Source organism: Rana temporaria, chromosome 5, assembly GCF_905171775.1.
Source record: "Rana temporaria chromosome 5, aRanTem1.1, whole genome shotgun sequence".
Classification (NCBI taxonomy): Eukaryota; Metazoa; Chordata; class Amphibia; order Anura; family Ranidae; genus Rana; species Rana temporaria.
Window position 1 is genome coordinate 420031250 of NC_053493.1, and position 72089 is coordinate 420103338.

General features: G+C 47.5%; 1 protein-coding gene across 3 annotated transcripts; it reads left to right on the plus strand.

Moving 5' to 3' along the window:
• The first annotated feature begins 25636 nt into the window (after positions 1-25636).
• On the plus strand, positions 25637-46305 carry LOC120941677 (cathelicidin-related antimicrobial peptide Na_CRAMP-like). Of its 3 annotated transcripts, none has more exons than XM_040355215.1 (5): positions 25637-25996; positions 31700-31807; positions 32362-32451; positions 36152-36363; positions 46013-46305. In XM_040355215.1, the coding sequence occupies exons 1-4, from the start codon at positions 25748-25750 to the stop codon at positions 36323-36325; spliced, it is 621 nt and encodes a 206-aa protein (XP_040211149.1). In that variant the 5' UTR covers positions 25637-25747; the 3' UTR covers positions 36326-36363; positions 46013-46305. The 3 variants fall into 3 exon arrangements, with proteins under 3 accessions (XP_040211149.1, XP_040211150.1, XP_040211151.1); XM_040355216.1 differs by having other exon boundaries at positions 36152-36359; XM_040355217.1 differs by lacking the exon at positions 36152-36363 and having other exon boundaries at positions 25644-25996.
• The last annotated feature ends 25784 nt before the right edge of the window (positions 46306-72089 follow it).

Sequence of the window (72089 nt, forward strand, 5' to 3'; positions counted from 1 at the left end):
TTTTCCCACCCCTCAAAATTTTTTGACACTGCTTGGGGACTTCCCTAAGGTCATTGCTGCTGTGTTTGTCCATGAACGAAAGAGAAAATAGGATTTTTGCACTCACCGTAAAATCCATTTCTCTGAGTTCATGGACGGACACAGCACCCACCCCTCCTTTGTTTGTACTGCTTGTTTACGAACTAAGGCTGGATGTTCCAGAGAGTGGGATGTACCCGGGGGACACGCCCCCTAGGAGGTGCTGCACTGAGAGAAGTGTTTTAACACTTGAAGTGCTGTTTTTTCTGCCTAGTCTCTCCTGAAAGGAAGGATATATAACCCTAAGGTCAATGCTGCTGTGTCCGCCCATGAACTCAGAGAAATGGATTTTACAGGGAGTACAAAAATCCTATTTTTTTTATGATGTGGGTCTTTCAGGTGCTATTGCAAATGGACTGCAAAAAGGAAACCACTGACATAGAAGGAATAACACCTGCAACACCGAACCTGATGCTGCAAAGAAAAAAAAATGAAACAAAAAATGGGATCAGTGGTGACACTTAGGCCCCGTACACACGACCAAACATGTATGCTGAAACTGGTCCGCGGGCCAGTTTCAGCAGACATGTTCGGTCGTGTGTAGGCGCGAGCGGGCCGAATTCCAGCAAACATTTGCCTGCCGGGCCTTTTCCCAGCAGACAAATATTCCTGGACGTGTTTTAAAACCGTCCGCTGGAATCCTGCCCGCTCGGACATGTACGGTCGTCAGTACAGACCTACCGTACATGTCCAGGCGCCCGCCGTCCCTCGCATGCGTCGAATGACTTCGACGCATGCGTGGAAGCCTTTAAATGGCAGGCCCGCCCACGTCGCCGCGTCATCATCGCGGCGACGACGCGGACACGCCCCGCGTAATGTTTACGCGCGGACTTCTGTACGATGGTTAGTACAACCATCGTACAGAAGCCCTCTGGCAGGCATGTACGGTGAAAACGGTCCGACGGACCGGTTTCACCGTACATGTTTGCTCGTGAGTACCCGGCCTTACAGACATGTTATTGACAACACTAAACTACACTGTGTTATTCACACTATACTACAGCTGGTCCATGACTAGTAACCAATATGGAGGACTTTGTGGCAACTAAGGGGGAAAGTATGTGTATATAGAGATGGCCCACCGTCTGTCAGTCACATCCTAGAAAAAGTCTATTGGATGAAATGACGTCATTACGCACACCGGATGTACTGTGGCCATTTTGACTGAGGTTTACCTGCTTTTAAAAAGACTTTGTGAGTGTATTTTTACTGAATAAATACCAGATATTATGATAACTACTACACCATTGAGAAGGTTTAATATCTTTTACATCTCAACTAGCATGAAAAAGTACAAAGTTACAAAGCAGTAAAGTGAAAAAGAAAATATGTATCAAAACACATACATCATAACCAAATATCAGCACATACAACGGAGTACAGTATCATATAGTATCACAATGCATAGTTCTTGCACATTATTATATTTTAAAAAATCTGACAAAAAAAATAATAATGAATTTGATGTCCATTTGTTATTATGATTTTTGACCACTAGATGGGGGTATAATGCAGAACACTATTCACTATTAGAATGTAACTTTCATTGGGAATTTTAATTATTTTTAGAAGGGGCAATTGTATTTGTTGTTTTAATATTACTTTTTTAATATTATTCGGTTTTAAAATGTTTAGTTATGGATATCACTGATTTTTTTAGCGGGACTGCGATATTGCGGCGGATGAATCTGACACTAAGGCCCCGTACACACGAGAGGATCGATCCGCTGGAATTTATCTGCGGACCGGTTTCAGCAGATAGATCTGCTGGTGTGTACGATCCAGCGGATACATTTTATTTTATTTATTTATCCGCGGATATTTTTCCGGGCGATGGATTTCCAGCGGATCAAAATTTAGCTTATATGTCAATTAAGCACTTGCCGCCAAATCACACACCTGGTAGGTCAATTGCCTACCGGGGTGATATGCCACTGCAGGCTTCACCCCGGTACCGGTTTTTAGTGGTGGTTGGATTGCTTGCCGCTTGAATGCTATTGCACCCTGCCCCCCCCCCCCCACCGCCTTCCATGGCTCTCTCAGGCTTTCCCGTCCCACCAGGAGACCCGAGCTACCAGCTGGCATGTCAGCTGGCTGGCTGGAGACCCATACAAAGCCAAAATCAGCTTTGATCGGGCAATGACATGTCATTACTTCCGGTTTACCTGGCTGTCATCGGTGGCTTTTTTTGAAAATCAAACCTATTAAAAAAAAACGTAGATCTTTGGTGGTTTAAACGTTCTTATGTGCAAAGGAGGGATTTGGGGTCTTATTGATCCCAGATCCCTCCATAAAGAGTACCTGCCATGTGCCTATTGCTATCATATTCCTTTTGACAGCAAAAAAAAGTGATAAAAAAAGATAAGCAACAGTGTAAAAAGAAATAAAATAAATCAATACTGAAATAAAAATAATTTAGTGTGCAAAAAGTGCTATACAAATACATTGATTATTGTGAAAATGACAATTGAAGTTTAGGAGTTAATCACTAGTGGGCGCTGTAGGGGTTAAGTGTGACCTCATATGTGTTTATAACTGTAGGGGTGGCGGGGCTGGAAGTGTGACATCATCGATCGTCTTTCCCTATATCAGGGAACAGACAATCACTGACATTGCCACTGTGAAGAACGGGGAAGGTGTGTTTACACTCACCTCTCCCCCGTTCTTCAGCTCCTGTGACCGATCGCGGGACACTGGCAGTGATCGGGTCCGCGGGTGCCGCGGTCACGGAGCTTCGGACCGGGTCGCGTGCACGTTCCACGGCTGGGCTCTTAAAGGCAACGTGCCTGTGTCCAGACGTGCCATTCTGCCGACGTATATGTGCAGGAGGCGGTCCTTAAGTGGTTAATCACCACTGGGGATTTTTTGCTAAACAAATGGAAAAAAAAATAGAAAAGTTTTATACTTTTCAGAGGTCCGATATTGTTCTATGTACAATCCTTGTTTTATTGATTGCATGTAATATTCAAATTTGAGATTGTAGATTTGGGGTTTTCATGAGCTGTAAGCCATAATCATCACAAATAGGGATGAGCCGAACACCCCCCCCCCCTGTTGGGTTTGCACCAGAACCTGCAAACACACCAAATGTTCGTGTGAACTTTAGAACCCCGTTAAAGTCTATGGGAGAAATCTAAAGTGCTAATTTTAACGGCTAATATGCAAGTTATTGTCCTAAAAAGTGTTTGGGACCTGGGTCCTGCCCCAGGGGACATGTATCAATGCAAAAAGTTATAATAACGGACGTTTTTTCGGGAGCAGTGAATTTACTAATGCTAAAAGTGAAACAATAAAAGTGAAATATTCCTTTAAATTTCGTATCTAGGGGGGGTGTAAAGTCAGTATGTGAAATATCGCATGTTTCCCGTACTTAGAACTGTCCCTGCACAAAGTGTCATTTCTGAAAGAAAAAAAAGTAATTTAAAACCGACTTGCGGCTATAATGAATTGTCGGCTCTGGCAATTCAGAGAGAATTCATTCATAAAAAAAAAAACGTGGGGGTCCCCCCAAATTTAATTACCAGGCCCTTCAGGTCTGGTATGGATATTAAGGGGAGCCCCGCCGTCAATTTAAAAAAAAATGACGTGGGGTTCCCCCCAAATATCTATTCCAGACCCTTCAGGTATGGTGTGGATTTTAAGGGGAACTCCACCCCAAATTTAAAAAAAAAATGGCATGGAGTTCCCCCAAAAATCCACACCAGACCCCTTATCCGAGCACGTTAACCTGGCCGGCCGCAGAAAAGAGGGGGGGACAGAGTGCGGCCCCCCTCTCCTGAACCGTACCAGGCCACATGCCCTCAACATGTTGATGGGGACAAGGGCCTCATCCCCACAACCCTTGCCTGGTGGTTGTGGGGGTCTGTGGGCGGGGGGCTTATCAGAATCTGGAAGACCCCTTAAACAAAGAGGACCCCCAGATCCTGGCCCCCCCATGTAAATTGGTAATGGGGTACATTGTACCCCTACCATTTCACAAAGGAAGTGTAAATAGTTGTAAAAAACACACACACACCGTAGAAAAAAGTCCTTTATTAATAAAAAATAAATAAAAAATCCAGCGGTGGTAATCTACTCGGTCCCGGCTCCCTGCTCCAACGTTGTCTGTATCCAGCGACGGGTGATCTCCTCTCCAGTCCAGCGATGAGAAGATCTTCCGGGATCCACAGCCCAGCATCGCCGGCCTCCTCTCCCTGCCGGACACAGCCCGGTGAATGACGATGCTGAAACTGTGACATTTCTTTTATTGGTGAGGCGGGGCCACCCGTCACGTGACCCCGTCCCCCTCTGACGCACCCTCTGCTACGTCACTGGGGAAGCCTGGCTTCCCCCTTGCGTCAGAGGGGGCGGGGTCATGTGACGGGTGGCCCCGCCTCACCTATAAAAGAAATGTCACAGCCAGGGGCGGACTGACAACTCATGGGGCCCCCGGGCAATAGAAGACTATGGGGCTTACAGATGACCACCACGCCAGGAGGCAGTGCAGAGGCAGGGCAGTTAAAATCTCTGGATTTTCACATCAAAAGCATGTCGGTTTCAGACGTATCAGGGACAGATATAAAAAAAACACAGATTTTGACATACTGTCCCTGGTTTTATTGAGCCTGGCAACCCTGATGGGGCCCCCTAGTGGCATGGGGCCCTCGGGCAGTGCCCGAGAGCCCCAATGGTCAGTCCGCCCCTGGTCACAGCTTCAGCAGCGTCATTCGCCGGGCTGTCTCCGGTGGAGGGAGGTGGCCGGCGATGCTGCGCTCTGGATCCTGGACAATCTTCTCATCGCTGGACCGGAAAGGGGATCACCTGTCGCTGGATACCGACAACGTTGGAGCGGGGAGCCGGACCGAAAGTGGATTACCACCGCTGGATTTTTTTTTTTCCTACGGTGTGTGTGTTTTTTACAACTATTTACACTTCCTTCATGAAATGGTAGGGGTACAATGTACCCCATTACCAATTCACATAGGGGGGGGGGCAGGATCTGGGGGTCTCCTTTGTTAAAGGGGTCTTCCAGATTCTGATAAGCCCCCCGCCTGCAGACCCCCACAACCACCGGCAAGGGTTGTGGGGATGAGGCCCTTGCCCCCATCAACATGGGGACATCCTCCCCATGTTGAGGGCATGTGGCCTGGTACGGTTCAGGAGAGGGGGGCTGCACTCTGTCCCCCCCTTATTTCTGCAGCCGGCCAGGTTACGTGCTCGGATAAGGGGTCTGGTGTGGCTTTTTGGGGGAACTCCACGCCATTTTTTTAAAAAAATTGGGGTGGAGTTCCCCTTAAAATCCACACCAGACCTGAAGGGCCTGGAATGAATATTTGGGGGGAACCCCACGTCATATTTTTTTTTTAAATTGACAGCAGGGTTTCCCTTAATATCCATACCAGACCTGAAGGGACTGGTAATTACATTTGGGGGGACCCCCACGCTTTTTTTTTTTTATGAATGAATTCTCTCTGAATTGCCGCAAGCCGACAATTCATTATAGCCGTGATTCCTTTTTTTAAAGACTTTTTTTCTTTCAGAAATGACACTTTGTGCAGGGACAGTTCCAAGTACTGGAAACATGCGCTATTTCACATGCTAACTTTACACCCCCCCCCCTAGGTACGAAATTTAAAGGAATATTTCACTTTTATTGTTTCACTTTTAGCATTATTAAATTCACTGTTCCCGAAAAAACTGCCGTTTTTAAAACTTTTTTTTTGCATTGATACATGTCCCCTGGGACAGGACCCGGGTCCCCAAACACTTTTTAGGACAATAAATTGCATATTAGCCATTAAAATTAGCACTTTAGATTTCTCCCATAGACTTTAACAGAGTGTTCCGCGGCTTTTCGAATTTGCCGCGAACACCCCAAATTGTTCGTTGTTCGGCGAACAGGCAATGTTCGAGTCGAACATGAGTTCAATTTGAACTCGAAGCTCATCCCTAATCACAATGATGACAAATCACGGCTTGAACCATCTTGCTTTGCATGTAATGAGTCTCTCTCATATATTAGTTTCACCTTTTAAGTTGCATTAGTGAAATAAATTAACTTTTGCACGGTATTCAACGTTGCACGACCGCACAATAGTCAGTACCAAACAATTTGGCAACAAAAGACACAGTAGGGCTTATTTTTGGGGTAGGTCTTACCATGTAATGTGATATCTCCTCTCCACCTCTCCCTCCCTGCCTGTCAGGAATCCCCAGTGTGTGAACTGAGTTCAAATGCTTGTAAAATCCTATAATCCACTCTATTATATAATGTACAATGTGTGTGTTTCTGTAATGTAATTGTGCCAAATACGTTCGTTATTACACCGCTCTGCGCTTCTGTGACCCGCCGGAGCTCTCCTCCCCGCATTTATATTACAGAAACGCACACATTGTACATTATATAGTACTGTAATAGAGTGGATTATAGGATTTTACAAGCATTTTAAACTAGGGTTTATTTTCGGGGTAGGGCTTATATTGCAGCCCTCTTGGAAAATAAAGCTAGGTCTTATTTTTGGGGGTAGGTCTTATTTTTGGAGTAGGTCTTTGTAACGACACCCCGAGAATGAAAGGGGTTAAAGTAATTTAGGACATTCCGAACACAAAGGCAGCTACCGAACACTCCAATCAGCCGAACAAGAAACCCATACGAATAATTCCCCCCCAAGTACGAGACGAGGCTCTGTATTGAGGGTCAAGCAGGAATCAGACTCTTTAGTGAAAGGAATACAGGCTCTTTATATACACTTGAGAATACTGCAGTCACCACATGAACAATGACCCGGATCCACATCACACAATGGTTACATAACGAGCCCCCAATACACATTATTCTGAGTGTCCATACATCCCTTAGCAGACAACAGGTGAGTTCATTAGCACACTTAATAATAGGTGAAGGGAAAGCTGCCTCAGACAAGATTAACCACTTAAGGACCCCTTCACGCCGATATACGTCGGCAGAATGGCACAGCTGGGCACATCCACGTACCTGTACGTTGCCCTTTAAGCCCAGCCGTGGGGTCACGCACGCGACCCAGTCCGAAGCTCCGTGACCGCGCCCGCGGGACCCGATCGCCGCCGGTGTCCCGCGATCAGTCCTCCGGAGCTGAAGAACGGGGAGAGGTGAGTGTAAACACAGCTTCCCCGTTCTTCACAGTGGCAGTGTCATCAATCGTCTGTTCCCTGATTTAGAGAAACACGATCAATGACATCACACGTCCAGCCCCGCCCCCCTACAGTTGGAAACACATATGAGGTCACACTTAACCCCTTCAGCGCCCCCTAGTGGTTAACTCCTAAACGGCAATTGTAATTTTTACAGTAATCAGTGCATTTTTATAGCACTTTTTGCTGTGAAAATGACAATGGTCCCAAAAATGTGTCAAAATTGTCCGAAGTGTCCGCCATAATGTCGCAGTCATGAAATAAAATCGCTGATCGCCACCATTAGTAGTAAAAAAAATTATAAAAATGCAATAAAACTATCCCCTATTTTGTAAACGCTATACATGTTGTGCAAACCAATCAATAAACGCTTATTGCGATTTTTTTACCAAAAATAGGTAGACGAATACGTATCGGCCTAAACTGAGGAAAAAAATAGTTTTTTTATATATTTTTGGGGGATATTTATTAAAGCAAAAAGTAAAAAATATTGAATTTTTTTCAAAATTGTCGCTTTATTTTTGTTTATAGCGCAAAAAATTAAAACCGCAGAGGTGATCAAATACCACCAAAAGAAATCTCTATTTGTGGGGAACAAAGGATGCCAATTTTGTTTGGGAGCCACGTCGCACGACCGCGCAATTGTCAGTTAAAGCGACGCAGTGCCGAATCGCAAAAACTGGCTGGGTCCTTTACCTGCATTTTGGTCCGGGTCTTAAGTGGTTAAGTATCACCTTATAGAAATAATTTTACCTTTTCAGAGGTCAGATTTTAAATCTTTGGCGCGTATTCCTAACATCAGTCCACAAAATTTCCCGGCTCTCTGGGTTTTTCGGCAGGACAGAAAAGAAAAACAAAAGTTCTCGGCCCGTCTGAGTCATCCTGGAGGAATATAAACTCGGGTTTTGGCTCAACGACCATAAAGTGTTACGCCAAATGTAAAACAAAACAGCAAACTATAAACACATGGGAGAAGAAATTCACTAAAACGGAACAATTCAGAATTCACAGTTATTATGACAGAGCAAACCTCTCCTCCAAATATTCTAAACCAGGATTCCTCCCGAGGTTAATAAAGGTTTCCTAAGCTGTGGTCATGGGCATCCGCTGAAATTTTTTCGGGGGGGGGGGGGGGGGGGGTGCTTCCGCAGCGGCGATACACATTTAACCCTTTCTTCAAACACTAGCAGGGGTTAAAAGCGCCCCAATAGCGCAGCTAAAACGATGGTAAAAGTGGCACTTTTTAGCAGCGCTTAATAACGCGGACATTCTTCCCACTGACCACCAATGTAAGGGACATTCTTCTCACTGATCACCAATGTAAGGGACATTCTTCTCACTGATCACCAATGTAAGGGACATTCTTCTCACTGATCACCAATGTAAGGGACATTCTTCCCACTGATCACCAATGTAAGGAACATTCTTCTCACTGATCACCAATGTAAGGAACATTCTTCCCACTGATCACCAATGTAAGGGACATTCTTCCCACTGACCACCAATGTAAGGAACATTCTTCTCACTGATCACCAATGTAAGGGACATTCTTCTCACTGATCACCAATGTAAGGAACATTCTTCTCACTGATCACCAATGTAAGGGACATTCTTCCCACTGATCACCAATGTAAGGGACATTCTTCTCACTGATCACCAATGTAAGGGACATTCTTCTCACTGATCACCAATGTAAGGGACATTCTTCTCACTGATCACCAATGTAAGGAACATTCTTCTCACTGATCACCAATGTAAGGGACATTCTTCTCACTGATCACCAATGTAAGGAACATTCTTCCCACTGATCACCAATGTAAGGGACATTCTTCTCACTGATCACCAATGTAAGGGACATTCTTCTCACTGATCACCAATGTAAGGGACATTCTTCTCACTGATCACCAATGTAAGGAACATTCTTCTCACTGATCACCAATGTAAGGGACATTCTTCTCACTGATCACCAATGTAAGGGACATTCTTCCCACTGATCACCAATGTAAGGAACATTCTTCTCACTGATCACCAATGTAAGGAACATTCTTCTCACTGATCACCAATGTAAGGGACATTCTTCTCACTGATCACCAATGTAAGGGACATTCTTCCCACTGATCACCAATGTAAGGAACATTCTTCTCACTGATCACCAATGTAAGGAACATTCTTCTCACTGATCACCAATGTAAGGAACATTCTTCTCACTGATCACCAATGTAAGGGACATTCTTCTCACTGATCACCAATGTAAGGGACATTCTTCCCACTGACCACCAATGTAAGGGACATTCTTCCCACTGATCACCAATGTAAGGAACATTCTTCCCACTGATCACCAATGTAAGGGACATTCTTCTCACTGATCACCAATGTAAGGGACCTTCTTCTCACTGATCACCAATGTAAGGGACATTCTTCTCACTGATCACCAATGTAAGGGACCTTCTTCTCACTGATCACCAATGTAAGGGACATTCTTCCCACTGATCACCAATGTAAGGGACATTCTTCCCACTGATCACCAATGTAAGGGACATTCTTCCCACTGATCACCAATGTAAGGGACATTCTTCTCACTGATCACCAATGTAAGGGACATTCTTCTCACTGATCACCAATGTAAGGGACATTCTTCCCACTGATCACCAATGTAAGGGACATTCTTCCCACTGATCACCAATGTAAGGGACATTCTTCTCACTGATCACCAATGTAAGGAACATTCTTCCCACTGATCACCAATGTAAGGAACATTCTTCCCACTGATCACCAATGTAAGGGACATTCTTCTCACTGATCACTAATGTAAGGAACATTCTTCTCACTGATCACCAATGTAAGGAACATTCTTCCCACTGATCACCAATGTAAGGGACATTCTTCTCACTGATCACCAATGTAAGGGACATTCTTCTCACTGATCACCAATGTAAGGGACATTCTTATCACTGATCACCAATGTAAGGAACATTCTTCCCACTGATCACCAATGTAAGGGACATTCTTCTCACTGATCACCAATGTAAGGGACATTCTTCTCACTGATCACCAATGTAAGGAACATTCTTCTCACTGATCACCAATGTAAGGAACATTCTTCTCACTGATCACCAATGTAAGGAACATTCTTCTCACTGATCACCAATGTAAGGAACATTCTTCTCACTGATCACCAATGTAAGGAACATTCTTCTCACTGATCACCAATGTAAGGGACATTCTTCTCACTGATCACCAATGTAAGGGACATTCTTCTCACTGATCACCAATGTAAGGAACATTCTTCTCACTGATCACCAATGTAAGGGACATTCTTCCCACTGATCACCAATGTAAGGAACATTCTTCTCACTGATCACCAATGTAAGGGACATTCTTCTCACTGATCACCAATGTAAGGGGCATTCTTCTCACTGATCACCAATGTAAGGGGAATTCTTCTCACTGATCACCAATGTAAGGGATATTCTTCTCACTGATCACCAATGTAAGGAACATTCTTCTCACTGATCACCAATGTAAGGGACATTCTTCTCACTGATCACCAATGTAAGGAACATTCTTCTCACTGATCACCAATGTAAGGGACATTCTTCCCACTGATCACCAATGTAAGGAACATTCTTCTCACTGATCACCAATGTAAGGGACATTCTTCTCACTGATCACCAATGTAAGGGACATTCTTCTCACTGATCACCAATGTAAGGAACATTCTTCCCACTGATCACCAATGTAAGGAACATTCTTCTCACTGATCACCAATGTAAGGGACATTCTTCTCACTGATCACCAATGTAAGGAACATTCTTCTCACTGATCACCAATGTAAGGGACATTCTTCCCACTGATCACCAATGTAAGGGACATTCTTCCCACTGATCACCAATGTAAGGGACATTCTTCTCACTGATCACCAATGTAAGGGACATTCTTCTCACTGATCACCAATGTAAGGAACATTCTTCCCACTGATCACCAATGTAAGGGACATTCTCCCCACTGATCACCAATGTAAGGAACATTCTTCTCACTGATCACCAATGTAAGGGACATTCTTCTCACTGATCACCAATGTAAGGGACATTCTTCTCCTATATTGTATATTTTATATTGTAAAGCGCTGCGCAAACCGTTGGCACTATATAAATCCTTTCTCATAATAATAATAAATTTAGAATAGAAGAAAATACAAACGTAAATTCTGTACAAATGATCTCATAGTAAGAGTGGAATGTGTATATGACAGGTTCACTTTAATAGCTGCAAATAAAACAATTGTAGAATGTGGGAGGCGTTTCCCTTTCTGGAAGGTCTTGCAATGTTCTGCTGGGTGTTGGGGAAGTGGGAAGATGACGGCAGATCACAGAAAAAAAAAACAGGAAGATGACCCCCAACACACCCCAAACACACGGGGAAATCAGATCTAGAAATATTCACAGATAATAAAGACGCGGAGAACGGACATTTTTCTGCATTTTCCTCACGTGCCACTTTTGAGGTTGCGTTCGCCATCCATATTTCGGCACAGTTACTGTGTGAAGGATTGAACCGTCTTTAAGGCAGGGCAAAAGGGGAAGCTGTCCTGGGCCCTGTCATTGTTGTGGGGGCCCAAAGCAGCTGCCTCATGCTTGCCAACTATCCCAGTTTAAATTCCCTTGAAGTTTTTGTCCTGTGCTGTGTCCTGATATCTCAGTGTGAAGTGCTGCTACTAAGGCTGCCCAGCCCTGCCCCATTGTTGTGTACAGATGACTCACCTGCAGACCCTGTGTTAACTTGTAAATATCTGCCATTCATATGTAAATAACAGGAACATTCATATGTAAAAAGCAGGGGAATTCATATGTAAATAGCTGAGGCTGGCTGTTGTAAATAAAGGCGGCATTCATATGTATATCATGCCGCTCTGCAGTGAGGTGATGATGTACAGTAACCTCTAGCAACCAATCAGTGAGCAGTATTACTATACAGTAATCTCTAGCAACCAATCAACAAGAAGAAATCATGTGCTGTAACCTCTAGCAACTAATCAGTGAGCCGTAATGTGTGCTGTAACCTCTAGCAACCAGTCAGTAAGTGGTAATGATATGCTGTAACCTCTGGCAACCAATCGCAATCACTGCCTGATCTGATACAGAAAACTGATTTTACTGACTGACAATAGAAAATAGAAAACATGTCAATTGTTTAAACTGAGAAAATGTATCAATTTAAAATTAAAAAAAAAAAAAAAAATCAGGTCATTTTAAAACTAATCTTTACCAAAAAAAAACCGCGACCCGGTCCTGTGCTCCGTGACTGCACCCGCGGGACCCGATCGCCACCGGTGTCCAGCGATCGGGTCACAGAGCTGAAGAACGGGGAGAGGTGAGTGCAAACAAACCTTTCCCCGTGCTTCCTAGTGAGACTGCCACTGATCGTCATAGGAAACGACGATCAGTGACATCACACGCCCAGCCACGCCCCCATACAGTAAGAAACACACATTAGGGAACACTTAACCCCTTTAGCGCCCCCTAGTGGTTAACCCTATCCCAGCCAGTGTCATTTACACAGCAATCAGTGCATTTTTATAGCACCGATCGCTGTATAAATGACAATGATCACAAAATGTGTCAAAAGTGTCCGATGTGTCCGCCGTAATGTCGCAGTCACGATATTTATTATAGCAAAAAGTTAAAAATATTGGTCTAGATTCAGAAACCCCGCCGTAAGTTCGTGCGGGTGTAGCGTATCTCAGATACGCTACGCCGCCGTAACTTAGTGAGGCTGGGGCTGGATTCACAAAGAACCTGCGCCCTAAGTTACGGCGGCGTAGCGTACATCTGCCGGCGTAAGTGCGCCTAATTCAAATTCTGAAGAGGTGGGCGTGTTTTATGTAAATAAAACATGACCCCGCGTAAATGACGTTTCTCACGAACGGCGCATGCGCCGCCCGTGAACGTATCCCAGTGCGCATGCTCCTAATCACGTTGCAAATAGTCAATGCTTTCGACGTGGACGTAATTTACGCAAAGCCCTATTTGCGAACGACTTACGTAAACGACGCAAAATTCGACGCTGTCCCGACGTCCATACTTAACATTGGATACGCCTCATATAGCAGGAGTAACGTTACGCCGGAAAAAGCCTTATGCAAACAACGTAAAAAATTCCGCCGGGCGCACGTACCTTTCTGAATCGGCGTATCTAGCTCATTTGCATATTCTACGCTGAAATCGACGGTAGCGCCACCTAGCGGCCAGCGTAAATATGCAACTAAGATACGACGGCGTAAGAGACTTACGCCAGTCGGATCTTAGCCTAATTTTGGCGTATCTTGCTTTCTGAATACAGAAAGAAGATACGCTGGCGCAGCTTTGAATTTACTAGGCGTATCAATAGATATGCCGACGTAAATTCTTGCTGAATCTAGCCCATTGCATTTTTTTCAAAATTGTCGCTCTATTTTTGTTTATAGCGCAAAAAATAAAAACCGCAGAGGTGATCAAATACCACCAAAAGAAAGCTCTATTTGTGGGGAAAAAAAGGCCGCCAATTTTGTTTGGGAGCCACGTCGCACGACCGCGCAATTGTCAGTTAAAGCGACGCAGTGCCGAATCGCAAAAAGGGGCCTGGTCCTTTAGCTGCAAAATGGTCCGGGGCGTTAAGTGGTTAAGGACCGAGCCTCTTTCTGAGATTTGGTGTGTTTAGCAGCGTCTCGTGTGCATGGGGCCTAAGCCTATTTATGACATTTGGTGTTTTCAAATTAAAATCCATATTTTTTGCTAGAAAATTACTTGGAACATTATATATACTTTTTTTTAGCAAAGAATCTAGAGAATAAAATGGCGATTGTTGCAATATTTTATGTCTCACGGTGTTTCAAAAGCAACTTTTTGGGAAAAATTAACTTTCATGAATTAAAAAAAAATGAAAAAGTAAAGTTAGCCCAATTTTTTTGCATAATGTGAAAGATGATGTTACGCCGAGTAAATAGATACCAAGCATGTCACGCTTTATAATTGCACGCACTCGTGGAATTGCGACAAACTACGGTACCTAAAAATCTCCATAGGTGACGCTTTAAAATTTTTTTACGGTTATAAGGTTAGAGTTACAGAGAAAGTCTAGGGATAGAATGATTGCTCTCGCTCTGATGATCGCGGCGATACCTCACAGGTGTGATTTAAACACTGTTTTCATATGCGGGCGCGACTTCCGTATGCGTTTTCTTTGTTGCGTAAGCTCGCAGGGAGGGGGGCGCTTTAAAAAAATGTTTTTCTTATTTATTTTTATAATATTAAATTGTTTTTTTGTTTTTTTTACATTTTGATCACTTTTATTGCTGTCACAAGGAATGTAAACATCCCTTGTGACAGCAATAGGTGGTGACAGGTACTCTTTATGGAGGGATCGGGGGGTCTAAAAGACCCCCAATCCCTCCTTTGCACTTCAAAGTATTCGGATCGGCGAAAACAGCGATTCTGAATACTGTGTACTTTTTTAAATCCGGCGCCATTGGCAGCCGAGAAACTCGGAAGTGACGTCATGACGTCGCTTCCGGGTTTACATTGCGGAGACTGAATCAAAGCCGTTTACGGCTTAGTTTCAGTCTGTGCCTGGACACAGAAGGCGCCGGATGGAGGACCGGGTCTCCCGGTGGGACGGGAGGCCCGGTCAGAGCGGCGAGAGGCGGCGGGAGGGGGGAGGATGTCCCCTCCCGCTCTTTCGGCAAAACAACCGAGCGGCTTTTAGCCACATCAGTTGTTATGTCTGGATAGCCGATCGCCGGCTCTAAACAACGGTACCGGGATGATGCCTGCAGCTGCGTATCACCATCCCGGTATAACCCCCGAAAGCCGAGGAAGCATATATGCGTACGCTCGGTGTGAAAGGGTTTTAACAAAGTATTTTTTTTACAGGGTATAAAAGAGAAGGGAGGCGCCTCTAATGCTGCGTACACACGATCGGAATTTCCGATCGTCCGATGGACTTTTTTCATTGGAAATTCCGATCGCGTGCGGGCCCCATCTGACTTTTTTTTCGTCGGTGTTTAGAAATAGAACATGTTTTATTTTTTTCCGATGGGGGAAAAAAAAAAAACGATAGGAAATTCCTATCGTCTGTGTACAACTCCAACTGAGAAAAAAACCCACGCATGCTCAGAATCAAGTTGACGCATGCTCGGAAGCATTGAACTTAATTTTTCTCGGCTCGACGTAGCGTTTTACATCACCGCGTTTTGGACGGTCGGTTTAACAAAGCTCAATAACTATATTAACCACTTGCCAACTGCCTGACATAGATATACGTCGGCAGAATGGCGCAGGCAGGAAAAGCAACGTACCTGTATGCTGCTTTAAATCTGCCGCCTAGTGGGCGTGCGCAAGCTCCGTGACCGCGCCCGCGGGACCCATGGACTCAAAGTCTGCCGGTGTCCCGTGATCGTGTCATGGAGCGGCAGAACAGGGAGATACCTTCAGGGCCGTCTTAATAGCATCATGGGCCCCTGGACAAAGTAATGCTCTGGGGCCCCTACAATGATGACAGTGCAGGTAAACATAAATCAAGTAGGTAGGAGGCAGACTACCTCTCCCGTGTATCTATCACTCTCAGTGCCATAATGGGGCCCCTAATTTCGGGGCAGCGTGGTCTCAAGGGCCAGCTGCTTTGGGGAAAGTGCAGGGGCCCCCCATGCAGCTGGGGCCCATGGGCAGTGCCCAGGTGTGCCCTTTCATTAAGACAGCCCTGGATACCTTTGTGAACAAGGCATTTCCCTGTTCTGTCTAGTAAAAGGACAGATCTACTGCTCCCTGTCATCGGGAGCAGTGATTACCGTTGTGTCACTTGTAGCCACGCCCCCACACAGTTAGAATCACTCCCTAGGACACACTTAATCCCTTCCTCGCCCACTAGTGGTTAACCCCTTCCCTGCCAGTGTCATTTACACAGTAATCAGTGCATTTTTATAGCACGTCCTGATAGTGGGCGTACTGACACTCCTGCTCGCCCCCTCCCCTCTCAAGAGGCTTTCTCCGCACCAGAAGGGAAGCCTTGCATTACGGTGTGGAGTTACAGACAGAAGAACAGGAAGTGAGGATTTCTCAGAAGAAATAAGACCATTTAAAAGCAAAATGAAAGGATGAGGTAAGTGAAGGAGGACTGCACTGAGGGAAAGGAAGCTATTTAGGGAAAACATTTTTTTTCCTTTACAACACCTTTAACCAGGGCTGATCCTAGGCAGGTGCGTGGGGTGCAGTGCACCCAGGCGACACAAAGGTGGGGGGCACTGAAGCACCAGAGTGCTCCCCTCCCTCCTCCTCTCCTTGTCCGTGTCTAGAGGCGGCTCTCTCCGCCGGTCACCGCCGCGGCCACTGTGTTTCCTGCTCAAGCCCGTCCCCCCTCCCTCCTCCTGTCAGAGGAGGAGAGCGAAGCAGTGGCTGTCTCTGTGTGGAGAGAGACCAGCCATGCAGTGACGTCGCTGGGGGGTGGTCCGTGCATAACGTATTCTCTTTGTGCGTGTTAGGGGGGCATCTCTGTGTTTGAGTCGTTGTCATAGAAACATTTGTAAAGGGGAGGAGTTGGTATGATGACCACGCCCATGTGGGGGCGCCAGAAATATTTCTGCACCCAGGCGTCTGTGACCCTAGGATCGGCCCTGCCTTTAACTGTAAGAATGAAGGGCCAGATTCACAGAAAAAGTACGCCGGAGTATCTGCGTACTTTCAAATTTGCCGCGTCGTATCTTAATTTGTCATTCACAAACAAAGATACGACGGCTTTTGGCTAAGATCCGACAGGCGTACGGCTTCCAACGCCTTCGGATCTTAGGTGTAATTCTCCGGCGGTGCTGGGTGGAGATCGCGTCGTTTTCCAGCGTCGGGTATGCAAATTAGCTGATTACAGCGATCCACGAAGGTACGCGCGTTCGTCGCATTCTCTTACGTCAGTTTTCCGTGTCGTAAAGTTAAGAGTGCTATTTACATGGGGTAAAATTACTCCTCCATGTAAAAGTATGGCAGTCGTTCCCGCGTCGAATTAAAAAAATTTTTTTTTTGCGTAAGACGTCCGGGAATACGAAATTACGTTACGCACGTCGCCGTTCAAAAAACACGTCGGGGCGCCGTAATTTCGCGCAAAGCAGGGCGGGGAAATTCTGAACGGAGCATGCGCAGAACGTTCGGCGCGGGAGCGCGCCTAATTTAAATGGTACACGCCCCATTTGAATTAGGCGGGCTTGCGCCGGACGGCTTTACGTTACACCGCCGTAAGTTTACACGCAAGTGCTTGGTAAATCAGGCACTTGCGCTGAAAACTTGCGGCGGTGTAACTTAAAGATGTTACATTACGCCGCCACAAATATCTATGAATCTGGCCCGGAATTTCTACATGTCAGGTTCACTTTAGTAATGTCCAATGAAAATATTGCAGAATGTGCGAGAAGCTTCCCTTTCTGGAAGGTGCTGCAATGTCCTGCCAGCCGGCGGTGTTGGGGAAATGGGAAGAAAGCTGCAGATCGCAGAAGGAAACAGGAAGATGACCCCCAACACACGGGGAAGTCACATCTTAGAAGCATGCGCAGTAATAAAATGTACAGAGTTCCTGTGAAAGTGTTTACCCCGTGTCACTACACACCTTTGCTGATGTATGTTACATATAGAAGGGATGCTTCCTCTCCACCAGTCCAGGGCAGGGACGTCTTAATAGCTCATGGGCCCCTGGGCAAAGTAATGCTCTGGGGCCCCTACAATGATGACAGTGCAGGTAAACGGACATTAAGTAGGTAGGAGGCAGACTGCCTCCCCTTTACATCTTTCACTATCAGTACCATCATGGGGGGCCCCCAATTTTAGGGCAGTGTGGGCTCAAGGACCAGATGCTTTGGTGAAAGTGCAGGGGGCCCTGGTCCAGGGTCCATTAAGACAGCCCTGGTCCAGGGTACCTCTGCCACCTTCACTCCGAGTGACGGAATGGGGTCCCACCGTGCACCCACCTAGCGCGAACCTCATGCGTGCACGCGTTAACTCCTTTCTTCCCGTATCATGTGGACAGGTCATGGGTTTCCGTAACACGGGTTCAGCTCCAGATGCTACGGGAGATCGACCACTGGGGAGGGAGCCAGGTCCTCGAACCCACCCCCCCCCCGCTAACAGAGAATTATTTTGCCCCCCGGTACAAATCATTAGTAAGACCTCATCTGGAATATGCAGTTCAGTTTTGGGCTCCAGTTCTCAAGAAGGATATCGGGGAACTGGAGAAAGTGCAGAGAAGGGCAACCAAACTGATAAGAGGCATGGAGGAGCTCAGCTACGAGGAAAGATTAGAGGAACTGAATTTATTCTCTCCTGAGAAGAGGAGAATAAGGGGGGATATGATCAACATGTACAAATATATAAGAGGTCCATACAGTGAACTTGGTGTTGAGTTATTCACTTTACGGTCATCACAGAGGACAAGGGGGCACTCTCTACATCTAGAGGAAAAAAGATATGTAGCTAGATTCAGAGAGAGTTACGCCGGCGTATCAGTAGATACGCCGTCGTAACTCTGAATCTACGCCGTCGTAAATTTAAGCGTAGTCTGGAAACCAGACACGCTTAAATTAGGCTAAGATACGAGCGGCGTAAGTCTCCTACGCCGTCGTATCTTAGGGTGTATATTTACGCTGGCCGCTAGGTGGCGCTTCCTTTGTTTTTCCGCATCGAATATGCAAATGAGCAAGATAGGCCGATTCACGAACGTCCGTACGCCCGTCGCAATTAGTTACGCCGTTTATGAAAGACATACGCCGGCGTAAAGATAAAGCTGCTCCCTAGGTGGCGCAGCCCATGCAAGGTACGGTATGGACGTCGGAACAAGCCTATCTTTTTACGTCGTTTGCGTAAGTCGTACGCGAATGGGGCTGTGCGTAAGTTCCGTTCACGTAGTAGGCAGTGTTCGACGTATCGTAGGCATTTTATCTGACGCATGCGCACTAGGATACGTCCACGGACGGCGCATGCGCCGTTAGTTCAAAACGTAATTTACGTGGGGTCATGGTTTATTTACATAAAACACGCCCACCTCAACACAATTTGAATTAGGCGGGCTTACGCCGGCCCATTTACGCTACGCCGCCGTAACTTAGGACGCAAGTGCTTTGTGAATACAGCACTTGCCTCTCTAACGTACGGCGGCGTAGCGTATATGAGATACGCTACGCCTGCCTAACGTTGGGCAGGTCTTACTGAATCTGGCTAATGATCTCCAAATACGGAAAGGTTTCTTCACAGTAAGAGCTGTGAGAATGTGGAACAGACTCCCTCCAGAGGTGGTTCTGGCCAGCTCAGTAGATTGCTTTAAGAAAGGTCTGGACACTTTCCTAAATGTACAGAATATAACTGAGTACTAAGATTTGTAGGTAAAGGTGATCCGGGGAAAATCTGATTGCCTCTCGGGGGATCAGGAAGGAATTTTTTCCTCTGCTGTAGGAAATTGGATCTCATGCTCTGCTGGGGTTTTTTGCCTTCCTCTGGATCAGCTGTGGGTATGGAGTTGGGTGTATGGGATTGTATTTTTATTTTATTTATTTTTTTATTGTATTTTTGTGGTTGAACTGGATGGACTCTTTTTTCAACCTGACTAACTATGTAACCATGTAACCTCTGCACCTGCCCCAGGTACAGCCCCTCACATCTGACTGCTCTGTAGAAGGGTTTGCTCCAACACTTCAGGAATCAGAGGCCCGGATTCACGTAGCACTTACGCCGACGTATCTACAGATACGCCGCGTAAGTGTAAATGTGCACAGTCGTATCTATGCGCCGTAACCACAGAACTAGATACGCCTGAAAATAGGCTTCCTCCGACCGACGTAACTTTCCTACGCCGGCGTAGAGTGGGCGCATATTTACGCTGGATGCATGTGGCGCTCCCATTGATTTCCTATTCAAATATGCAAATGAGGGAGATACAGCGATTCACGAACGTACGTGCGCCCGGCGCAGGCTATGCGCGGTGCGCGTAAGTTTAACGTCCGGCGTAAAGCTATTCCACCTAAAGCAGGTGTAACTCTGCACCAGACGTGCACTGGTCAGCTGGAGAGCAGCTGCAGCAGCATCGTTACGGACGAGCTGAGCAACCCCACTTGTATGCCAACATGTCAGGCAGGGCCGCCATCAGCAATTATGGGGCCCCTTACACAACTTTAGGCATGGGCCTGGGGGGTGGCAAACTAAAGAAATATATATAGAAAAAAAGGAACTAAAAAGATTAAAACATTATTTTTTTAAATATCCAAAAAAAAAAAAAAATTCGAATACATTTTAAAATAGGGGGCTTTCCATCTGGGGTCCTGTGCTCACACACACCACATCCACTTCACATTGGTTTAGCCCAAGTCCACCATGCAGGACTTGGTAACAGCAACGCCGTGCCAAGGCCCCAATGGTGTTGCTGTCCATTCATACCACATTCACACGGTCGTGGGGATAACTTCTCCCCAACGACCCAGGGTGACACGCCTTAGTGGCAGGAGTGTCACCCACATATTCACACACCAGTCACACTGTAGCCTGCACTCCTCACCGTGTATTTACACTACAAAAAAAAAAATAAGCTCATATCCTGAGCAAATACATGAAATAAAAAAGCTTATATCCTGAGCAAAAAAACAAAAAAATAAAATAAAAAGGCACTCAATTGCCCTGTCATGGGCCACGCCTGCTGCCACGGCTCTGGATCCTTAGTTGCCTGGGGGGAGCCTCCTGTGGTGGGGGTGGGGCATCTGGAGGAGGATCATTCCCAGGTTGGCCACTCCTGGCAGGTGCTGGCTGCCTGCCCTCCAATGCCAGGGCAATGCGGGTGAGGACCGCATTTGTCTCCGCCTGCATCCGCAGCTGGCGGGTGGTGGTCAAACGCTGGTGGCGCCTCGTCTGCCTCCCCTCTGCCTCGATGGCAGCCATATTGGCCTGTACCGCCACTGCAAGGCTCTTGACCTCTGCCACCAGGCCTAATGTGGTGGCCTGCAGCTCCCCAATACAGGTGACAATCGCAGCGCAGTTCCCACTGACATCCTGCACGCTGTCACATATCTGGGCCCAGGAGGGCAGGCTGTCTGCCACACGCCGCAACCCCCCCCCCGGCTATGGCACACATATTGCGGGTTTGGCGACCCTGTTTCCTCGTCAGATTTTCCAGGAGGGATCCAGGAACACCCCTTGACTTCCTTGTAGCCTCCCTGGGGGCAGGAGAGGCTTTTCCGGTCGGGGATATACCCTGAGGAGCTTTCCCTGATAGAGGAGGAGGATGAGGGGCTACCCCTGATAGAGGAGGAGGAGCTAGACAACTTCCTGATGGTCCACTTGCTCCTCCTCAACTTCCTCAAGAGGAGAGGTGTGGGCACGCTCCTCTGGGGATGGCATGGGTCGTCCAGCAGATGACGACGGGCCGCTCCCTCCTGCACATCTGTGGATGACACAAAGCATTCACATGTTGGTGGACCCACACACTTGTCACATATTCCCTTCCACCCCCTCACATGCTACACACCGGATAGGGGATAACAAACACTTACCTGTCCTCAAGGCCTGCTCACCTGAGTTAAAGCCCTCCAGGCCCTCCAATTGATCCCTCTCCAGACACCTGGCAATCACCTCCTCCTCCGGGGTCAGTCGCAGATCAGATGGTGGTCCGCCCCCCGTGCCCCTCTGGTGCCTTCTGATGCCGGAAACTTTATCCCGGACATGCCGACGCAAGTCGTTCATTTTTTTGTTAATGTCCTTACTGGTCCGGGACTCATGGCCAATGACATTAACCTCCAGGGTGATCTGCTCAAGGATCTGCTGTATCCTTGCCCTGCTGGTCTGGGCACTCTTTGCGCCATGGAGGAATGCATCGTACTTCTCTATTGCAGAGACAAGGACAGCCTTCTCCTCTGGAGAGACATTTTTCTTCCTCCTGTCCCTCTGAGACTCGACACCAGTCATCGCACAGCAAAAGTACCTTGCTTCAGGGGGGGAAACAAGCATGGATGTACTTTTGCGCCGGATGGGCGTATGGCTGGGCGTATTTATGCGCTCGGCGTAAGCCGGTGGGCCGGCGTATCCCAGGAAGTTGCGCCGGCGTAGTTCTGAGCATGAGCACAGGGGTGCGGTCATACACCCTCGTCACTGCGCATGCTCCGTTCATGATACGCCGGGCGTAAATCATTGCACCACGCTCGGACCATGATTTGCATAAGGTCACACCCAGTTACAATTACGATGGCTTACGCCGACCAATTTACGTTACGCCGGCGCAACGTTGGGAGCAAGTGCTTTGTGAATACTTAGGTAGATTCAGAAAGAGTTAGGCCGGCTTATCAGTAGATAAGCCGACCTAACTCTGAATCTACGCCGGCGTTTGTTTAAGCGTATGCTCAGACATACACTTAAACAAAGCTAAGATAGAACGGCACAAGCCGGCCTATCTTAGCTTGCAATGTTTCTGATGGCCGCTAGATGGCGCTTCCATTGCGGCCGGCATAGATTATGTAAATGAGGAGATACGCCGATTCGCGAACGTACGCCAGGACTACGCCGTTGAATTACGTTGTTTCCGTAAGGGATAGGCCGCCTAAAAGCTATGCTCTAGTGGCCTAGCCAATGTTAAGTATGGCCGCCGTTCCCGCCGCAAAATTCGAAATGTTAACGTCGTTTGCGTAAGTCGTCCGCGAATCGAGATTTACGTCGTTTACGTCCACGTCGAAATCAATAGGCCCGTACGGCGTACTTAGCCGCAATGCGCACTGGGAAATGTAGTCGCCCGGTGCATGCGCAGTGTCAAAAAACGTGAGGTCAAGCCTCATTTCCATACAACACGCCCCCCTCCAACCAATTTGAATTAGGCGCCCTTACGCCCCCTCGTTTGAGGCTACACCGCCGTAAATTAGCAGGTAAGTAGATTGTGAATCACTACTAGCCTAGTTAATTTACGGCGGTGTAGCCTAAACAGGCTAGGCTACGCCGACCTTAATTTTAGGCGCCCCTACGTGAATCTACCTAACTGTGCTTGCCTCTCTGAGTTACGTCGGCGTAGCGCATATGAGATGCGTTACGCCGGCATAAAGATGCGCCGATATACGTGAATCCGGGCCAGAGAGTCCAGCAAACTGGTTGTATCTGGAAACTCGGCAGTGAGCATCACCTCCACTGTGGGTTCAAGCAGCGTAGCGACTGCGAAGTCTTACAGAGTCCTGCTGACTTGGATGTGACGGACGTCACAACATGTCCTGCTAAATGCGGCCAGACCAAGAAGAGCCCCAAACCCAGCATTCCCCCCAAATTGATATCACCGGCGGGTGGGCTGGATCGAACAAGCTCGTGAACCACAGCACACACATTAACTCCCTCTCCCCCACAGACTGGGCCAGCCACTCACTAAAACCAGAACACCCGTAGACAACCTGCCTATAATTGCCCTCCCCTTTTCGTAAGCCAGCAACGACTAACCCAAATAAATAGCATTGCAGTATAAAAGTACAAAATGCAACAACAATAAATCAGTAGAACCGACAATTTTTAAAACAACAACAAGGAACAGCAAAAGTCCACATATTACATGCTGTATAGTAATCAGGGTCTGGGAGGAAGATCCTTTCTCCTGTAACTGGGTGCATGGTTGTAACCAGGGCTGATCCTATGCAGGTGCGTGGGGTGCAGTGCACCCAGGTGCCACAGAGGCGGGGGGCACTGAAGCGCCAGAGTGCTCCTCTCCTTGTCCGTGTCCAGAGGCGGCTTTCTCCGCTGGTCACACTTAACCCCTACAGCGCCCCCTAGTGGTTGACTCCTAAACTGCCATTGTCATTTTTCACAGTAATCAGTACATTTTTATAGCACTTTTTGCTGTGAAAATGACAATGGTCCCAAAAATGTGTCAAAAGTGTCCGATGTGTCCGCCATAATGTCGCAGTCATGAAAAAAATCGCCGATCGCCGCCATTAGTAGTAAAAACAATTATTAATAAAAAATGCCATAAAACTATCACATATTTTGTAAACTCTATAACTTTTGTGCAAACCAATCGATAAACGAATATTGCGATTTTGTTTTTTTACCAAAAATAGGTAGAAGAATACGTATCGGCCTAAACTGAGGAAAAAAATGTTGTTTTTATATATTTTGGGGATATTTATTATAGCAAAATGTAAAAAATATTGGGCCAGATTCACAAAAAAGATACGACGGCGTATCTCCTGATACGCCGTCGTATCTCTGAGATACGATTGTCGTATCTATGCGGCTGATTCATAGAATCAGGTTACGCATAGATAGCCCTAAGATCCGACAGGTGTAAGTGACTTACACCATCGGATCTTAGGCTGCAATTCTAGGCCGGCCGCTAGGTGGCGATTCCATTGCGGTCGGCGTAGAATATGCAAATGACTAGTTACGCCGATTCACGAACGTCCGCTTTGCCCGTCGCTGTAAATTTACGTTGTTTCCCTAGAGATACGTGGCGTAAAACTAAAGCTGCCCCCTAGGTGGTCTAGCCAATGTTAAGTATGGCCGTCGTTCCCACGTCGAAATTTGAAATTTCACGTCGTTTGCGTAAGTCGTCTGTGAATGGCGCTGGACGCCATTTACATTAACGTCGAAACCAATGACGTCCTTGTGACGTCACTTAGCGCAATGCGCGTCGGGAAATTTTAGGGACGGAGCATGCGCAGTACGTTTGGCGCGGGAACGCGCCTAATTTAAATGGTCCCCGCCCCATTTGAATTAGGCGGGCTTGCGCCGGGCGGATTCACGCTACGCCGCCGCAAGTTTACAGGCAAATGCTTTGTGAATCAAGCACTTCCGCTGAAAACTTGCGGCGGTGTGACGTAAATGTAATACGTTACGCCGCCGCAGCGTAGGGCGATTCTACGTGAATCTGGCCCATTGTTTTTTTTTCAAAATTGTCGCTCTATTTTTATTTATAGCGCAACAAATAAAAAACGCAGAGGTGATCAAATACCACCAAAATAAAGCTCTATTTGTGGGGAAAAAAAGGACGCCAATTTTGTTTGGTAGCCGCGTCGCACGACCGCGCGATTGTCAGTTAAAGCGACGCAGTGCCGAATCGCAAAAAGGGGCCTGGTCTTTAACCTGCATAATGGTCCGGGTCTTAAGTGGTTAAATAGAAAATATTTTTTTCCAAACAATTTCACCTAAAAAAATTCTTAAAAAAAAAAGATGTATTATTACTTTGTTATCTTCAGTAATGACTAAACTATAACGGGAGTGAGAACTGAAGGGGTTAATAATTTTTACAAAACAGTTCCAGGTTTTCATCTGGTGGTGAGGGATTTCTCCTGCGCCGGTCCGGCACGCGTTCCGTCACACGTTCCCGTGACACACGTTCCCGGCACAACATTGAAGTAGGGTTGTGGTTTTCGGATTGCGAAATTTGGATTATTAGGGAAAAACCCCGAACTGCAATGTGTGAGATTTCGTCATTGCGAAACTCTGTGATTTCTCCTTTATACTTAGAAATGAAATATTCCTTTCCAAGAAGAGTCAGAGAAACGGTATAAATGTGCGAGGAGCCCCCCCGGATTTTATCATCAGTCCTCCTAGAGACGGGTCGCCTGTCCAGCATGACTCTCTCTGCAACTCTCTGGTTCCTGATGGGGTTGGCCGCCGGCACCACGGCCTTACCCTTATTACAATGGAGTGAGGACGACGTCGCCGTCATGGCGCTGTACAGCGCAGATCACTACAACAAAGTCTCCGGAGAAGACGCCCTCTACGGGCTCCTGGAGAACGGCACGGAATACATCACTGTGAGTAGAACATTTTTATATCCTAATTAGATTAGAGGAATTATAGATTAGAGCTGCAAGATTCTGGCCAAAATGAGAATCACGTTTTTTTTTTTATTTTTTTTTTTTGCTTAGAATAAAGATCACGATTCTCGCAGCGTAAAATCTTTCACATTATACAAAAACAAAATTGGGCTAATTTTACTGGTTAGTTGTTTTTTTTTTTTATTATTATTCATTAACCACTTAAGACCCGGACCATTTTGCAGCTAAAGGACCGGGCCAGTTTTTGCGATTCGGCACTGCGTCGCTTTAACTGACAATTGCGCGGTCGTGCGACGTGGCTGCCAAACAAAATTGGCGTCCTTTTTTCCCCACAAATAGAGCTTTCTTTTGGTGGTATTTGATCACCTCTGCGGTTTTTATTTTTTGCGCTATAAACAAAAATAGAGCGACAATTTTGAAAAAAAATGCAATATTTTTTACTTTTTGCTATAATAAATATCCCCAAAAATATATAAAAAACGATTTTTTCCTCAGTTTAGGCCGATACGTATTCTTCTACATATTTCTGGTAAAAAAAATCGCAATAAGCGTTTATCGATTGGTTTGCGCAAAATGTATAGCGTTTACAAAATAGGGGATAGTTTTATTGCATTTTTATTATTATTTTTTTTTTTTTACTACTAATGGCGGCGATCAGCGATTTTTTTCGTGACTGCGACATTATGGCGGACACTTCGGACAATTTTGACACATTTTTGGGACCATTGGCCTAGATTCAGGTAGATTTGCGCCCTCTTACGGAGGCGCAGCGTACAGTTTTTACGCTATGCCTCCGTAAATTACGTGCGATACGCTTCATTCACGAAGCAGTAGCTCCGTAATTTGCGCGGGCGCTCAGTAAAACTGGCCGGCGTAAGCGCGCGTAATTTAAATGATCCCGTAGGGGGCGTGGATCATTTAAATTAGGCGCGTTCCCGCGCCGAACGTAGTGCGAATGCTCCGTCGGGAAACTTTCCTGAAGTGCATTGCGGCAAATGACGTCGCAAGGACGTCATTTGCTTTAACGTGAATGTAAATGGCGTCCAGCGCCATTCACGATTCATTTACGCAAACGACGTAATTTTCAAACATCGTGACGGGGGAACGACGGGTATACGTAGCATTGGCTGCTCCTGCTAATAGCATGAGCAGCCTTACGCAGAAACCGACGAACGCAAATGACGTAAACTGCGTACGCGGGGCTCGCGTAGGGTTGTGAATCGGCGTTAGTATGTAATTTGCATACTCTACGCTGACCACTACGGGAACGCCACCTAGCGGCCATCGTAAGAATGCAGCCTACGATACGACGGCATAAGAGCCTTATGCCAGTCATATCTTAGGCTGCAGTCGGCGTATCGAGCTTTCTGAATACAGAAAAGTCGATACGCCGGCGCAACTAAGCAATTACGCTGCGTATCTATGGATACGCAGACGCAATTGCTTACTGAATCCACCCCATTGTCATTTTCACATCAAAAAATGCTATAAAAATGCACTGATTACTGTGAAAATGACAATTGCAGTTTGGGAGTTAACCACAAGGGGTTAAGTGTGACCTCATCTGTGTTTCTAACTGTAGGGGGTGTGGCTGTAGGTGTGACGTCATTGATTGTGTTTCCCTATAAAAGGGAACACACGATCGATGACGGCGCCACAGTGAAGAACGGGGAAGCTGTGTTTAAACTCACCTCTCCCCGTTCTTCAGCTCCGGGGAGCGATCGCGGGACTCCAGCGGCGATCAGGTCCGCGGGTCCCACCATCACGGAGCTTCGGACCGGATCGCGGGCGCGGCTGGGCACTTAAAGAGGACGTACCTGTACGTGCTTGTGCCCAGCCGTGCCATTCTGCCAACGTATATGTGCAGGAGGCGGTCCATAAGTGGTTAAAAAAAAAAAAAATTCCAAGAAAGACCGCTGCGCAAATACAGTGTGACATAAAACTTTGCAACAACCACCATTTTATTCTCTAGGGTCTCTACTAAGAGCATTTTTTTTATTATTTTTTCTCCACAAACAGAGCTTTCTTTCGGTGGTATTTGATCACCTCTGCGGTTTCTATTTTTTGTTAAAAATAAATAAAAATATTTTTTATATTTTGTTATAAAATTTTGCAAACGGGCAATTTTTCTCCTTCATTGATGTACGCTGATAAGGTGGCACTGGTGGGCACCAATAAAGCGGCACTGATGGGCACTGATGGGCACCGATAAGGCGGCACTGGTGGGCAACAATAAGGCGGCACTGGTGGGCACTGACAGGTGTTAGGGGGTTCTAGAAAAGAAATATGATTTTAACTTGAAAACAATAATGCCGCGTACACACGACCGTTTTTCATGACGAGAAAAATGCCATTTTTTAAATTGGTCATTAAAAACGATCGTGTGTGGGCTCTAGAGCCCGTTGAGAAAAATGGCCATTAAAAAAATTTAGAACATGCTCTAATTTTTCTCGTCATGAAAAACAGTCGTGTGTAGGCTTTAACAACGGGGGGAAAAAAACGTGCATGCTCAGAAGCAAGTTATGAGACGGGGAAATTAGCATAATCAACCCAAAGGGTGGCGCCATTCGAATGGAACTTCCCCTTTATAGTGCCGCCGTACGTGTTGTACGTCACCGCGCTTTGCTAGAGCATTTTTTTTCACGATCGTGTGTAGGCAAGGCAGGCTTGACAAGAATCACGTCGAGAAAAACGTTGGGCCAGATTCACATAAGAGATACGCCGTCGTATCTCTGTTTCTATCTATGCGGCTGGTTCATAGAATCAGTTACGCATAGATAGCCAGAAGATCCGACAGGTGTAATTGTTTTACACTGTCGGATCTTAGGATGCAGTACCGCGGCCGCCGCTGGGGGGATTTCGCGTCGTAATACAGCTTTGGGTATGCAAATTAGTGTTAGTTTGTCGTCGCAAAGATAGGGCACCTTTTACAAAGTGTAAAATTACTCCACCATGTAAAAGTATAGCCGTCTTTCCCGCGTCGCTTTTGAATTTTTTTTTGAATTTTTTTATTTTCCCGGCGCAAGTCTTTTTTTCACGTCGTGATTCACAAAACGTCGGCGCGTTGTAATTTCGCGCAAAGCACGTTGGGAAATTTGCGTCGGGAGCATGCGCAGTATGTCCGGCGCGGGAGCGCGCCTAATTTAAATGGTACCCGCCACATTTGAATTGGCCCGCCTTGCGTCGGACGGATTTAGGATACACCGCCGCAAATTTCCAGGTAAGTGCTTTGTGGATCGGGCACTTAGACAGAAAATTTGCGGCGGTGTAACCTAAATAGGTTACGTTACGCTGCGCTGCCTGGCTGTGGATCTGGCCCATTGTTTATAAACATTGATCAGAGAGATAGAGAGATATATAGTTACATAGTTAGTCAGGTTGAAAAAAGACCATCCAGTTCAACCAATAAAACTATACTGTATATATATATATATATATATACACACAAACATACTGTATATCATACAATCACATATACACAATCATATACTCAGATGATCCAGAGAAAGGTGAAAACCCCCAGGATACAAAGTAACATTGTTTATAAAGATTGATCAAACAGGCGATAGAGAGATACAAAGTAACATTGTCACTTTTGTATCCACTATAATTCATCTGAAGATCATCTCTTATTAGCCCTATCCTAACCAGCCCTATTTAATTCCTTCTTCTCCTTTAACTTAACTTTCCTGCTTTTTGTTTGTTTCTATCATTTAAACTTATTTTTTTTATTTTTTTTACTTTACAATGTTTTATTGAAGATCAATAAAGTACAGTACACGTTCATCACATACACAAAGTACATTCGTCAATGTAATAACGTTTTAAACAATCATCAATCTTTCAGTTTTTAATTTAAATTTTTTTTTTTTGTTATTTTGTTGCATTATTTAAGATAATCTGACCAAAAGAAAGTCTTTTTAATGCCGCGTACACGCGATCATTTTTTGGCATGAAAAAAACGTTGTTTCTCAAAAACTTCATTTAAAATGATGGTGTGTGGGCTGCATGTTTTTCGGGTTGTAAAAAATGATCATGTGTGGGCTAAAACGACGTAAAAAAACGCGCGCATGCTCAGAAGCAAGTTATGAGACGGGTGCGCTCGTTCTGGTATAACTAGCGTTCGTAATGGAGTAAGCACATTCATCACTCTGTAACAGACAAAAAAGCGCAAATTGTCTTTTACTAACACGGAATCAGCTAAAGCAGCCCGAAGGCGAATGGAACTTCCCCTTTATAGTGCCGTTGTACGTTTTGTACGTCACCGCGCTTTTTTCATCATTTTTTTAAAACGATGGTGTGTGGGCAATGTCGTTTTAATGATGAAGTTGGGAATAAGTAGTTTTTTCGACATGCTGAAAAACAACGTTTTTTTTCATGCTGAAAAAATGCTTGTGTGCACGCGGCATTGGGATTGACAAAGTTATTGCTGAATAAACTGGCTTGTAGCGGAAGTGAACAATTTGCTCTGGCCCAGGGGGTGTACAGTTGGGGGATCTGATCTGGTTGGGGGGGTGTACAGTTGGGGGATCTGATCTGGTTGGGGGGGGGTATTTTCAATTTCAAAAGAAATCCGGTTATCGGCGTGAGAACCTTCTCTGACAAAAAAAAAAATACGCGAATGTGGTTGACTCCGCCTCCCCTACCACCACCATCCCTATAACTGTCATCCTGCATCAGATTTAGGTAGAAGCATTCGCCTCACTTCCAAACAAAGTCACCTGCAGTGCCGCCTACTGGTCAGGTTTGGTATTGCAGCATGACCATGTAGATTCAGCTCTGAACAAGGACACTGCTGTGGGAATCAGGGCATTCCATCCCCCCCCCACCGCCATGTTATTGAAATCTCCACACTAAACTGGAAATGTCTTTGGGCCGGATTCAGCAAGAATTTACGCCGGCGTATCTTTAGATAAGCCGCGTAAATTCAAAGCTGCGCTGGCGTATATTCTTTCTGTATTCAGAAAGCAAGATACGCCGAAATTAGGCTAAGATCCGACTGGCGTAAGTCTCATACGCCGTCGTATCTTAGGGTACATATTTACGCTTTCCGCTAGGTGCCGCTTCCGTAGTTTTCGGCGTAGAATATGCAAATGACCTAGATACGCCAATTCACAAACGTACGTGCGCCCGGCCGAATTTTTTTACGTCGTTTGCGTAAGGCTTTTTCGGCGTAGCGTTGCTCCTGCTTCTATGAGGCGTACGCAATGTTAAGTATGGACGTCGTTCCCGCGTCGAATTTTGAATTTTTTTACGTCGTTTGCGGAAGTCGTTCGCGAATAGGGCTGGACGTAATTTACGTTCACGTCGAAAGCAATGACGATTTGCGGCGGAATTTCGAGCCTGCGCACTGGGATTCTTTCACGAACGGCGCATGCGCCGTTCGTAAAAAACGTAAAATACGCGGGGTCAACAATAATTTAAATAAAACACGCCCACATCATCCCTATTTGAATTAGGCGGGCTTACGCCGGCCCACATACGTTACGCTGCCGTAACTTAAGGCGCAAGTTATTTATGAATACGGAACTTGCGCCCTAATTAACGGCGGCGTAACGTATCTGAGATACATTATGCCCGCACAATATTACAGAGGGGCTACCTGAATCCGGCCCTGTATGTTTTAATAAATTTTCTATGTAGAAAAACTTTTCATCCACTTTTACTCTTCATTTTCAGGATGAAAAATCTCGCTTTCATCAACTTTCCTTCCCGATACAAGAAACCGTGTGCCAGAAAGGTGACAACGCACTGATGACCGATGACTGCGCATTCAAGGAGGGCGGAGTAAGTGACCGGATCTCTTTTTAGAAACCAGCATTAGGTATTGGGTGCTATGGAATGAAAGCCGATCTCCAGGCAGATATAAAAGACACAAATGAATGTCGTTAATAAGCGCTTATTGATTGGTTTGCGCAAAACTTATAGCGTCTACAAAATAGGGCATAGTTTTATGGCATTTTTATTAATAGTGTTTTTTTTTTTGTGCTACTAATGGCGGCGATCTGCGATTTTTATCGTGACTGCGACATTATGGCGGACACATCAGACACTTTTGACACCATTTTGGGACCATTGTCATTTATACAGCGATCAGTGCTATAAAAATGTTTCTGTAAAAATGACACTGACAGTGAAGGGGTTAACCAGTAGGGGGCGCTGAAGGGGTTAAATGTGTCCTAGGGAGTGATTCTAACTGTTAGGGGGCGTTTGCATGGTTGGGTTTTCTCAAACTGGTCATGCAAAAATCTTATTTCTTCCGAAGTCCTCCGAATAACGATATTTTGTGGTTTGGGAATTCTTATTCCAGGCTGGTAACATGTCATTCTGTGTTGTGTCAGGTTGTGAAGTTGTGTACATCATACTTCTTCGAGGAAGACGACCGGGACATCGTTGTGGTGAACTGCCAGAGCCAAGACGGCCATCGAGAAGTACGTGAGATCCGTCTTTTTATGTGTGATAATAACTGTCTCCATTGCTGGAAGCCCAACAGAGCGTTTGGTTTAAATCAGGGGTCCTCAAACTTTTTAAACGGGGGGAGGGGGGGGGGGGCAGTTCACTGTCCCTCAGACTGTTAGAGGGCCGGACTATAAAAAAAACTATGAACAAATTCCTATGTTCAGGATCATTGCAACCCCCCCCCCCCTTCACCATCATCATTGCAAGCCCCCCTCACAATCATTAATTGCAAACCGATCATGATCATTGCAATTCCCCCCCACCTCACCATCATCATCAGCCCCTCATTGCAAGCCCCCCCCTCGCCATCATCATTGTAAGCCCCTCATTTCAAGCCCCCCCCCCTTACAATCATTAATTGCAAGCCGATCAAGATCATTGCAAGCCCCCCCCATCATCATTACATCATTATCATCAGCCCCTCATTGCAACCCCCCTCACCATTGCAAGCCTCTCATTGCAAGCCCGCCCCCCACCATCATCATTACATCATCATCAGCCCCTCATTGCAACCCCCCTCACCATCGCAAGCCCCTCATTGCAAGCCCCCCCCCCATCATCATTACATCTTTATCAGCCCCTCATTGCAACCCCCCTCACCATCGCAAGCCCCTCATTGCAAGCCCCCCCCCATCATCATTACATCTTTATCAGCCCCTCATTGAAACCCCCCTCACCATCGCAAGCCCCTCATTGCAAGCCCCCCCCCCCATCATCATTACATCTTTATCAGCCCCTCATTGCAACCCCCCTCACCATCGCAAGCCCCTCATTGCAAGCCCCCCCCCTCAACATCATCATCATCAGCCCCTCATTGCAACCCCCCTCACCATCACAGGCCCAAAATTCACACCCCCCCCACCATCATCATCATCATTACATCTTTATCAGCCCCTCATTGCAAGCCCCCTCACCAATCGCAAGCCCCCCCCCTCACCATCGTAAGCCCCTCACAGCCTTACTCCTTACTGTGCCAAACTGCTGCTGTGTCACGGTCCCGCTGTGTCACGAAGCTCACAGTGTTGTTAACAGTTCGGGCGCTCCTCCTCCTAGACCAGCTTGTGTGATAGACAGAACACTAGCTCTATCACACGAGCTAGTCTAGGTCAGGAGGAGGGCGGGACATTTATCGCAGCGTCCCTGAACAGCGTGCCAGCGTGACCAAACTGCCCGAACTGTTAACACTGTGAGCTCCGTGACACAGCGGGACCATTGTGTTACAACCTGCCTTGCATGTCAGGGTGGGGTGGGCCGGTTAAATGTCCTCCGCGGGCCACATGCGGCCCGCGGGCCGTAGTTTGAGGACCCCTGGTTTAAATCAACAAAATACATTCCAGGTTCATTACAACCAGGGGTGTACCTACAGGGGTCACAGTGGTCGTCATGGCGACCCGGCCCCCTGCTCTCCTGGTACGCTTGAATAGGGGGACAGCGGGTGCATGTAGAGGAACCAATCACTCAATGCAGCTGCTGAATGCCCCGCTTTTCCTCCTCTCACTTCTGTAGACATTCAGCTACTGAATGAGGGAAATAGAGGGCATCAGTCACTCCTACTGCTTCCCAATCCCTGTCCTGCTGTCCCTGTGTAGTTTACTCCCCCCCCCCTCGCCCCCTGCAGCACTGCCAGTTTCCCCCTCCCACCTCCCTCTGGTTGCTGCGGGGGATGTGTCAGGATGGAGAGTGGGGAAGGGGCCGGTAAATGTGTAAATTTACCGGCCCCTTCCTTGTCTTAATGAATAGAGTGTGGTTACTATCTTTTTATTTTGTATACATTTTTTATTCAATTATAGCATGAGCATAGTGAGCTGTGTTTACTATGCCTCAGTTTATGAATGAAAGGGAAGCCTTTGTACAGAGATATTCCTGTTCATTCATTCTGTGCAGCTGAGGCTGCTGAGAAAGGGACTGATGTATCTGTCCTCAGTCTCTTTCTCTGTCTCAAAATTGAGACATCAGGGGTCTGTTTAGACCCCTAATATTTCACCAAAGCCCCCCAACAGGGGTCTTAAATATGTAAAAAATTATGAAAAATAAATTCGTAAAAAAATAATACAAATATAAAAATAAAAAAACACTGACACCAGTGGCGGAACTACCCCATACTGTGTTCTGACGTTCTGCAACCGTGGGGGGACCCCAAGATGGCAGGAAGGTGGCCCGCTGCAGTGATGTAATAACGTGTTCCACGATGGGAGTAAAGGGCCCCAGGATCAGTGGGAAGGGCCTCAGTCGGGGGCCAGGTGGCCCTTCATGGTTTCTTGCACCAGGGCCCTGAAGGTTCTAGTTACGCCTTTGAGGAGTAGTGACAACGGCATCACTATTTCTGTCAGCCCAGCACTGGAAGCGGCAAGGAGAGGAGGAGAGAGTCGGGAGGAGGTGTAGGCTGTGCTCTCTCTCCCTACTCCTCATAAGCTTGCACGTAATGAGGGGATGGGGGAACGCAATTTGGCATCTTCGCTCTGGGCAATGTATGATCTTGTCCGGGCACTGCACCTGATGACACTGCTGTAACCAGACACCCTGATGGCACAGAACCACCTAGTGGCAGACTAGCTAACTGCACCTAACTACAAGGTGGTCCTCAATAATGTAAAAAGCACCCCTTCCTCCCACCCTGGCACCAGATCACTCTGAATAAAGTGCACCGTGATGAAGCTTCCCCAAGGGGCGGGCCCATGACAACCTGCACTCACAGGGCCAGATTCAGATAGGAGATACGACGGCGTATCTCCTGATACGCCGTCGTATCTCTGAGTCCGGCCATCGTATCTATGCGCCTGATTCATAGAATCAGTTACGCATAGATATCCCTAAGATCCGACCGGCGTATGTGACTTACACAGTCGGATCTTAGGCTGCAATTCCAGACCGGCCGCTAGGTGGCGCTTCCGTGTCTTTTACACGTCGGATATGCAAATGAGCATTTACGCCGATTCAGAAACGAACGACCGCCCGGCGCTTTTTTTTTATGTCGTTTGCGTTCAGCTTTTTCCGGCGAAAGTTACCCCTGCTATAGCAGGGGTAAGTGCGGCGTATCCTTTGTTAGGTATGGCCGTCGTTCCCGCGCCGAGTTTTGAACTTTTTACGTCGTTTGCGTAAGTCGTTCGCGAATACGGCCGGACGTAATTTACGTTAACGTCGAAACCAATGACGTCCTTGCGACGTCATTTGGAGCAATGCATGCCGGGTAAATTTGCAGACGGCGCATGCGCAGTTAAATCGGCGCGGGGACGCGCCTGATTTAAATACTACACTCCCCCTAGCCGCGGAATTTGAATTCCGCCAGGGGAGTTACGATACGCCGCCACAAGTTTTGAGGTAAGTGCTTTCTGAATAAAGCACTTGCCTCAAAAAATTGCGGCGGCGTAACGTAAATCAGATAGGTTACGCGGATCTAAAGATCCGCTGACCTATCTGAATCTAGCCCACAGTATTTCCTTAGTCCTGTGATGCTGAGCACAACCCCACCTTGCACACTGAGGGCATCTAGTGGCGATCAAGAGGTACTACAGCGGAGAGCTAAGGATAGAAGGGGATAACTGCAGTCCGAGACATTTTTTTTTAACGCGGTCTAAGGGACTGTTTTAGAAAAGTTGGTCCTTATCTTGAAATTTTAAATGAACCCTAAATATTTGAATTAACTCGTAATTAAACCTTTATTTTATTTGTCAGCACTCCAGAGTAAGAAGATCACGGAGTAGTCGAGGCGGTGGCGGACGCGGGGGCAGAGGTGGTAGCGGCGGACGAGGTGGCAGAGGAGGCGGTAGATCTGGGTCTCGCTCTTCCATCGCTGGGGGCGGAACCCGAGGAGGGAGCAGAGGCGGCGGCGGCACCCACTATGCCTAAAGTGTTTCCTACGATTGGAAGCTTTGTGTACATTGTGTGTAAATAGATCCCTTTATTAAAATTCTCTCTTTTCTCCAATCTGTTCATTTTGAATTATTGAGGTAAAGTACTGCCAACAGATCTGGCAATGGGGGAAGGGGGTGGGAAGGTGACAATGACCCCCAGGGGCCCCCAGATTCTGAAAGGGGCCCCACCTGGAACTAGCTAGCATTGCAATGGGGGGCGGTTGGCTACAGCAGTAGAGAAGCTGAATGCCCACTGAGCCTGAAGCTGAAGCTGCGTTCACTTGGAATACCCAATCATGAGTGACAGAAATTAACAAAACAGGATTGTTACTTACACGTGATTGGATAATTGAGGTAAACGCCTTTCCATGTTGTTTTCTATCAGACATGTGCACTTTGTTTCGTTTGGGGTCGAAATTCGGACAAAATCTTTGAGATTCAGATGTATCCAAATTTCTGAATTACAATACATAGTTACATAATCTGGTTGGAAAAAGACATCCAGTTCAACCAATAAAAGGGGGGGGGGGGGGCATACAATCTCATATACACCATGCTATACCCACAGCTGATCCAGAGGAAGGCAAAAAAAAAAACAGCAGAGCATGAGATCCAATTTTCTACAGCAGGGGAAAAAATTCCTTCCTGATCCCCCGAGAGGCAATCGGATTTTCCCCGGATCAACTTTACCTACAAATCTTAGTACTCAGTTATATTCTGTACATATTGGGCCAGATCTTCAAAAGGGATATGCCGGCGTAAGCCGTCGTATCTCTGGTTCTAACTTTGGAACTGATCCACAGAATCAGTTTTCCAAAGTTAGGCAGAAGATCCGACATCTGTAAGGGACTTACACTGCCGGATCTTAGGATGCAGTACCGCATCCGCCGCTGGGGGCATTTCGAGTCGAAATGCCGCTTCTGGTATGCAAATTAGCACTTAGGGCGATCCACAAAGCTTTTCAGCTTCGTTTTTTCGCCGTAAGTTTTAGTTTGCAAGTGTAAAATTAGGGCTGCTTTTACATGGTCTAAAGTTAGTAACACCATGTAAAAGCACATTCAAGCGACGGCATTTGGTATGCATTCCTGAGGGAGAACTCCACGGCAATTTGTAAAATCAAAAACGGCATGGGTTCCCCCCCCAGGAGCATACCAGGCCCTTAGGTCTGGTATGGGTTGTAAGGAGACCCCCCCTACGCCGAAAAATCGACGTAGGGGGTCCCCCTACAATCCATACCAGACCCGTATCCAAAGCACGCTACCCGGCCGGCCAGGAATGGGAGTGGGGACGAGCGAGCGCCCCCCCCCTCCTGAGCCGTACCAGGCCGCATGCCCTCAACATGGGGGGGATGGTTGCTCTGGGGCAGGGGGGCGCACTGCGGGCCCCCCCACCCCAGAGCACCCTGTCCCCATGTTGATGAGGACAGGACCTCTTCCCAACAACCCTGGCCGTTGGTTGTCGGGGTCTGCGGGCGGGGGGCTTATCGGAATCTGGGAGTCCCCTCAAATAAGGGGGCCCCCAGATACCGGCCCCCCACCCTAAGTGAATGGATATGGGGTACATCGTACCCCTACCCATTCACCTGGAGGCAAAGTGATAGTTATTAAACACACAACACAAGGGTTTTTAAAATCATTTATTAGTCTGCTCCGGAGGCCCCCCTGTCTTCTTTAGCTCTAATACCAGGGGGGCTTCTTCTTCCGCTCTCCGGGGGGGGTCTTCTCCGCTCTCCGGGGGTCTTTAATAACTATCACTTTGCCTCCAGGTGAATGGGTACGATGTACCCCATATGCATTCACTTAGGGTGGGGGGCCGGTATCTGGGGGCCCCCTTATTTGAGGGGACTCCCAGATTCCGATAAGCCCCCGCCCGCAGACCCCGACAACCAATGGCAAGGGTTGTCGGGAAGAGGTCCTGTCCTCATCAACATGGGGACAGGGTGCTCTGGGGTGGGGGGGCCCGCAGTGCGCCCCCCTGCCCCAGAGCACCCAACCCCCCCATGTTGAGGGCATGCGGCCTGGCACGGCTCAGGAGGGGGGGGGGGGCGCTCGCTCGTCCCCACTCCCATTCCTGACCGGCCGGGTAGCGTGCTTTGGATACGGGTCTGGTATGGATTGTAGGGGGACCCCCTACGTCGATTTTTCGGCGTAGGGGGGTCTCCTTACAACCCATAACAGACCTAAGGGCCTGGTATGCTCCTGGGGGGGGAACCCATGCCGGTTTTTTCTTTGAAAATTGGCATGGAGTTCTCCCTCTCAGGAATGCATGCCGAGCGACGCTGTCATTTTTAAAAAAAAAAAAAAATTTTCCCGACGCAACTTTTTTTACCCGGCGCGATCCACAAAACTCGGCGTAAAGTAACTTCGCGCATGCGCAGTACGGCCGGCGCGGGAGCGCGCCTCATTTAAATGGGACTCGCCCCATTTGAATAGGAACGCCTTGCACCGGCCGGATTTAAGTTACACAGCCTGAAATTTCTAGGTAAGTGCTTTGTGGATCGGGCACTTAGGTAGAAATTTTAAGGCAGTGTAACTTAAATGGGATTTTTTAAGTTGCGCCAGGTTTTTGTGGATATGCCCCATAGGAAAGAATCCAGGCCTTTCTTAAAGCAATCTACTGATCTGGCAAGAACCACCTCTGGAGGGAGTCTAATCCACATTTTCACACCTCTTACTGTGAAGAAACCTTTCCGTATTTGGAGGTGAAATCTCTTTTCCTCTAGATGTAAAGAGCGCCCCCTTGTCCTCAGTGTTGACCGTAAAGTGAATAACTCAACGCCAAGTTCACTGTATGGACCTCTTATATATTTGTACATGGTGATCATATCCCCCCTAATTCTCCTCTTCTCAAGAGTGAATAGATTCAGTTCCTCTAATCTTTCCTCATAGCTGAGCTCCTCCATGCCTCTTATCAGTTTGGTTGCCCTTCTCTGCACTTTCTCCAGTTCCCCGATATCCTTTTTGAGAACTGGTGCCCAAAACTGAACTGCATATTCCAGATGAGGTCTTACTAATGGTTTATACAGGGGGGGGGGGAATGATATCTCTCTCTGGAGTCCATACCTCTCTATACAAGAAAGGACTTTACTCGCTTTGGAAACTGCAGCTTGGCATTGCATGTTATTATTGAGCTTATGATCTACCAAAACCCCCAGATCCTTCTACCACTACAGATCCCCCCCAGATCCTTCTCCACTACGGATCCCCCCAGATCCTTCTCCACTACGGATCCCCCCCAGATCCTTCTCCACTACGGATCCCCCCAGATCCTTCTCCACTACGGATCCCCCCCAGGTCCTTCTCCACTACGGATCCCCCCAGATCCTTCTCCACTACGGATCCCCCCCAGATCCTTCTCCACTACGGATCCCCCCAGATCCTTCTCCACTACAGATCCCCCAGATCCTTCTCTACTACAGATCCCCCAGATCCTTCTCCACTACAGATCTCCCCAGATCCTTCTCCACTACGGATCCCCCCCAGACCCTTCTCCACTACAGATCCCCCCAGATCCTTCTCCACTACGGATCCCTCCCAGATCCTTCTCCACTACGGATCCCCCCAGATCCTTCTCCACTATGGATCCCCCCCAGATCCTTCTCCACTACGGATCCCCCCAGATCCTTCTCCACTATGGATCCCCCCAGATCCTTCTCCACTACGGATCCCCCCCAGATCCTTCTCCACTACAGATCCCCCCAGATCCTTCTCCACTACGGATCCCCCCAGATCCTTCTCCACTACGGATCCCCCAGATCCTTCTCCACTACGGATCCCCCAGATCCTTATCCACTAAGGATCCCCCCAGATCCTTCTCCACTACGGATCCCCCCAGATCCTTCTCCACTACGGATCCCCCCAGTTGTACCCCCCCTAGTATGTATGATGCATATTCTTAGCCCCCAAGTGCAGAACTTTACATTTATCAACATTAAGCCTCATCTGCTACTCAGTCGCCCAATCAGACAGAGCATTGAGGTCGGCTTGTAAATTGGAGACATCCTGCAAGGACGTTATTCCACTGCATAGCTTGGTGTCATCTGCAAAGACAGAAATGTTACTTTTGATCTCAGACCCAATATCATTTATAAAGATATTAAAATGCAAGGGTCCCAACACTGAACCTTGGGGTACACCACTGATAACACTGAACCTTGGGGTACGCCACTGATAACACTGAACCTTGGGGTACACCACTGATAACACTGAACCTTAGGGTACACCACTGATAACACTGAACCTTGGGGTACCCCACTAATTACACTGATCCTTGGGGTACACCACTGATAACACGGAACCTTGGGGTACGCCACTGATAACACTGAACCTTGGGGTACACCACTGATAACACTGAACCTTAGGGTACACCACTGATAACACTGAACCTTGGGGTACCCCACTAATTACACTGATCCTTGGGGTATGCCACTGATTACACTGAACCTTGGGGTACACCACTGATTACACTGAACCTTGGGGTACTTCACTAATTACACTGATCCTTGGGGTATGCCACTGATAACACTGAACCTTGGGGTACACCACTGATAACACTGAACCTTGGGGTACACCACTGCTAACACTGAACCTTGGGGTACACCACTGATAACACTGAACCTTGGGGTACACCACTGATAACACTGAACCTTGAGGTACACCACTGATAACACTGAACCTTGGGGTACACCACTGATAACACGGAACCTTGGGGTACACCACTGATAACACTTAACCTTGGGGTACACCGCTGATAACACTGAACCTTGGGGTACACCACTGATAACACTGAACCTTGGGGTACACCACTGATAACACTGAACCTTGGGGTACCCCACTAATTACACTGAACCTTGGGGTACGCCACTGATAACACTGAACCTTGGGGTACACCACTGATAACACTGAACCTTAGGGTACACCACTGATTACACTGAACATTGGGGTACACCACTGATTACACTGAACCTTGGGGTACCCCACTAATTACACTGAACCTTGGGGTACGCCACTGATAACACTGAACCTTGGGGTACACCACTGATAACACTGAACCTTGGGGTACACCACTGCTAACACTGAACCTTGGGGTACACCACTGCTAACACTGAACCTTGGGGTACACCACTGATAACACTGAACCTTGGGGTACACCACTGCTAACACTGAACCTTGGGGTACACCACTGATAACACTGATCCTTGGGGTACACCACTGATAACACTGATCCTTGGGGTACACCACTGATAACACTGAACCTTGGGGTACACCACTGATAACACTGAACCTTGGGGTACACCGCTGATAACACTGAACCTTGGGGTACACCACTGATAACACTGAACCTTGGGGTACACCACTGATAACACTGAACCTTGGGGTACACCACTGATAACACTGAACCTTGGGGTACACCACTGATAACACGGAACCTTGGGGTACACCATTAATTATTATTATTATTATTATTATACACGATTTATATAGTGCCAACAGTTTGCGCAGCGCTTTACAATGTTTTGGGGGGACAGCACAATTACAGAACAGTTCAATACAGAAGGTACAGGAGGGCCCGGCTCATAGAGCTTACATTCTAAAGGAAGGGGGTGGTGGTACAAAAGGTAATAGTTGTGGAGAATGACTTGATGTGGGTAATAATCTGTTGGTGGGCTTTGTTGAAATATTAGGGGCCAGATTCAGATACATTGGCGTATCTTTAGTGCGGCGTAGCGCATCTGATATGCGCTACGCCAACGTAACATAGAGAGGGAAGATCACTATTCACAAAGCACTCGCCGAAAACGTTGCGCCGGCGTAACGTAAATAGGCCGGCCTAAGCTAGCCTAATTCAAAGTAGGTGGAAGGTGGGCGTGATGTATTTAAATGATCGTGACCAGATGTAAATGAAGCGCCGAACGAACGGCGCATGCGCGCGCATGCTCAGTATCGCGTTGAATTTACTCCCTAACATACGCCGGCTCAATGCCTGTGACGTGAACGTAACCTACGCCCAGCCCCATTCACGTACGACTTACGTAAACGACGTAAAACTCGACGACTAATCCAACGTCCATACCTTAACATGAATTACCCCTGCTTTATGAGGATTTGTCAGGATTGCGCTACATACAGAGTGGAGGGGTCAGGATTGCGCTACATACAGAGTGGAGGGGTCGGGATTGTGCTACATACAGAGTGGAGGGGTCAGGATTGCGCTACGTACACAGTGCAGGGGTCAGGATTGTGCTACATACAGAGTGGAGGGGTCAGGATTGCGCTACATACAGAGTGGAGGGGTCAGGATTGTGCTACATACAGAGTGGAGGGGTCAGGATTGTGCTACATACAGAGTGGAGGGGTCAGGATTGCGCTACATACAGAGTGGAGGGGTCAGGACTGCGCTACGTACAGAGTGGAGGGGTCAGGATTGCGCTACATACAGAGTGGAGGGGTCAGGATTGCGCTACATACAGAGTGGAGGGGTCAGGACTGCGCTACGTACAGAGTGCAGGGGTCAGGATTGTGCTGCGTATACAGTGCAGGGGTCAGGATTGTGCTACATACAGAGTGCAGGGGTCAGGATTGCGCTACATACACAATGCCGGGGTCAGGATTGCGCTACATAGAGAGTGCATGGGTCAGGATTACATCCCAAATATAGAGCCATTCATCCAACTGTCCATCCAGAGCCTCTGGTTAGTATTTGGGATAAAGCCTAAATGCAGGGCTGGGACAAGGGGTGGGCAGGAGGGGGCGGCTGCTCTGGGCACTGTGAGGTGGGGGGGGGGAGCACCACAAAGAGGTTGAGGGAGGGGTTTTGTGGGGGGGGGGGTGGTAGAAAAGGATAAGAATTGTTCTAGGAGGGGAAATTTTGGGTGCTAGGAGTGGTTATTTGAGTGGATTTGTGTTGCAAGGGGGGATGGGGCAAAAGATTTGTGTTCGGGGGAGGGGACTTTGGGTGATTTGTGCTAGAAGATAGTAATATGGTAGGGGGAGGTTGTGCCGGGAGGGAAATAAAAAAAAATCTGGGGGGGCTGTGCTAGCAGGGCTGATTGGGGGGTATTTGTTCTATAGGACGGGAAATTTAGGAGGGATTTGTACTAGGATGGGGGACTGGGGATAATTTGTGCTGGGAGTGGGGGGGAGAGGATTTGTGCTCAGAGGGGGAATTTGAGGGGAAGAGGATTAGTACAAGGAGGGGGAATTGTTTTCGGGGAGTGGATTTGTGCTGGGGGCATATGGGAAATGAGAGGATTTGAGCTGGGGGGGGGGGTTGGCGAGGCAACGATTCATGCTGAGAAGGGGATTTCAGCTGGGGGCAGATTTGTATTGGGAGGGGGAGAATTTATGCTGGGGGGGGTAAGCATTTTGTGTTGGTGGGGGGGGGGGATTTGGGGTGATTTGTGCTAGAAAATGTAATATGGTAGGGAGGATTTGTGCTGGGAGGGGAATTTTTTTTTTCCAGGGGGGTTGTGCTAGCAGGGATGATTTGTGCTATAGGACTGGAAATTTAGGGGGGGGGGGTTGTGCTGGGAGGGGGGGGGACTTGGAGTGAGGGGAGAGGATTTGTGCTCAGAGGGGGAATTTGAGGGGAAGAGGATTGGTACAAGGAGGGGGAATTTGTTTCGGGGAGTGGACAGCAGGGAGCAGCCCATGCCCAACCCCCCGCCGGCACCCACAGTGATTGTACACAGCGGGAGTCTGTCAGCAAGTTCTGGCCAATGATTCCTGGCTGGAACCTGCTGATCAGCTGTGTCCAATCACAGCCTAGAGCTCTGTGTTGACAATCAACACAGAGCTCTGTATAGAGGGAACGATCTCTCTGTTTCTTATCCCTGCAAAGGGAGATTTTATCAAACACATGAAGCGGAATACATTTTAGCCAAACTTTTAGAATAAATTAAATGTTTAAAAAAAAAAAATTATTGGATATGTTTTATAGCAGAAATTAAAAAATATTGGCCCAGATTCACGTAGAGCGGCGTACATTTGTGCGGGCGTAACGCATCTCATATGCGCTACGCCGACGTAACATAGAGAGGCAAGAACAGTATTCACAAAGCACTCGCTCCCTACGTTGCGCCGGCGTAACGTAAATTGTCCGGCGTAAGCCCGCCTAATTCAAAGTAGGAAGGAAGTGGGCGTGATCCATTTAAATGAATCGTGACCCCATGCAAATAATGAGCCGAACGAACGGCGCATGCGCACGCATGCTCAGAATCACGTCAAAGATACTCCCTAAGATACGACGGCTCAATGCCTACGACGTGAAAGTAACCTACCACAGCCCCATTCACGTACGACTTGCGTAAACGACGTAAAATCCGGCGGCTGTTCCGTGGTCCATACCTTTGCATGGGCTGCGCCTCCTATAGGTGGAATAACTATACGCCGGACGTACGCCTTATGTAAACGGCGTAGATTACTGCGACGGGTGTAAGTACGTTCGTGAATCGGCGTATCTCGGTCATTTACATTTTCAACGCGTAAATCAATGGAAGCGCCCCTTGCAGCCAGCGTAAATATGCGCCCAAGAAACTTACGTCGGTCGTATGAAGCCAAATTTCAGGCGTATCTTGCTTGCAGAATCAGGCGCAGAGATACGACGGAGCATCCGTGCACTTACGCGGCATTTCAGGAGGTACGTCGGCTAAAGTGCTTTCAGAATCCGGGCCATTGTGTTTTTTCCTCAAAAAAAATATGTATTTACGAAACAGAATACATTTTAGCCAAAATTTATGAAGAAATTAAATGTTTTCAATTTTATTTTATTGGATATGTTTTATAGCAGAAATTAAAAAATATTTTTTTTTTTCATTTTTTTTTATTTATGAAACAGAATACATTTTAGCCAAAATTTTAGAATAAATTTAATGTTTTACATTTTTTTTATTGGATATGTTTTATAGCAGAAATTAAAAAATATTGGGGGTTTTTTCCCCCAATTTTTTTTATTTACATTTTAGCCACAATTTTAGAATAAATTAAATGTTTTAAAAAAAAATATTGGATATGTTTTATAGCAGAAATAAAAAAATATTGATTTTTTTTCCCCCCAATTTTTTTTTATTTATGAAGCAGAATACATTTTAGCCAAAATTTTGAATAAATTAAATATTTTATAGCAGAAATTAAAAAATATTGTTCCCCCCCCCCCCCCCAAATCGTTTTTATTTATGAAGCAGAATACATTTATTGGATATGTTTTATAGCAGAAAAATTTTTTATTTTTTTTTTCAAAATTATTTTATATATGAAGCAGAATATATTCGAACCAAAATTTATGAAGGAATTAAATGCTTTACATTTTTTATTGGATATGTTTTATTTCAGAAAATAAACAATATTTTTTTTTTTTTTTTATTCGTTTTATGTTTTTTTTATTGGATATGTTTTATAGCAGAAAGTAAAAAAAAAATGGGTTTTTTTCCTCAAATATTTTTTTTTTATTTATGAAGCAGAATACATTTTAGCCAAAATATGTTTAAAACATTTTTTTATTGGATATGTTTTACAGCAGAAATTATATTGTGTTTTGTTGGTTTTGTGTCTTAATTTTTTAATTTTTTTGTTACTGAAAATCAAGATAAAAAAAATTGGCAGCGAAAGCATAAAAAACGTATATAATGTTGTAAATAAGGTTTTAATATAACTGCGATTTTTATTTAATTTTTTTACTTCTTTAGAACTCTCGGGTCAAGCGCTCAAGCAAAAAACCCAAATGCCGAGGTTTTCGCTGTAAGCATGGAGTTGGGTTCAGTAGTCCAATCGCACGGCCCGGTAAAGGCAGCAAGGAAATATCTCCACCCATCAGTGTCGAAAAAATGATCTGATCGATCGATCGCGGCGCTGAGCACTATCCCAGCTCGCCATATCTCATCGATCGGCTTATAGACAATTTACTCTCACATGTGCATTCCCATGTACTGTAACGTCTTGCTTGGCACGTCCTTTATGGGAAATAAATGTTTCTGTTTCATTTTTTTGTATCAGTTTTTATACTTTGTTACAATTTAGCCAAAAACTCTGCACTGGATACAAAGATGGGGATACAATGATTGGCTCAGGCTGTGCTCTGCTTTGTGATGGCAGAAATTAGAGTGTCACTAAACCCCCAGGGGCGGCCCATCCATTTTGGGTGCATGGGCCCCGCCCCCCCATCCATGCCCCGCCGTCCTCCCCATCCATGCCCCGCCACCCTCCCTATCCATGCCCCACCGCCCTCTCTATCCATGCCCCGCCGCCCTCCCTATCCATACCCCGCCGCCCTCCCTATCCATGCCCCGCCGCCCTCCCTATCCATGCCCCGCCGTCCTCCCCATCCATGCCCCGCTGGCCTCCCTATCCATGCCCCGCTGCCCTCCCTATCCATGCCCCGCTGGCCTCCCTATCCATGCCCCGCCGCCCTCCCTATCCATGCCCCGCTGGTCTCCCCATCCATGCCCCGCTGGTCTCCCCATCCATGCCCCGCTGCCCTCCCTATCCATTCCCCGTCACCCTCCCCATCCATGCCCCGCCGCCCTCCCTACCCATGCCCCGCCACCCTCTCTATCAATGCTCCGCTGCCCCCCCATCCATGCCCCACCGCCCTCCCTATCCATGCCCCGCCACCCTCTCAATCTATGCCCCGCCACCCTCTCTATCCATGCCCCACCACCCTCCCTATCCATGCCTAGCTGCCCTCTCTATCCATGCCCAGCCGCCCTCTTTATCCATGCCCCGCCACCCTCCCTATCCATGCCTAGCTGCCCTCTCTATCCATGCCCCACCACCCTCTCTATCCATGCCCCGCCAGCCTTTCTATCCATGCCCCGCCGCCCTCTCTATTCATGCCTCGCCGCCCTCTCTATCCATGCCTCGCCGCCCTCTCTATCCATGCCTGCCGCCCTCTCTATCCGTACCCCACCACCCTCTCTATCCATGCCCCGCTTCCCTCTCTATCCATGCCTCGCCGCCCTCTTTATCCATGTCCCGCCACCCTCTCTATCCATGCCCCGCTGCCCTCTCTATCCATGCCCCGCTGCCCTCTCTATCCATGCCTCGCCGCCCTCTTTATCCATGCCCCGCCGCACTCTCTATCCATGCCCCGCCGCCCTCTCTATCCATGCCCCGCCGCCCTCTCTATCCGTGCCTCGCCGCCCCCCCATCCATGCCCCGCCACCCTCTCTACCTGTGCCTCGCCGCCCTCTCTACCCGTTCCACGCTGCCCTCTCTATCTGTGCCTCGCTACCCTCTCTATCCATGCCCCGCCGCCCTCCCATCCGTGCCCCACCGCCCCCCATTCCGTGCCCCGCTGCCCCTATCCGTGCCCTGCCACCCCACCTATCTGTGTCTCGCCGCCATCCCTATCCATGCATCACCGCCCTCCCCATCCATGCCCCGCTACCCCTCTATCCATGCCCCACCACCCTCCCTATCCATGCGCCTGGCCCTTTTCAAGACACCATGCGCATAAATCCCTATGATCGGGGTGGGAGGGGGTTGTTTTTTTTAAAGCACTGATTAGAGCCAGAGGCTCTAAAAGGGTTCAAAATAGGATGGGCTCAGGGTGCAGAACATTGTGTCCAGAGCCCATCCAGGTGTGTTAAAACAGGAATCAATATTCGCTGTTGCAACACTGATCCAGAGGCGATTCAGTTTGCATGTGTTGCGCTTTACAAGTCTCTCTCTCTCTCTCTCTCTCTGATCCTCCTCCCAGCCAATCGGGAAGCGGGTCTGACACCCATCAACTGATTGGCTGAAAGGACAAGCGTTCTTATTGGATGCCTAAGAGGAGGGGAGGAGACGCACAACAGAAACAAGGAGAAGACCCGCTGGCCGATGTCCAGATCCCCGCTGGTCCCGATCTCCACCGCTGTCTGGTGGCCCGATCGCTGCTACTCCTCAGATGCCCGATCCCTACCACTGCATGGTGGCCCGATCCCCGCTTCTCCTCGGATGACTGATTTCTGCAGCTCCTTGGATGACTGTTCCCCGCTACTCCTCAGATGCCCGATCCCTACCACTGCATGGTGGCCGATCCCCGCCGCTCCTTAGATGACTGATCTCTGCAGCTCTTCAGAAGCCCGATCCCCACCGCTCCTCGGATGACTGATCCCTGCAGCTCCTCGGATGACTGATCCCTACTATTGGGACTACAGTGAGTTTCCCGGTGGGCCGATGGCTCAGTGGGCCGGCTTCAGTGACAGCAGACCGCCTCCCCCCTCCGCTCCCCTTTCTCTCCCTTCCCACAGCGCTCACCTCCTCTCCCTCCCCGCAGCGCTCACCTGGGGGGAACAGAGAAGCATGGGGGGAGGGGACAGACAGCTGACTCAACAGCTATGGCCTGGGAGTTTCTCACTTCTGCCTAACCTTGTCCCATAAGGGGGGGAACCGAACTGATTCTTTGCCCCGGGTGAAATACTGTCTAGCTTCCCCACTGGTACTGCCTATAAGAGTACCAGTACCAGCCGTTCTACTCTAATAAAGTAGAACAGCTAGTGGCTAGTGAAGGGGAAGAGGGGGCTTGGGTGGCCGGGGGGGGGGGGGTTCGGGAGTTTGGCATGGCACAAGCTGAAGAACGGGGAGAGGTGTGTGTAAACACGCCTTCCCCGTTCCTCACAGTGGCAATGTCAGTGATGGTGTGTTCCCTGATATAGGGAAAGACGATCAGTGACGTCACACGTCCAGCCCCGCCCCCCTACAGTTAGAAACACACTTAACCTCTACAGCGCCCCCTAGTGGTTAACTCCTAAACTGCAATTGTCATTTTCACAGTAATCAGTGCATTTTTTATAGCACTTTTTGCTGTGAAAATGACAATGGTCCCAAAAATGTGTCAAATGTGTCCGATGTGTCCGCCATAATGTTGCAGTCACGAAAAAAAAAAAACGCTGATCGAGCCACGTTGCACGACCGCGCAATTGTCAGTTAAAGCGACGCAGTGCCGAATCGCAAAAACTGGCCGGGTCCTTTAGCTGCCTAAAGGTCCGGGTCTTAAGTGGTTAAAGATCCTGCTGGGAAAAATAATCAAATATGAGTCAATTTTCAGCGTTTGTCAACAATTCTAACAATATCTAAACCTTTTCAAAGCCACGCCCACAGTACACTAATGACGAAGAACTTAATTACTTTCTTGGATGCATGACTCTCCCCGGGAAGATAGAAACTTTCTCGGGAATCTGAGTTAGCGACACCAACCTTCTCCAATAACATGGCCCCTGGGATAGACTGAATCCCTATTCTCCAGGGTAAACAGCGCCATCTAGTGGCAATAATCAGGAATTTTCCTGTAATGCCACAATCAGAGAAAGCACTGCATTATTGCCACTAGATGGCGCTGACGATCTTAGGGAATAAACAGGCTACAGTGAAGATTTGTTGCACTGGCAGCTGGCTGTCTTGCCGATTCAGAGGCTTCGATTCTTCCAGAGAACAATAAACTACTACTGTGTGAAAACATATACTGCATCGGGGGGCGCCACATGCTGCACCCCTGTGTGGCTCCATCTTCTCCGCACCTCACTGCAGGTAGGATATGACAACAGGGAGAAAAAAAAAGATTTAAACTAGGCGACTATCGCTCCTTACAATCTCTACTTCAACCACAAGATGGCTCTGTGCAGGTATAAAGTCTATATAAAAAAGTGCTGCGCAACGATGAAATACATTGGCCCAGATTCAGGTAGATCGGGGCAATATTTGCGTGGGCAAAGAGCAAAGATTTTTCTCTGCGCCCACGCAAATATTTCGATTTGCCCGCGATTCACGGAGCAGTAGCTCTGTAAATTGCGTGGGCGCTATGCTAATTAGCCCTGCGTAAGGGCGCCTAATGTAAATGATCCCGCCGAGGGCGGGAATCATTTAAATTAGGCGCGCTCCCGCGCCGAGCGAACAGCGCATGCTCCGTCGGGAAACTTTCCCGACGTGCATTGCGGCAAATGACGTCGCAAGGACGTCATTTGCTTCTAAGTGAACGTGAATGGCGTCCAGCGCCATTCACGAATCACTTACGTAAACGACGTGAAATTTAAATTTCACGAGCGGGAAGCGCAGCTATACTTTAGCATTGGTTGCCCCTGCTATTAGCAGGAGCAACCTTGCGCTAAAGTTGCCGTACGGAAACTCCGTACCTTGCGTGCGCAGGGCCCGCGCAACTTTTGTGAATCGGTGGTAGTATGCAATTTGCATAATATACGCCGATCACAATGGCCGCGCGCCCAAGCGGCCAACGCAAGAATGCAGCCTGGGATGTGAAGGCATAAGGAGGCTTATGTCTGTCATATCCTAGGCTGCAGCCGGTGTAACGAGGTTCCTGAATCAGGGGCACTCGTTACACCGGAGCAAGTAAGCCCTTGCGCCACGCAACCTATGGTTGCGCGGGCGCAAGTGCTTCTTGAATCTGGGCCAATATATATAATATATGCATTAAAGTAAAAGGGGCAGATCCACGAAGAAGTTACGACGGCGTATCTAACTTCTAGTTTGCTACGGCGTATCTTTGTTTTGTATCCACAAAACAAGATATGCCTGAAGCTGGGCTAGATCCGACTGGCGTACGTCTTAGTACGCCGTCGGATCTAAGGTGCATATTTACGCTGGCTGCAAGGTGGCGCTTCCGTCGAAATTCCGCGTCGAGTATGCACATTAGCTAGATACGCGAATCCACAAACGTACGTTCGGCCGGCGCATTTTTTTACGCCGTTTGCGTTCGGCTTTTTTTGGCGTAAAGTTACCCCTGCTATATGAGGCGTACTCAATGTTAAGCATGGACGTCGTTCCCGCGTCGAATTTTGAAAATTTTACGTCGTTTGCTAAATAGGGCTTTGCGTGGATTGACGCTCAAGTCGTAAGCATTGGCTTGTTGCGGGTTAATTTCGAGCATGTGCACTGGGATACCCCCACGGACGGCGCATGCGCCGTTCAGAAAAAACGTAATTTACGTCGGGTCAAGTAAAATTAACATAAAACACGCCCACATCTTTATCATTTGAATTCCGCACCCATACGCCGGCAGATTTACGCTACGCCGCCGTAGCTTTAGAGGCAAGTCCTTTGTGAATACAGCACTTGCCTCTCAAAGTTGCGGCGGCGTAGCGTTACTAATACGATACGCTATGCCTGCCGAAAATTACGATCCGCTACGTGGATCTGGCCCAAAATAAATAAAAAAAAACAGTGAACAGTGTTAAAAATCAAGTGGGTGAAACCTTGCGAGCTGCCAAACTCCTACGCTTAAGTGAAAATCTAGAACAAAAATAAAACAGAAACAAAAATAAAATTAAAATTAAAATAAACATACACATGAAATAGAAATAAAATAAAAATAAACATGAAATTGAAAAAGAAATATAATAAAAAATAAAAAATAAACATGAAATAGAAATAAAAATAAAATAAACATGAAATTGAAATACAAATAAAATAAACATGAAATTGAAAAAGAAATATAATAAAAAATAAACATAAACATGAAATAGAAATAAAATAAACATAGACATGAAATTGAAAACAAAATATAATAAAAAAATAAACATAAACATGAAATAGAAATAAAAATAAAATAAAAATAAACATAAAAATGAAATAGAAACAAAAATAAAATTAAAATTAAAATAAACAAACACATGAAATAAAAATAAAATAAAAATAAACATAAACATGAAATTGAAAAAAATATATAATAAAAAACATAAACATGAAATAGAAATAAAAAAAATAAAATAAAAAATAAACATAAAAATTAAATGGAAATAAGAAACAGCTTCCAGCACTTCCCACACTTCCCCAAATGTGACAACGTAAACTGATATAATAAATGTGCTGCACATTTGTTATATCCGTGTTAAAAATCAATCAAAAAAATTTATTGAAAAATCAAAGAAATATTAAATAGTTCATAAAAAAACTGTGAACAGTATTACAAATAAAGTTGGGGAAACCTTGTGAGCTGCCAAACTCCTACCCCAAAGTGAAAATCTAGAATAAAAATAAATAAAAAAAATAAAAATGATGTTGAAATAAAAATGTAATAAAACTTAAATTAATATAAAATGTAATAAAAATTAAGAAACAGCTTCCAGCACTTCCCACACTTCCCCAAATGTGACAATGCAAACTGATATAATAAATGCGCTGCACATTTGTTATGTCAGTGTTAAAAATCAATCAAAAAAATATATTAAAAAATCAAAGAAATATTAAATAGTTCATAACAAAAACAGTGAACAGCATTAAAACTCAAGTGGGGGAAACATTGTGAGCTGCCAAACTCCTACCCTAAAGTGAAAATCTAGAATAAAAAAAAATTAAAAAAAAACAATACTTAACATTGAGTACGCCTCATAACAGCAGCTTTAACTATACGCTGGAAAAAGCCGAACGAAAACGACGTAAAAAAATGCGCCGGCCGGACGTACGTTCGTGGATCGCCGTAAATAGCTAATTTGCATACTCAACGCGGAATTCCATGGAAACGCCACCTAGCGGCCGCCGAAAAATTGCATCTAAGATCCGACGGCGTACGAAGCCGTACGCCTGTCGGATCAATCCCAGATGCCGTCGTATCTTGTTTTGTGGATACAAAACAAAGATACGACGCGGGAAATTTAAAATTACGCCGGCGTATCAAGAGATACGGCGGCGTAATGCTTTTGTGGATCTGCCCCACTGTATTTAAAAATCAAAGAAATATTAAATAGTACATAAATAAAAAAAAAAAACAGTGAACAGTATTAAAACTCGAGTGGGGGAAAACTTGTGAGCTGCCAAACTCCTACCCTAAAGTGAAAATCTAGAATAAAAAAAAGAAAAAATTAAATTGAAATAAAAATTAAATTAAAATTAAACTGAGGAGCATCTGCCAGCACTTCCCACACTTCCCCAGATGTGACAATGCAAGCTGATATGATAAATGTGCTGTGCATTTGTTATATGAGTGTTAAAAAATAAATAAAAAAATGCATTGAAAAATCAAAGAAATATTAAATAGTCCATAAAAAGTCCCAATGCTCAAACGCAGTGAATACGTGATAAAGAACCTCCTTTAGATAAATTCCACATTCGAGTCTATGGTCTCCAGCACTGGTAAAATACCACGTCCTAGAGCTATGGTTCTCAACCTCTTTTTTGGGACCAGCGCCTGGTAAATTCTTCCAAAACTTTCCATACCCCGGGACGGGACTTTTTGTCTCGCACAATAAATGCATGGGAATGCAAAACATGTACTGAAATACCGGAAGGCTTTGGATGGAGTTGGGTGTCCCTGCGGAGGAATGGGGCTTGTGGAGTTGGTTAAGGGGACTTTGCAGGAGACTTGGTGGCCCTGTAGAGGTTGGGGTTTCTGGAGAAGGCTGGAAAGGATTGTGGGAGTGGGAGGTTGGAGAACACTGTGGGACACTGTTGGAGGTCGGGGTACTATGGAGGGCTGGAGGCTCTTTAGCAGACTTGTGGGCACTGTAGGAAGCTGGGTGGCTTTGTGGGAGGTTTTGAGGTACGGTGGAGGCTGAGGGCTCTCAGGGGGGCCTGGGAGAATTGGGGGCCATAATTGAATGTTAAGGGATCTCCAGCTGGCTGGTGGCTTGGAAGAGGGGAGCCCCTGGCCCTACCACAACCTCCGGCGGTTGAGAACCCCTGTTCCAAAGAAACTGGGACTTATGGAATTGGAGGCCTTAACCAAAACCATATAATATGAGGTCAAAGCTAAACAGTTTAAGGGGCAGATCCACGTACAGCGGCGCATTATTCCTCCGGGCGTAGCGTATCTAAGATACACTACGCCGCCGTAACTTACTTTTTTTTTTGAATCCTCAAAGAATTTGCGCCGTAAGTTACGGCGGCGTAGTGTATCTTTGGCGGCGTAAGGGCGCGCAATTCAAATCGATGTGATGGGGGCGTGTTTTATGTAAATACGTCGTGACCCGACGTAAACAACGTTTTTTTTGAACGGCGCGTGCGCCGTCCGTGTGGGTTTCCCAGTGCGCATGCTCGAAATTTAACCGGAACCAGCCAATGCTTACGACGGTGACGTCATTCTACGCAAATTCCTATTCGTGAACGACTTACGCAAACGACGCAAAAAATTCAAATTTCGACGCGGGAACAACGGCCATACTTAACATTGAGTACGCCTCATTATAGCAGCTTAAACTATAGGCCGGAAAAAGCCGAACCCAAACGACGTAAAAAAATGCGCCGGCCGGACGTACGTGGATCGCCGTATCTAGCTAATTTGCATACTCGACGCGGAATTCGACGGAAACGCCACCTACCGGCCAGCGTAAGTATACACCTTAAATCCGACGGCGTACTAAGACGTACGCCTGTCGGATCGATCCCTCATTCCGTCGTATCTTGTTTTGTAGATACAAAACAAAGATACGACGCAGGAACTTTGAAATTACGCCGGCGTATCAATAGATACGCCGGTGTAATTTCTTTGTGGATCTGCCCCTAAGTGTGTATGGAACCAGGCAGGCCCTGTGGGAGGCTGGAGAACACTGTGGGACACTGTGGTTGAGGTACTATGGAGGGCTGGAGGCTCTTCAGCAGACTTGTGGGCACTGTAGGAACCTGGGTGGCTTTGTGGGAGGTTGGGGGGTACGGTGGAGGCTGAGGGCTCTCTGGGGGCCTGGGAGCATTGGGGGCCACAGTGGAATGTTAAGGGATCTTCAGCTGGCTGGTGGGCACTGTAGGAAGCTCGGTGGCTTTGTGGGAGGTTGGGGAGTATGGTGGAGGCTGAGGGCTCTCAGGGGGCTTGGGAGCATTGGGGGCCACAGTGGAATGTTAAGCGATCTTCAGCTGGCTGGTGGGCACTGTAGGAAGCTGGGTGGCTTTGTGGGAGGTTGGGGGGTACGGTGGAGGCTGAGGGCTCTCGGGGGGCTTGGGAGCATTGGGGGCCACAGTGGAATGTTAAGGGATCTTCATCTGGCTGGTGGGCACTGTAGGAAGCTCGGTGGCTTTGTGGGAGGTTGGGGGGTATGGTGGAGGCTGAGGGCTCTCAGGGGGCTTGGGAGCATTGGGGGCCACAGTGGAATGTTAAGGGATCTTCAGCTGGCTGGTGGGCACTGTAGGAAGCTGGGTGGCTTTGTGGGAGGTTGGGGGGTACGGTGGAGACTGAAGGCTCTCGGGGGGGCTTGGGAGCATTGGGGGCCACAGTGGAATGTTAAGGGATCTTCAGCTGGCTGGTGGGCACTGTAGGAAGCTGGGTGGCTTTGTGGGAGGTTGGGGGGTACGGTGGAGGCTGAGGGCTCTCGGGGGGCTTGGGAGCATTGGGGGCCACAGTGGAATGTTAAGGGATCTTCATCTGGCTGGTGGGCACTGTAGGAAGCTCGGTGGCTTTGTGGGAGGTTGGGGGGTATGGTGGAGGCTGAGGGCTCTCAGGGGGCTTGGGAGCATTGGGGGCCACAGTGGAATGTTAAGGGATCTTCAGCTGGCTGGTGGGCACTGTAGGAAGCTGGGTGGCTTTGTGGGAGGTTGGGGGGTACGGTGGAGACTGAAGGCTCTCGGGGGGGCTTGGGAGCATTGGGGGCCACAGTGGAATGTTAAGCGATCTTCAGCTGGCTGGTGGGCACTGTAGGAAGCTGGGTGGCTTTGTGGGAGGTTGGGGGGTACGGTGGAGGCTGAGGGCTCTCGGGGGGCCTGGGAGCATTGGGGGCCACAGTGGAATGTTAAGGGATCTCCAGCTGGCTGGTGGCTCGGAAGAGGGGATAGAGATCCCAGCAGGTCACTAATACAACAGTTGAAATCAGAATAAAGGCAAATCTAAAAATAAATGAACAAGAATATTGCATAATGTATGGACAGCTTTAAAGTGGGTGTAAACCTCTGAAACGAAAAATGAGCAAAGCACATCCTTTCTATAGTGTGTACCTGCCTCTGTCTATAGCACTAAGTGTGATTTCTGTCTGCTCTATCATTCCTCTTCTATCTGCACGAGTCACTTCTGACAGTCTCTGCCAACACCAGGCAATCCTGTGAGACTGTGTACAGGAGTGTGTGTCAATTCCCTCCACTCAGGTCTCAGATTACACTCAGCTCCCTGCTCAGTGTTTGACATTAGATCCCCACCCCCTGCCTTCTGGAGCTGAGAAATCCTGTGCACATTCTGGACAGGTGTAACAAAGAGAAGACTGCAGATAAACAGGTATATTGCCTTTAAAAAGTATTCATACCCCTTGAAATTTCCCACATTTTATCATGTTACAGCCGAAAACGTAAATGTATTTTATTGGGATTTTATGTGAGAGACCAACACAAAGTGTCACATAATTGTGAAGTGGAAGGAAAATGATAAATAAATATGTGAAAAGTGTGTGTGTGTGTGGGGGGGGGGGGGATTTGTATGGCGCCCCCTTTACTCCGATACGCCTAATTAAAATCTAGTGGAACAAATTGCCTTCAGAAGTCTCCTAATTAGTAAATAGAGTCCACCTGTGTGTCATTTAATCTCAGTATAAATACAGCTGTTCTGTGAAGCCCTCAGATCTTTGTTAGAGAACCTTAGTGAACAAACAGCATCATGAAGGCCCAAGGAACACACCAGACAGGTCAGGGATAAAGTTGTGGAGAAGTATAAAGCAGGGTTAGGTTATAAAAAAATCTCCCAAGCTTTGAAGATCTCTCGGAGCTTCTGTTCTCCATCATCGGAAAATGGAAAGAGTATGGCACAACTGCAAACCTACCAAGACATGGCCGTCCACCTAAACTGACCGGGCCGGGCAAGGAGAGCATTCATCAGAGAAGCAGCCAAGAGGCCCATGGTAACTCTGGAGGAGCTGCAGAGATCCACAGCTCAGGGGGGAGAATCTGTCCACAGGACAACTATTAGTGGTCTCTCCACAAATCTGCCCTTTATGGAAGAGTGACAAGAAGAAAGACATTGGAGAAAGAAAGACAGAAGAAGTCCTGTTTGTAGTTTGTGAGAAGCCGTGTGGGGGAGGGGACACAGCAAACATGTGGGGGAGGGGACACAGCAAACATGTGGGGGAGGGGACACAGCAAACATGTGGAAGAAGGGGCTCTGGTCACATGACACCAAAATTCAACTTTTTGGCCTAAAAGCAAACCGCTATGTGTGGGGGGAAAACTAACACTGCAGATCACCCTGAACACACCATCCCCACCGTGAAACATGGTGGTGGCAGCATCATGTGGTGGGGATGCTTTTCTTCAGCAGGGACAGGGAAGCTGGTCAGAGTTGATGGGAAGATGAATGGAGACAAATACAGGACAATCTTAGAAGAAAACCTGTTATGCCGCGTACACACGACCGCTTTTCCTTGCCAAAACCTGTCATGGCAGTTTTCCTGACGGGAAAACCGGTCATGTGTACGAGGCATTAGAGTCTGCAAAAGACTTGACTGTGTGGAGGTTCACCTTCCAGCAGGACAACAACCCTAAAGTACAGCCAGAGCTACAAATGAATGGTTTAGACCATGTCCACCAATGCAGCCTCACCTGTGTCCTTCATTGCAGCCTCACCAGTGCAGCCTCACCTGGGTCCACCATTTCAGCCTCACCAGTGCAGCCTCACCTGTGTCCATCATTGCAGCCTCACCAGTGCAGCCTCACCTGTGTCCATCATTGCAGCCTCACCAGTGCAGCCTCACCTGTGTCCTTCATTGCAGCCTCACTGGTGAAGCCTCACCTGTGTCCATCACTGCAGCCTCACCAGTGCCGCCTCACCTGTGTCCTTCATTGCAGCCTCACCAGTGCCGCCTCACCTGTGTCCATCATTGCAGCCTCACCAGTGCAGACTCACCTGTGTCCCTCATTGCAGCCTCACCAGTGCAGACTCACCTGTGTCTGTCACAGGCGCCGGGTCAGGAGGGCGGGACTGTGTGTGACGGCGAGCAGAGCGGACTGCAATTCTAATGTAAGCTTTTAGCGAGGGCAAATCCCGCTCTGTGATCACGCCGGCTCTCCTCTTCCTCCACACTCCCTTCCGCTATGAGGATCCGGCCGCCATCTCTCTTCCTCTGGGAGAACGGCTCCCATTTATCTCTGCCTTTCAGCAGTGTTTGCCACCCCCCACGCTCGAGGGTTGGTCTATCACATAAAATCCCAATAAAATACATTTACGTTTTTGGTTGTAACATGAGAAAGTGTGGGAAATTTCAGGGGGTATGAATACTTTTTCAAGGGCGCTGTACAACGTGTATAGGAGGATTTGCTTCATCTCTGTGCAGCGGCGGCTGGTGCTCAAATTTTTTTGGGGGGGCACAAACAAGCGAAAAAAAGACAATTGCAGCCACACTGTGCCCATCAAAGGCAGCCACTGTGCCCAACAAATGCAGCCACTGTGCCCATCAGATGCAGCCACTGTCCCATGCCATCAATTGTCGCCACTGTGCCATGCCAAACGCAGCCACTGTGCCATCAAACGCAGCCACTGGGCCATGCCATCAAATGCAGCCACTGTGTTTTAATTCTCGCCACTAAGCCCACATCAATTGTTGCCACTGTGCCCACATCAATTCTCGCCACTCTGCCATGCCAAACGCAGCCACTGTGCCATCAAATGCAGCCACTGTGCCATCAATTCTCGCCACTAAGCCCACATCAATTGTCGCCACTGTGCCCACATCAATTGTCCCCACTGTGCCCACATCAATTGCCCCCACTGTGCCCACATCAATTGTAGCCACTTTGCCCACATCAATTGTAGCCACTGTGCCCACATCAATTGCCCCACTGTGCCCACATCAATTGTCCCCACTGTGCCCACATCAATTGTCCCCACTGTGCCCACATCAATTGTCCCCACTGTGCCCACATCAATTGTCCCCACTGTGCCCACATCAATTGTCCCCACTGTGCCCACATCAATTGTCCCCCACTGTGCCCACATCAATTGTAGCCACTGTGCCCACATCAATTGTCCCCACTGTGCCCACATCAATTGTAACCACTGTGCACACATCAATTGTCCCCACTGTGCCCACATCAATTGTCCCCCACTGTGCCCACATCAATTGTAGCCACTGTGCCCTGTAAAATACAGTCAGTCAGATTCCCCCCCCCCCCCCCCGCCCGGCACTTACCTTTCTGGGGTTAGCCATTCTCCTTCCACGGTCCTTTGATGTCTTTTCCCGCCCTCGATGACGCTTCAGCCAGATCCGGTGAACCTGATAGGCTTAGACGCCTGTCAGGCCCGGTACTCACGACCAAACATGTATGGTGAAAGCGGTCCGTCGGACCGTTTTCACCATACATGTCTGCCAGAGGGCTTCTGTACGATGGTTGTACACACCATCGTACAGAAGTCCGCGCGTAAACAATACGCGGGGCGTGTCCGCGGTGTCGCCGCGTCGATGACGCGGTGTCGCCGCGACAATGACGCAGCGACGTGGGCGGCCCGCCTTTAAAATGCTTCCACGCATGCGTCGAAGTCATTCGACGCATGCGAGGGACGGCGGGCGCCTGGACATGTACGGTAGGTCTGTACTGACGACCGTACATGTCCGAGCGGGCAGGATTCCAGCGGACGGTTTTAAAACAAGTCCAGGAATATTTGTCTGCTGGGAAAAGGCCCGGCGGGCAAATGTTTGCTGGAATTCGGCCCGCTCGCGCCCACACACGACCAAACATGTCTGCTGAAACTGGCCTGCGGACCAGTTTCAGCAGACATGTTTGGTCGTGAGTACGGGGCCTCAGTGTTAACCAGGGAGCGCACACCTCGTGCGTCCCCTGGATACCTATTTGGAAGCCGATTAGAGCCCTCAGGCTGTAGTTGGAAAGCCTATCGGGGGCCACTGGCTCTGATAGGCACTTCCACAGCCAACCAGCTGCCATTATTCAGATGGCCGGCGCTCACCAGGGGGCTGGCCATCTGAATAGTGGGCAGCAGCGACAATACATTGCAATGCACGAATCTATGTATTGTATTCGGTGGCGGTGCAGGAGAGCGAGGGGGCGGCGCTCCGGCGCCCTCTATGGACGCACCGCCGCTGTCTCTGTGTATTGTGTTCGGTGGCGGTGCGGGAGAGAGAGGGGGCGGCGCTCCTGCGCCCTCTATGGACGCACCACCGCTGTCTCTGTGTATTGTATTCGGTGGCGGTGCGGGAGAGAGAGGGGGCGGCGCTCCGGCGCCCTCTATGGATGCACCGCCGCTGTCTCTGTATATTGTATTCGGTGGCGGTGCGGGAGAGCGTGGGGGCGGCGCTTCTGCGCCCTCTATGGACGCACCGCCGCTGTCTCTGTGTATTGTATTCGGTGGCGGTGCGGGAAAGCGAGGGGGCGGCGCTCCTGTGCCCTCTATGGACGCACCGCCGCTGTCTCTGTGTATTGTATTCGGTGGCGGTGCGGGAGAGCGAGGGGGCGGCGCTCCTGCGCCCTCTATGGACGCACTGCCGCTGCCTCTGTGTATTGTATTCGGTGGCGGTGCGGGAGAGCGAGGGGGCGGCGCTCCTGCGGCCTCTATGGACGCACCGCCGCTGTCTCTGTGTATTGTATTCGGTGGCGGTGCGGGAAAGCGAGGGGGCGGCGCTCCTGTGCCCTCTATGGACGCACCGCCGCTGTCTCTGTGTATTGTATTCGGTGTCGGTGCGGGAGAGCGAGGGGGCGGCGCTCCTGCGCCCTCTATGGACGCACTGCCGCTGTCTCTGTGTATTGTATTCGGTGGCGGTGCGGGAGAGCGAGGGGGCGGCGCTCCTGCGGCCTCTATGGACGCACCGCCACTGTCTCTGTGTATTGTATTCAGTGGTGCGGCGGGAGAGAGAGGGGGCGGCACTCCTGCGCCCTCTATGGACGCACCGCCACTGTCTCTGTGTATTGTATTGGGTGGCGGTGCAGGAGAGGGAGGGGCGGCGCTCCTGCGCCCTCAATGGACGCACCGCCGCTGTCTTGGTGTATTGTATGCGGTGGTGGTGCGGGAGAGCGAGGGGGCAGCGCTCCTGCGCCCTCTATGGACGCACCGCCGCTGTCTCTGTGTATTGTGTTCGGTGGCGGTGCGGGGGAGCGAGGGGGCGGCGCTCCAGCACCCTCTATGGACGCACCGCCGCTGTCTCTGCGTATCACCTGAGGTCACCTCGCTGAGTACATAGAAGGAGTCACACCTCTCAGAATCGGAGTCCCGGGTCACTTTAAGCTCTTAGGAAATATCTTGGAGAGAATTGCAGAATTGGAAGGTCCTGTTTACCAGATATTTCATTATGGATGACGAAACGCGTTTCAACACCGTCCCGATTTCACTTCCTGAGAACGTTCATCAACAACAACAACAACCTGCACTGACCTCTCAGAAGAGAAGGGGGAGGGGGGAGAAGAAAGAGGTTGTTTGCAAAATTAGGTCCAAATGTTATTTTTTTTTAATAACAAACAAGTGACACTTTAATGCTCTGTGTGATGGTTTTGCATTACAGCCCCGATCCTCTTCTTCTCAGGTCCCCCACCATTGCAAGCTGCTTGGTGTCAGTGGGAGGAATAGTGCCCCGTCATTGGTATCAGTGGGAGGAATAGTGTCCCATCATTGGTATCAGTGGGGGGAATAGTGTCCCATCATTGGTGTCAGTGGGAGGAATAGTGTCCCATCATTGGTGTCAGTGGGAGGAATAGTGTCCCATCATTGGTGTCAGTGGGAGGAATAGTGTCCCATCATTGGTGTCAGTGGGAGGAATAGTGTCCCATCATTGGTGTCAGTGGGAGGAATAGTGTCCCATCATTGGTGTCAGTGGGAGGAATAGTGTCCCATCATTGGTATCAGTGGGAGGAATAGCGCCCCATCATTGGTGTCAGTGGGAGGAATAGTGTCCCATCATTGGTGTCAATGGGAGGAATAGTGTCCCATCATTGGTATCAGTGGGAGGAATAGCGCCCCATCATTGGTGTCAATGGGAGGAATAGCGTCCCATCATTGGTATCAGTGGGAGGAATAGTGTCCCATCATTGGTATCAGTGGGAGGAATAGTGTCCCATCATTGGTATCAGTGGGATGAATAGTGTCCCATCATTGGTATCAGTGGGAGGAATAGTGTCCCATCATTGGTGTCAGTGGGAGGAATAGTGTCCCATCATTGGTGTCAGTGGGAGGAATAGCGTCCCATCATTGGTGTCAGTGGGAGGAATAGTGTCCCATCATTGGTGTCAGTGGGAGGAATAGTGTCTCATCATTGGTGTTAGTGGGAGGAATAGCGTCCCATCATTGGTGTCAGTGGGAGGAATAGTGTCCCATCATTGGTGTCAGTGGGAGGAATAGTGTCCCGTCATTGGTATCAGTGGGAGGAATAGCGCCCCATCATTGGTGTCAATGGGAGGAATAGCGTCCCATCATTGGTATCAGTGGGAGGAATAGTGTCCCATCATTGGTGTCAGTGGGAGGAATAGTGCCCCACCCACCATTGGAGCACAGGTGTGTGAGGAGGAAGGTGTGTGAGAAGCTGCTGTGTGAGAAGGGAGTTGCCTGGAAATCTCTCCCAGCTCTCCTGGCCCCTTTCTGGGGAAGCCATGGAGGGCAGCGGGGCCTCCCCTGCTGGAGGCTCTCAGCCATCTCCTGGGCCATCTGCTGACATGTCTGCCCCTCTACAAGCCTCAGCTGGTGATCTCTCTGCCCCTGGTGTGGATGAAGGCTCGGAGGCCATTCGGGAGCGAGTGGTGGCCGGCATAAAAGTCCTAAACCGGGAGAGGGACAAGCTGTACAAGCTACGTGCGGAGCTGAAGCGCCTGCGAAGGCAACGTGAAGGCTTACATAGCCAGAAACGCGGATCCATGGATCCAGAGATCCAATTGGCCAAGGTCCGTGTGGACCACCAGGAGACCATCGTGGCCATAATGGAAGGAAGGGATGGTCCTTTCAAGGAAAAGTTCTGCAACGACAAGAGGTTTGCAAAGGTGACAAAGATGGAGGTGGAGGAGGAGGAGACCCCCAGTTCTGACCCCCTGCCCCCCCAGGGAGAGGTAAGCACCCCAATGCCTTCCCAGGACTCAGGAGGCATGCTGAGGGTGATCCAGGTAATGGAGTCTCCTGTGCGGGGGGATCAGATGGTTTTCAATGATGAAGATATTGCAGATGGTGTACCTGATAAAGTAAAGCCAGCTAAGCCCCATGTTGTGAATAAGACTGTGTTTGTACCATCTAGCACCATGCCTGATAATGTGCCTAATAATCAGACTGTATGCAGTAATAATGTGCCTGCTGAGGCTGCAATGCAGCAAGAGACACGTTTAAAAAATGACATTTCTGTGAAGGAACTGCAAGTCCCAGCAGAACCCATTAACCCTCCTGATGACGGCGCTACAATGCGCCTTGTAACAGCGGCGGTTTGCTTGAAAACAATAAGGAGCCACACATGGCTTCTCAGGAATAACATGTTTCAATTGATGGGTGATGAGGGGGAGGACTACAGCACCTGAATACAGTTAAGGTAAGTACTTAAGGAGGGCCAAGAGGGTTGGGTGGTGTCATTCCCTCTCCATATGTAGGAGAACAAGGAGCTGTCTTTCCTCTCCAAGGGGAATCTGTCTGGGCAACCCAAATCTTTTCAGGATTTACCTGCACCCGGCTCTCCCCTTCTTTGGATACAAAGACTTCAAACTACTGGTGGTGAGTTTTCCATGAACGGTTTGGAATACAATTCCCAACCAGTTTTTTGAGGCTCAAATGCTGGGTTATTATTTTTGACACAAGTCTTTGATATATCTCCTTTATATAGGACTGCAAAAACACCACCCAAATTGAACCAATTGGTTCTATCCACTCTATGAGTGACATTCAAATGGGGATTTGTTTTAAATGGTGCAACCTGCCATAGGAGACATCGGCGTCCCTGAACACCCGGGGGCCTTCTGCCCCACACTCCTGGGCGTGGAGCTTTTTAAGCAATAGGTGAGTCCTCTTCATTGTGAATTATGCCTTTTCCCTACTCGAGGAAGAGGATGTGTATGTGCTTTTGCACTTCAATGGAGAGAATACAATGATTTAATGTGAATGTATTTAAAATATTTTTTGCTCTACTCTAGATGCAATACTTGTTTTATGCCTTGATGAAGGATGCGTAGCATTCGAAACGCGTCGGCCTTTCAGCTACAACTTTACCTCCCTTATGGTGATGGTACCGTATGCCGGACAGTATCTGCATCATCCATGTTTTGTTTTTGTACTATGTATATTCCTATAATGCTCGAGATATTTTTGTACATGTTGTAACTATTTTTGTAATAAATTGTTATTTTTTCATATATATTTTTGAAAATTTTATTCGTTGCCTATACAATCCCACTTCATGAGGTATTTTCGATATATTTGTAGTACTATGGGATGATGGCAACTACATGCTATCATATGTGAGTTGGTTCTTTTTTCCTATATTATAGGGTGGATAATACACCCAATTACCTCACCACAGCTCACATATGTTGGCATGGCCCTCTAATTTTTTGATATAGGTTTCTTTTTTTGATCCTTCCAAACTCTTTCCATGTCCTCAGGAGGTACCACCTCCAGGGGAGAAGGATTCAGGATCTAAAGAGATTTGTTGTTAACCCCAATTTGGGGTTGAACATAGTGTTTTTTTCATTATATTTGTTTTGGTCTTTCCTTTGGGGTTGTCTATGCCTGTTCACACTATGGGGGATCTTCAAGGGGGACAATGGGAGGAACTTATGACTCAAATTGAGCGTAATTACCAGGGAAAGGAACAATTAGATTCAGACTTGCTCTCCCTTTTCTTTAATCTCACCAAACTATTGGAGAAAAAATCAGCCTTACATTGGCATATCCAATCTATGGAGAGATACATAAATGAACACATAAACCCAATTGGATTAAGAATACAAATCTTTCCAATACTTGAGAATATCAGTAAAGATTTAAAAGTTAATTGGGAGAGCAGCCTGAACGAATGTTCCAAAAATTTAATGCAATTGCTGCAAAAGGAATACAGATTGCAACTACAGGTCCTTGATAAAGAAATTGAATTAATATACATGCGCCTTACACCTTTAAAAACTATGGAAGAGTATACAGGACAGGAAAACAAACTTAAAGAACATTTAGAAAATTTCAGCAAACAGATTCTTATTAAAAAAGAAAAGAAATACTGGAGAGATAAGAATGCCTTCTGTGAAGGAAGGGCATACAAATGGAATAAAGATAAAAATAAAAAATTTAGTAACAAAAATTCCAAAAAACCCAATGTTCAATCAAATGACTATCTGTCTGATGTACCTTCGAATTCTTCCTCATCAGCTTCCTCACATACCAGTCGGACATCGGCCAAGAGAAAGGGCCCCTTCTCTAAACATGGGACAGAAGGAGAAGTCCAACAAACTAGCAAAAAACCCATCACGGATTCCCAGGTGTCATTTTCACAAAATGAAAGGGGAGCTAGCTTGACAAGGAGAGCCTCGGGTGGAAACTCCAGGGGGTCTCCCTCAAATAGAGGTAAACTTTTCTCCCGGAAAGATATGGGGGCAATTTCAAAGACTTCACGCACCCCCCTAGATAATTTTTTGGAGAAGAAGGGGGTGTCCTCAACGCCCCCACTCTTTCAAACACAGATGACCATGGATCTGGCGGTGGAGATACCGCCAGAGGAGAATATAATAATATCATAAACCTATCCTCCCATACTTTAACAACAGTAGAGCAGGAAGTTTTATGTTTGGGACTCTCCTTCTGCCCCACTAATAACACTGATTCATTTGAGACGATTAAGGATATCAACCTATTTGCACGGAGACTCTTTTATAAAGGTCTCTACTACAAACATAAAAAACAAGAAGAGGAAGTGGCCCCAAACCTCAAAGCGGCTGATTTCAGAGCCTTAAGAGACTTAAATCTCCTCCTACAGGAGAATGCCTCACTTGGTGACGCATGGGAAGAAGATCTAAATGAGGAAGCGGATGAGGAAATCGAAGAAGGCAATTTTTTCAAAATCAGGAAATTCAAAAGGAAATCTAACAAATTTCCTGTCCTGAGTTTGAATCCAGCAATTTCTTTATTTGTGAAACAAGTTTCCAAAGAATTGGAAACCTTAAAAAAGGACACAAACCATAGAAATCTGACCATTGAGCAGCAACATGCACTTAAAACCCTAAAAAATAGCCCAAATCTGATCATTAAAGCATCAGATAAAGGCGGTAATGTAGTTCTGATGAACAATATAGACTATGAGAAAATGTGCCTAAAAATATTAAACAATAAACAATGTTATAGGAAAATCACAGCAGCAACTGTGGACAGGTTCAATGGAGAATTTTATGAGCTCGTTGATAGTTTTTACAATAATGGCAGCATCATCAAAGATGTCTGGGACTTTATTAGAACACAGCACCCACGACAACCGACTATGTATTCTCTACCAAAGGTGCACAAAAACTTGCAAGACCCGCCGGGACGTCCAATCATATCTGGCAATGGATCAATTTCGGAATGTGTTAGTCAAGTAATTGACCAATACCTCCGACCCCATGTACTTGACCTACCATCCTATACTAAGGATACAATTCATCTTCTGCAGGTGTTGGAGGATTTAACCATACCTCCAGATGCTATCCTAGTAACTATAGATGTAGAATCACTCTACAATAGTATTCCGCACCAACTGGGCTTAGAAGCCATCAAGCGGGTACTCAAACAAAGACCAACCACAGATTGGAAGTTTAATCATTTCATTTTGACTATGCTGGATTTCATCCTCCAGCATAACACTTTTCTTTTCCAGGGCTCCCACTACCTCCAGGTACAGGGTGTTGCTATGGGGACGTGCTGTGCACCCTCATATGCAAACCTGTACCTGGGGGAGTGGGAGCGGGAATTTTTGTTGGGTGAAAGTGCGTCTATGTGCGCTGCTAACATTCTTGTTTGGCAGCGCTACATAGACGACATTTTTATTGTTTGGGACGGTCTGGAGAATGAACTTCAAGAGATGTTGAGGCTGATGAACATCAACAGCTTCAATCTTTTTTTTACCATGTCATACAACGACAAGGAGGTCAGCTTTTTGGACATACGTATCTTTAAAGAATTGGATGGTGCACTTGGCACATCCTTATTCAGAAAGGAAACGGCGGGAAACACTCTGCTTCACGCGGAGAGTTTTCATCCGGAAGTACTTAAGAAATCTATCCCATATAGTCAGTTCCTTCGGCTTAGGAGGAACTGCTCCACGGATTTTGACTTTCAAAGGGAAAGCGACCTGCTAACTGAACGCCTCTTGATAAGAGGCTACACAAAAACCAGCCTAAAGAAGGCTTTCAACAGAGTGAGAGATACAAATAGACGATCTCTCATCTTTAAACCCAAAAATACCAGTAAGAAGGAAGAATCCAACACTAGGGTTATCATAAATTTCTCCAATGAACATCAAAAAATCCGAAAGACGATCTCCAAGTTCTGGCCTATCCTGACAGAAGACCCTATTTTAAAGAATCTAATCACAAACCAGCCACAAATAACTTTTAAGAAAGCACCCTCCTTGGGTACACTTTTGGTCAAAAGTGAGTACAAGGGTATAAACAAAAAGGATCCTTGTAAAACATTTGGCACCTACCCCTGCGGGACGTGTGCTCAATGTCCCGTCATAGGGAGGAGAACCACACTGACACTGCCAAATGGGGATACCTTCTCCCTGAAACATTTTGCAAATTGCAGAACACGGGGAGTGGTATACCTCATGCAGTGTCAGTGTGGTTCTTTCTATGTGGGTAAAACCAAACAGGAACTACACAAGCGAATAGAGAAACATATGCATTCTATGCGCATTTGCAATCTCTATCTCCCATTGGGTCGACATATAGCCAAGCATCACGGCTATCATATGCCTAACCTAAATTTCACTGTGTTGGACCGCATTCACATTCCCCTACGGGGGGGTGATTGGAACAAAACTCTACTGCAGCGCGAAATGCGTTGGATTAGATATTTAAAGGCCACTACACCTCCCGGCCTCAACGAAAGTGAGAGTTTTAGGCCTTTTTTGGAGGGTTTTTCTTCTGGCAAAACAGATTAGGATCTCAAGCGGGGATGAAGAATGTCGTCCCCGATTTTGATTTCCTGGATGACTTTGCCCACATTTTCCAAATCTTTCCCCCTTTCCCCTTCACTGTGAACGCAATAGACATTTTCAGGTTAGGGCCCAGCACATATATGACACTTAGAAATAGGGAGGGTTGTTTTGTTCTTTTTTTATTTTTCGCTTATCTTTATTATAATTGATATGTTGTTTGACTCGATGTTTCCCTTCCACCGTATTTATGCGGACTGATTTGAAGGGATTCTTTGTCATAATTGAGATTTTGATATTTGTTTTTCTTTCTTGCACTTAACCTAAATTTGCTCTCTTGGTTCTATAGCTCGGAGGTGTGGGTCACGGGCCAACCACCCCGGTCGAGTGGACATCGGTGTCTCTATGGCTATTATGCAGGTTGTTTTCCATTTTTCCTCAATTTGTTTGACTCATCAGCTGCCAGGGGAGACTTTGGGCTTTGTACCCAAATGTCATCAAATTTACCGAAAAGGGGGATAGTCATATCCCCTTGGGTAGATATAGAAGGCAGCTGTGGCTTTTTTCTCCCAAAGGTCTCCCAGTGGTTCATTCAAGAACTACAGGAGAATAGTGCCTACCATAACACACACAAACTTGGGCTCGATTTTGCCCTTATGATGACTGTTTCAAACTGTGATCAAGGTCATCTTTTGAACGTTTTTATCCTCCTACTATCACCCCTTATAGTTGCACCCTTTTCAATCAAGTTGCTACTCTCTAACAAGACATACAATCAAACGTCCAATTCAGGTCTATGCCCTTTTGTAAAATGGCCGCCGGGGAACTTCCGGATCCGGCTGAGAGGTTTTCAGATATCCCTGATTTAACCAACCAATAAAATGGCTACGGGGGCGAATTGTATGGCAATCGAATTGCAATTGAATGGCAATTCGCGATGGCGAGTCGAGTGACAACTTAATCCCATTGGGGTGGCATTCGAGTGGCAATCGAATGGCAATTCACAACGGTGAATCGATTGGCACTCGAATCCCACTACCAAAATGGCCGCGGCGATACTTCCGGTCCCGGAAATGACGCGGATCGGTATACACTGAATGACGGCGCTACAATGCGCCTTGTAACAGCGGCGGTTTGCTTGAAAACAATAAGGAGCCACACATGGCTTCTCAGGAATAACATGTTTCAATTGATGGGTGATGAGGGGGAGGACTACAGCACCTGAATACAGTTAAGGTAAGTACTTAAGGAGGGCCAAGAGGGTTGGGTGGTGTCATTCCCTCTCCATATGTAGGAGAACAAGGAGCTGTCTTTCCTCTCCAAGGGGAATCTGTCTGGGCAACCCAAATCTTTTCAGGATTTACCTGCACCCGGCTCTCCCCTTCTTTGGATACAAAGACTTCAAACTACTGGTGGTGAGTTTTCCATGAACGGTTTGGAATACAATTCCCAACCAGTTTTTTGAGGCTCAAATGCTGGGTTATTATTTTTGACACAAGTCTTTGATATATCTCCTTTATATAGGACTGCAAAAACACCACCCAAATTGAACCAATTGGTTCTATCCACTCTATGAGTGACATTCAAATGGGGATTTGTTTTAAATGGTGCAACCTGCCATAGGAGACATCGGCGTCCCTGAACACCCGGGGGCCTTCTGCCCCACACTCCTGGGCGTGGAGCTTTTTAAGCAATAGGTGAGTCCTCTTCATTGTGAATTATGCCTTTTCCCTACTCGAGGAAGAGGATGTGTATGTGCTTTTGCACTTCAATGGAGAGAATACAATGATTTAATGTGAATGTATTTAAAATATTTTTTGCTCTACTCTAGATGCAATACTTGTTTTATGCCTTGATGACGGATGCGTAGCATTCGAAACGCGTCGGCCTTTCAGCTACAACTTTACCTCCCTTATGGTGATGGTACCGTATGCCGGACAGTATCTGCATCATCCATGTTTTGTTTTTGTACTATGTATATTCCTATAATGCTCGAGATATTTTTGTACATGTTGTAACTATTTTTGTAATAAATTGTTATTTTTTCATATATATTTTTGAAAATTTTATTCGTTGCCTATACAATCCCACTTCATGAGGTATTTTCGATATAGATGCTGAGACCAGAGCTGATTGCCCCACTGCTGCTCAGGACTCCACAGCGCAGCATCAGGACACAGCTGGTACTGCAGCAGCAACAGTGACTGTTCCTGATGGGAATGTGTGTGTGACTGATAAAAATCATCCCAGTTCAGGTGGGATGGACAATGGTCCCAGTTCAGGTGGGATGGACAATGGTCCCATTTCAGGTGGGATGGACAATGGTCCCAGTTCAGGTGGGATGAACAATGGTCCCATTTCAGGTGGGATGGACAATGGTCCCATTTCAGGTGGGATGGACAATGGTCCCATTTCAGGTGGGATGGACAATGGTCCCATTTCAGGTGGGATGGACAATGGTCCCATTTCAGGTGGGATGGACAATGGTCCCATTTCAGGTGGCATGAACAATACTAACTCTGTTCATGCAGATAAAGTGACTTCAGTGTGGGGTCTTGGCCCCAATAAACCCACTTTTGCTCAGGTGTTGCGCTCTGTCCCTGGCAGCTCCACCCCCAAGCAGGGTTTTCCTCTACGAGCTACCACCTCGAGCCCCCCGGGATATGGTCTTGGGTCTCTGGCTTCTGCTGGGGGCCCAAGACGTAATGTTGTCATCTTGAAATGGGAGGGTGGTGCAATCCCCCCTGCAAGGCGTGCAGTGGTGGATTTAATTCTAGAAATGGGTTTTGGGGTTAACGATCTCTATGCTTTTATTCATGTGTCAGGGACGCGAGAGTATACAGTCAGTTTCACCAAGCCAGAGGGTCTTGACCTGTTCTGGGAGCGATATGAGGCCCGGTGCAGGTCAAGACCCGAATGGGAAAGTCTGGCCCCAGTTGCGATTTCGCAGCAGTCAACAGTAAAAAAGATCACTATCATCCTCACCAATGAGAGCGTCCCTGCCAGGGATCTGGAGGTCTGGTTGAGGAACTACGGGGAGGTTTTGACCAAACCCAGTAAAATATTAGATGAGCGTAACATCTGGACTGGGGGATGGTCGGTAACGGTCAGGCTGGCCAGGGATGGAAATGTTGTCCGTCACCTGCCCTCCTCGGCTTTCATAGGGAGGGATAGGATGACTGTGTTCTACCCTGGTCAGCCGAAGCTGTGCCACCGCTGTGGAGAGAGGGGGCACCTTAGCTCCTCCTGTTCGGCCTTGATATGCTCAGTGTGTCGGGGTCGGGGTCATATGGCCAAGGACTGCACCCAGAAGATCAGGTGCAACCTGTGCCTGCGACTTGGCCACCCTTATAGCAGATGCCCTGAGGCCTGGCACAATATGGAGAAGGAGGTAGTGGATGAGATGTCAAGGCTGGACAGGATGGAGGGGGAGGCCCCTGGTGTACCATCCTCCGCTGCGGTGACCGACCCCCCTGGTCCTGCTCAGGATCCCTCCCCAGTTTCCTCCCCAGTTCCCTCCCCAGTTCCTGTGACCACCCCTCCTGTGTCTGTAAGTACTCCTTCTGTATCTGTATCTGTGTCCCCCCAGCCTACTGTACCCGCTCCTCTTGTGTCAGAACCTTCCAAGTCTGTGCCCCCTGAGTCAGTTACCCCCCAGAAGTCTATCCCTGTTAAGTCGGATTTACCCCCCCCCACCAGGAGTGGTAGCGGGTACTAAAAAGGTCGCTTCAAAGAAAAAAACAAGGGATGAGGGCATCTCTGAGGCTGACTTCAAGTACCTGGAGGAGAGAAGGAAGGTTGGGCGGCGGAGGAAGCAGGCGGTGAGGACGGAACGGGGGCGGGA

Bases quoted from the DNA above. Each gene is read 5' to 3' on its own strand.
- LOC120941677 (XM_040355215.1), top strand. From the start codon at position 25,748: ATGTGCGAGGAGCCCCCCCGGATTTTATCATCAGTCCTCCTAGAGACG. The intron at 25,997-31,699 runs GTGAGTAGAACA...CTTCATTTTCAG, and splicing joins ACGGCACGGAATACATCACT to GATGAAAAATCTCGCTTTCA. The intron at 31,808-32,361 runs GTAAGTGACCGG...GTGTTGTGTCAG, and splicing joins GCGCATTCAAGGAGGGCGGA to GTTGTGAAGTTGTGTACATC.